This window comes from Gossypium arboreum, chromosome 11 (assembly GCF_025698485.1).
Source record: "Gossypium arboreum isolate Shixiya-1 chromosome 11, ASM2569848v2, whole genome shotgun sequence".
Classification (NCBI taxonomy): domain Eukaryota; kingdom Viridiplantae; phylum Streptophyta; class Magnoliopsida; order Malvales; family Malvaceae; genus Gossypium; species Gossypium arboreum.
In genome coordinates, this window is record NC_069080.1 from 136,166,556 (window position 1) to 136,238,644 (window position 72,089).

The window sequence follows — 72,089 nt, forward strand, 5'->3', positions numbered from 1 at the left end:
TAATCCAGTTGTTGTTGACTTTTCGTGGATTGCAAAATGAAAATCCACACAAACATTTGAAAGAGTTTCATATGGTTTGTCAAATTACGTGCTTTCCCTTTTTCCTTAGCAAACTCTGCTAGGGAGTGGTTATTTTATCTACCTCTTGGATCTATCACAACTTCGACTAATCTTTCTCGTTTGTTTTCCAACAGAATTTTCTCAGCATTGCACGCAACTGAGTTAAAGAGGGAGATTATTGGGATAAGGAAAAAGGATGAGGAGTCTCTTTACGACAACTGGGAGTGATTTAAGAAGTTGTGTGCAAGTTGCCCACAACATGGGATAAGAAAAAATTCTCTACTCCAATACTTTTATGAGGGTTTCAGATTAATATGATAGATGCCGCCAGTGGAGGGACATTAGTCAACATGACCCCTCAACAAGCAAGAGACTTGATATCAACGATGGTTGTAAATACTCACAATTCCGAGCTAATCCTGAACCCACTAGAAAGGTTCACCAGCTAAGTATTTCAACTTTAGAAGATAAAGTCAAAAAACTTACTAATATAATGAATTCACTTTTTGCAGTAAAAATAGGGCCAGCCCGACTGTGTGAAATTTGTGTAGCACCCGAATATACAACTGACGCAAGCACTAATTTATGTGACGATACTATGACCTATTCAGATATTGTAAGGAACTTGCCTGGGCCGCCCCAAAGGCGACATGACCCTTATGCAAATACATATAACCCAGGATCCAAAGACCATCCTAACTTGAGTTATGAGGCTAACCCACAGTATAATGAACCATACCAAAACTGATTTCCACAACAAACGCAAGATTCAAGTACCTCTTTAGAAACCATAGTAAATAAATTAGCAACTAATGTGTTTGATTTCCAATAGCAAATACCACGACAAACTGTTGATTTTCAAAAGAAAACAGAGGATTTTCAACAGAAAATAGAGGTATCTATAAAAGAATTGGCCCGTCACTTGAAAAAATAAACTCACAGGGAAAACTGCCGTCATAGACAGAACATAACCCAAGACAAAATGCAAATATAATGACGTTGCGAAGTGGAAAAGAGCTGGAACCAAATTCTGGAAAAAATCTTAATCAAGAGTTCGCCAAAAAAAATAGAAGAATGATGAATAGGTCCGAACAAAACCTCCAAGATGATTAAACCAACATCGAAGAGGTAAGGAGGAAAAATAGATCCTTGAAACATTCAAAAACATTGAGATCAACATACTGTTGTTGGTTGCCATCAAACAAATTCCACGATATGCCAAGTTCCCTAAGGGTCTTTGCTCCAACAAACAAAAATTGACTGGAAATGAAAGAGTAAGTGTTGGTGAAAATGTATTTGTGGTGTTGCAGTGGAGGATGCCAGTAAAATGTAAAGATAGGGGCATGTTTGCAATACCATGGAGAATATGCCACTTAGGGATTAAAAAAGCTATGTGTGATTTAGAAGCCTCCATAAATGTAATGCCTTTTTTTATTTATAAATCACTTAAAGTTGGTTTTTTGAAGAAAATAGGTGTTATTATTCAATTGGCGGACAGGTTCATTATGCATCCCGAATGAGTCCTCGAGGACGTATTGGTGAAACTTAATGGACTTATCTTTCTATCGGACTTTTGTGTGGTGAAAATGGAAGAGGATAACGCCCTTGGATCTTCAGACATCTTGTTGGGGTGACCTTTCCTTAGTACCACAAGTACTAAGATTGATGTGCATAGAAAAACCCCCACAATGGAGTTTGACGAGAAGATCGTGAAGTCTAACATTTATGATGCTATTAGTCATTCGAGTGAAATCTTGAACATAAACTGTGTCGACATAATTGACTCTTTAGTAGAAGAAAATTTTGAGTCATTTCATACACCAGATCTATAATTAAAACCAATTCCGAGCATCTCAAGTGTGCATTTTTTTAGAATGATGAAACCTTATCGATTATAGTTTCAAATAAACTTTCCAAGCTGGAATCCCTCAAATCAAAAAACCCCTTCCCTTAACTTTGTTTCTTACAATTGCAATTTCAATTTATTTAATTTCAACTCGTCCATATTTCTAATTCTATTTTTTTCCCAGGTCAGATAGTTTTCTTAGGCACGACTGTGCCCAAGATTTCGAGAAATAAGAAGCTATAGCGATCTAGTACCTAAGGATTTGATCCTCCTTCCTTTATAATATTCTTTTTGTTATTTCTCAGGGATAGGTTATTTTTGGTGCTTTCAATGATGCACCAAATACCTAGGAAAGAATCCACCTAGACTTCATCTATTATTATGGATTTGAATTAAACGAATCATTCATTTAGTGTCTTGAACTGTAAAAATACCTAAATAATGCTAATATCTCTTTCGAGAGTAAGAGCAACTGACTCTAGATTGATTCAATGAAATTTTTTTCTAATTAAAACCCCTATTGTCGTATTAACTCAATTTATGGATTCCCCTATTAGATTTGACTCTAATCCGGTAGATTTATGTTGTCTTATTTCTAGGACTACATGCAACTCTACTCAATTATGCTAGATCTACTCTTAAACATGGACTTTTGCTCCTCTGATTAAGCATATTAAACATGAGTTAATGTAACATCCCGAAATAAGGCCTAAACGGAATAGTGGTTGCAAAACCATGAATTTGAGGTCAAAAAAAGTTATTCTGATTAATTTTTAAGGTTTATTCATTGATTGAATAATTTTGTGAAAATTTCGTGAAGAAATTTTATGTATAAGTGCCTAACTTGATAATTAGGACTAAATTGTAAAATTAGCAAAATGCGTGTTCTAAAAGTGGAGGTCCTTATTTAGTAATTAGAGCACTATATTTAAGTTTGGACAAAAATGGGCAAGAATAGGACAATTTTGAAAGAAAAGCCTTTAAGGGCATTTTGGTCATTTAGTAATTAAAAGAATTAAAAAGGGAAAATAAAGCCAAAATTGGTCCATCTTCTTCATGGAGGCCGAATATAGCATGGGGGAGCCCATGGTTAGGGTTTCCAAGCTCAATAGTAAGTCCGTTCTAGCCTCGTTTTTAATATTCTTTATGTTCTTGGAGTCCCGGTAACTTGATTTAGCTTGTTCTAGCAATAATTCATGCTAGGGTTCATATTTGAAAAAATACCCATAGGTTAAATGTGTTTATTTTGATGTTTTATGGTAGAATATAAACAACTTCTGCTAAGCGGATTTTAAGTGAAAACGAGTAAAACAACATAATCGGTAAAAATACCTAATGTTTATAAGTACATGATAGAGTGGGAATTTGATGTTGTCATAGAAGGAAAAAATGTTCAGCGTGTCATAAAACATAAGAAAAATGGATAAATTTTAATTTCTGAGACTAGGGGAAAAATCGTAATTCTGTAAAGGTTTAGGGGCAAAATCGTAATTTTTCCAAAGTTTCATTTAGGGAATGTTTTGAACAGTAAATTAATTAAATAAGTGAAATATGATGTTTTAGATCCCGGAAAGTGAGATTTGGATCTAGAACGGGAGAAAAATCGAAAATCAGGAAAGTTGGTAAAATGGTCGTTTTCGTATCGAGGTAAGTTCATATATTTAATAAGCATTTAATTATGCATATTTGAATGATAAATTGATATTTTGGCCATAAATACTTTATTATTGAGTTTCAAATATAATGATTAATGTTCGATAATAATTCGATATTGGAAAGAGAACTTGTATAATTTATATGTAAGACCATATTTTGTATTATGGCTTTGTATGATAACAAGAAAGTATTGACTAGCATAGTTTGATGAGAATAAGTTAAGTTGATGATATGATGAGATTGAGAATGTAAGTATGTAAGTTGAGTAGCATTTTATTTTTATGCAATTATTGTTATTAGTATTGTTATTATTGAGTTATGCGACTAACCTTGAGAATTTGAGCAAATATGTTTCAGCTATGACTTGACAAGGCATTGATATCTCAAAGTCCATGGTTGTACCATGGCAATTATGGAAGAATTGATGGAAAAGTTCATGTTCATACCATGGCAATTAAGGAAGAATAGAAGGAAAAGTCCATGTTCATAACATGGCATTTAAGGAGGAATTGACGGTTAAGGATACCATGTAAGACCATGTCAAGACATGGCATTGGTAAGGCAAGGATCCCGTGTAAGACTATGTCAAGACATGGCATCGGTATTGATTAAGGACTCCATGTAAGACCACATCAAGATGTGGCATTGGCACTAAGATAAGGATACCATGTAAGACCATGTTTGGAACATGGCATTTAGTAAGATAAAGATATCATGTAAGACCATGCCAAGGCATGGCATTGATAAGTTCTATAAGGCAAGGAAATCATGTAAGACCATGTGAAGACATGGCATTGATGAGTTACTATAAGGAAAATGTGCCGTGTAAGACCATGCCAAGGCATGGCATTAGTGAGTTTATAAGGCAAGGAAACCAAGTAAGACCATGTTAAGACATGGCAATGGTAAGTTCAAAAAACAAAAGGTTCCCGAGTAATCCAAAGAGTAAGTCAAAGAAACGACAAGGTGAGAACATGAAGAAAGAGTACAGGTATGCATTTAAGGCTTATTTAATATTGAGATTGTAAGTAATTGAGATTATCAAGTATTAAGTAAGTGATGAGTTTTTAGTTATGCTTGTGACACTTTATGACATGATTGGCAATATGCCTATATTATAAAAGAGTACTCATGTGTTAAGTAAGATGTTGCAGGTATGAAAGCAAGCTATTAAGTAAGGTGCCTTTTGTATTCTGAGCCTTTGGTAAGGTTACCGATGAGTAAGATGGGAAAGTAAGAATTAAACATTATTTAAGAAAATTATGACAGCATAGTAGTAAGCTAAATTGATTGCTAATGCTTATTATTTTACATGTGAACTTATTAAGCTTTATAGGCTTACTTCTTTCACTTTCCCATGTTTCGGAGTACTTAAAAGCAAGCTTGGGTTGGAAGTCGTCGGAGATCACTTCACACTATCGACTATCAAGTTATCAAATGGGTATCTTCGTTTACAAACGTTCTAGTTTATGGCATGTATAGGGACTTAGCCATTTTGTGTATGTCCTTATGATATGGCTAAAGAATGGTATGTAAATATTTGATAATGATTAGCTATTGAAATGGCTAATGAAGAACATATTTCAGTGTTATGATTAGCTATTGAAATGGCTAATGAAGAACATATTTCGGTGTTATGTATGCCTAAATGGTAGTTAATACAAAGAAATCATGAAAAAGTGAAATTAGCATTAAAATAGTATTGAACAGCAGCAGTGACATGACCTTGAAAAATCACCAAGAATAGTAGAAATGGAATTAGGTGATGAATGAGATATAGAATTAAATATTATTGAGTCTATTTTCATATGAAAGAAACAAAGTAAGCAAAATAAGTGTATATTAAGAGATATTTGAATTTTAGTGAGACAGGGTCAAAGCAATTTCTGAATCCCCTGTTCTGACTTTATAAATTCACTAAAAATTTTACAAAAAGAATTAGGAGTTATAGTTTATATTTCTAGATTCCTTAGTGAATATACTTTTGAGAGAAACAAAACGGCATGGTTATTTGAACTCTGTACAGGGATAAAATTGATTTGTAGTGAGGAGAGGTTAGAGTAGTTGAACAATGCAACAGGGAAAACTTTAACTAATAAACTGTACTAATTGGCTAGACCAAAAATTTTGGAAAAAAATAGTAACAAAATATATGAGTCTAGTTTTAGGGAAAATTCACAAATTTAAATTTTGAGTTTTGTGACTCGAGTTATGATTTATTTAGTGACTATGACGCATGTGGGTAGTTTTATAAGGAATAATGAAATAAATTGTTTTGATTTATCTAAGTATTCGAAAAAATTTTAATGTTCCCGGTTTGGTCCCGAACCGTTTCAATTGCATGTTTTAAGGTCTCAAGGGCTCTTTTTAGGGACATATTGAATGAATGTAAATAAATTAATTTTAAAAGTAAATTTTGTGCCCTGAATTAGTAAGTTAAGTTAGGTAACGCCTCGTGCTCGACTCCAGCGACGGTCTCTGGCAAGGGGTGTTACATTTATTGGTATTAGAGCAAAGGTTGAATCAGTTCTCGAAATATTCAGTATGAGTAAGAGTCTAGCTATACATGTCATATTGAACTATGATAGTGTGACGACTCCTGACCCAGATATAAAATGTTTTGTGAGACAAATGCTTACTCCATCCGAGCTAAGTTTGATAGTACAGACAGTATGTTTATGATGAGTTGAGGCACATAAAATGTAAGAATAATGGTTCATGATGTTTATGTGATAATGAATAAATTGTGAATAAGAATTGTTCGGGAAATATGAAAGATGAGATAAGATGAAAGGAAAGTTTATATTGAGATAAATGTTCATGTTAATTTGGCATTTGTATGATGTTATATGTATAACTAGAGAAGTTAAGTGAATGCTATGAGTAATTTTACTCGAGATTTATGAATGCATGTATAAGTGCACTAATTTGCATAAGATGTGTAGCACCCCAAACCCGGCCCAGAAGTTATAGCCGGATCGGGCATGCCACATCAAAAACGTAAAAAAAAAAAATTCCATTCTAAGTCCAGAAAATCGTACTTGATGTTCAAAAGATTAATTCATTAAGGGTTAAAGTGAATGGAAGCTGTGCACCAGGTAGGAAACCGGAAAAGAGGTGGTGAGTCCATCGGACCGCTAATACCAAGCTCCCTTCGGATCCAATCCTAGACATGCATACCGCCATTGCCACACCTTAACGTCATGGATATTTCTAGGAAAACCGATTTGATTAAGTCATTTTTAGGAAAAGTGATTAATTTTGGAAAAATACTTTCATTGCGGAAGCTTTGCTTGTTGTCATGTTATTTTGAAATCAACTGTTGTTTTTGAAAACGCGCCCTAAAGCTATCCAGTTTCAACAGTTAAATATAAGTATTACCTATCTTAGTAATACATATTAAAACCATCAAAAATAATTAAGCGGCCTTATTACATTTAAAAGCCCAAAAACTTCAAACGTAAATAAAAGGATGTCCAGTTCACGGAAGAAAATCAAACTTTCGAGCGGTGGCCACTCGAATTCCCTCACGACTCCAAGCCCACTATGGTTGGGGATTTCTGCGTGGATGAAAATAAAAGGGGTGAGTTTGGGGAAACTCAGTGTGTAAGGAAAACCCATTCAAAGTCCAAGTCACTCAAGCCCATTGGGCCTAAGCCCATTCAGTGTATAAGTGGTACTGGGCGAGCCCTTTTCAGATTATAATAAACCGGGCCTTAGCCCTTATTCAGATAACAAGATGGCCCATAGGCCCATTTCAAAATACATGCAACATCAGAAACATATGCAAGCCCATTTGGGAGACTACTCAACCCACCAACCACTACACTCCACCCGTACCAGCCATACACTCCATGTGGGATAGCTCAACCCACCCAAATTTAACACTCCACAGTTTGCAAAGATTATCGCTCGATTATCGATAGAATTGAGGCAAAGCCTCCAAGACGTGGACAAGCCACTTTCAGTACTTCCTCCGTCAATATCCCGGTCCATTCATCGATAATAACAACATGGCATGCGATAAATAACAACAATCAAACATGCATTTAGGTCAATTTAACCCTAGGGTATTTCGGTAATTTATCTACTAGGGTAAACGTAAATTTTCCACTTTTAAAGGTATTTCAGTAATTTATTTATTTTAGGGTTTTTCATGCATATTCCTACTTTTCACGTACTAACAGAATCACGTACTGAGGGTTCTTACCGAATTGGGCCCGTTGGCCCATCATTCCAATTTTGGCCCATTAAGCCCAAAAATATTGAGGGCACAGAAATCATGCACTTTGCAGTCCAAACATTGTAACTTACCAAAAACATTAATTGATTTACCTCACGAGCATTCGCACACTCGTAAATCTACAAAATACCGGTTTTCGGCATTTCGGCTTTTCGACTTTTGCCGATCTAGACTAAGAAAGAGGGTGTTAGTTACACACATTTGTTTATGACGATATGCTCACGAGATCCACACACGAACCGCCTACAATTGGATTACTAACACGTTAATCTAACTATTCAAATACGAACTACGTATTAATCCCTTACAATATTCGGCCAACCACACCTACAGATCATAGTAAGCTTATAAGAAATCAATAAGCAACCCATTAACAAATTTTTGTCAATGTTTACCACATAATTATAATTTCACTGCAAGCTGTCTTCTTGAGCAACAGTCACTAAATCATTTATAACTGGAGCTACGAAACTCCAAATCAAGTTCCGTTAATTTTCCCTGAAAATAGACTCATATATCTTCTATCCATAAAATTTTCAGAATTTTTGGTTTATCCAATCAATACCAGATTTTTCTCAAAGTTTCCCATGTTTCACTGTTTGACTAATCTGACCACTCTTCATTACGAATCAAATTTCTCATTGTACAGAATTCAAAATATGTTCTTGTTTATTTCATTAGAAACTAGACTCAATAAGCTTTAATTACATAATTTATTCAGCTTCTAATTCATCTCCCACAATTTATGGTGATTTTCCAAAGTCACGTTACTGCTGCTGTCCCAAGCAGATTTATTACCAAATCACTCTTTCATACACCTATCTTGCATGCATGTTATTTAAACATGTATATCACCAATCAATCATCACATATCTATGATTTTTACTTAAGCATAATCTCCATTTCATCATTTTAAAGCACAACATGTTAGCCGATTTTTCCTTTAGCATCTAAGGCACATGCATGCTCATTTGTTTGGCTCAACTTCACCTATCTTCCATTTTTCATCAAAAGAACATGAAACAACAACCATTTCCTTCATTTTAATTCATGACTAAATGCTCACAACACAACTAAAAATCAAAATATGCTTCAAGAGTTAAGATAGAATCAAGAAGAACTCATGAACATCAAGATAGAAGCAAACTACCATGAACTTACCTTCAATTTTCTTCCCAAGTGACCGAACATTTAAGAGCTTTCTCCTTTCCTTTCTCTTCTCTAACTTTAGGCTAGGATGAACAAAGATGGACAAAACTTTGTTCTTTTCACCCCTTTTCTTTTAATAAAACTTCATATTTCATCCATTTAATTCTTTAATACAAAAGACATGAATTTCTTATCATGAAACATTTACCTAAACCATTATCATGAAACATTTACCTAACCCATTATCATGGAATATTTACCTAATCCATTATCATGGAACATTTACCTAACCCATTATCAATTTGTATCAATTTGTACCATAAATTATGGATATCAAGTACTCATATTGTCTACAACAACATGATGGCTAGCCACTTCATGTAAAATGGGAGGTTTGTCATGCAAATCCTCCTATTTTGCACTCCTATTTATTTGGCCACCTCAATTTAGCCTATAGCATTTTCAAACATTTTCACATAAGTCCTATTTCATAATTTCACTCCATTTTTCTTATGGAACAAAAATTAACTAAAATTACCGGGTTCTATCTTAAGCTTGGGCCTTCTAGAGGCCCACAAACATAATTAAACCTATGCCAACATTCACAGAATTCCCAAAAATTGGGGCGTTACAAGATGATTATGAAGTCATTGTATTATGAACGTGCATGTTAAGTTGGTCGAAGCAAATTGTATAATTGTGATAATATTTTAATATGATGAGTGTTAAGTTATATGCATGAATATGTAAGAGGTAAGTCAGAGGTGTTATAACCTCACCCCCCTTATCAACAAGGTAATTCAAAATGAGATTTCATGAAATTCAGATTGAATAGGCTAAAGTGGAAAACTAAAGAGTTCAGTGACAGATTTATTGATGATGTAATCAAAATTGAGAATGATTTAGCAAATGAACACAGTTGCAGAAAGGATGTAAGGTTAATAATAAAATCATCCGGATAACTGAAATGTCATAGTAAAAGAAAGGTCAGGCTCAGCTAATGCACTCATTCAAGTATGATGTGTAAGGTTTATGATTGCTAGATTTTCTTCCGAATAAATTCCAACTATGAATGGGATAATGTGAATTCAGTAATAACAGAATTAGACAGAGGAATAATAATTGAGACGTATTAATAGTTGAATGTAGAGTTTATAGTTGAGAAATTATAGAAAAATCTTTTCCGACTATAATATGTGTACATTTACTTTCAAAGATATATATAAATATATGCAAGATCATATATGCAATTCCTGCAGTATGAGAATGTTAGTTAAATTTACAGACAGATGAAAGTATTATAGTTTGTTTGAGCTGTGATTGATATTGCTCGACTCCGACGACGGTCTCGAGTAAGGGGTATCAAATATTTATTGCATAAAATAAAAATCAAATAATAGAATTCATCATAAGGTTCATCTTTCCTAGGTATCTAGGGAATTAGTTCATAATTGTGAATAAACACATCTTAAAGATAGAATATCCACAAGAAATAAAGAAACTCATAAAAACTTCAAAGAAATTAAAAGGAGGTCTTCAATCTGTTAGTACAAATCTTCGGTGAGGAAAATCTCGAACAGACGAACAGAACTTGAATAGAGCTCGAACAGAAGAAGAAATAGGACAAGGCTCCAAGTCGTGTATCAAACCACTATCTTTAAGGTTATATTCGCCCTTACCTATCTTCGGTGTGCAAATGAGTTCCAAGCAAATTAACCTCGAGGATACAATGAAGCCAATGACTATTTGCGTTTTGCACTGACAAGAATAGCCCACACCACACTGAGTAATTGTATGAAAAGAAACTTAATTTCTATAAAGGATTTCTGCAGTAATAGTTTATAGAATAATCTAATAATATTAGAAAACGAAAGAAGGAAAGAAAGAATATTAGAATTTGATGGTATAATTTCCAAATGAAATCTCATTCCTATTTATAAGAATTTTCATGTCTCTTCATAGAGACATCTTTCATCAATAGGTGTCTTTCTAAATAATAATGTCTTTAAAATAAACACATAATTATTCATTTAATTATAACTATTCAAATAAAATTATTTATTCTTTTCAAAAAATCAAACAATATAATCTTTTGATTAATTACACCCATTCATTTATAGTTTTCATTTATAGTTATTCGAACACTATAAATATTTGAAAATGTTCCAACACAATCTTGATAGAAATCTACTTCAGAGTTGGCTTCAATAGTGTTCTTCGAGTTGTTCTCTTAAATATTCTCTAATGCGTCCGTATTCTCTTCTTCTATTTGGTATTTATAGACTTTAGATTGCCTAGAAAGCTTAAAAATTACATTTTTCTGTGTGTTTAGGATGCGAGTCGCGAATTTGACATGGTTTGGCACATGGCCGTGTGTCCAGCCCGTATGAGAAGGCCCAGCCCGTGTGGCTCCTAAAATCTACTCTTTTTGTTTGATTTTCGCTTATTTTTCGCTCATTTTGCTCCTAAATGCTCTCCTAAGTATAGAAACATGAATTCAGAGGATTAGGAGCATAAAATTCACCAATTTGCATAAAAAATCATCTAAAAACGCATTAAAAACGGGATTAAAATATGTTACTTTTATCACTTATTAGTTATCACTATTTTAATTAACTTATTTTACATTTTTTTCCTAAGGATGGTGAAAGATTTGATATCGTTATCTATATGAAATTGAGAAATAAATCCACTCTCAAAATTTGCTTTTTGATATTTGCTTGGGGATGATTTCCTTCTCTTCATTACAAATGATGTTTATAATCATTACTTCTCATTCATGGTAACGTAAGTCAATCTAATCAACTTCTTTTGAAATTTGATTTGATTTCTATTAAAATTTAAATTTATATAATTCACTATCTGTATCTCTATGAATTTATAAAACCCTTCATGCATTTAGTTATTGGAATTTTTATGTGGAGATAAATATTTTTTAATAGAATTGATTGGTTTAATTTTGATTTTGATTAAGATATATGATTATTACGGCATGCAAGTAAAAATACTTACTTGCCATAAACTTTAGGATATTCACCCTATTTGTGATAATTTCATATCATTGTAAAATTTGAAATGAAATTATGTCACAAGAGGTTGAGGTTAGAAAATGTTTATATTTAAACCTTTAAAGTTGTAAAGTTACTTTAATTTGACAGTATAATATTTTATATTTTGTTGTGTTATGGTATATAAAATATATAATATCTAACCACAATGATTTATTAGTAACATGAATTTATTATTTGTTATGTTTATTATATGTTTTATTTATACCTATTCATTTTATATGAATAAATAAAATTTTAGAATATCGAATTTTTTAATCATTCATGTTAAAAAGAATTGCAAAACTATATATTATTTAAAATAATTTAAGCATTCATTAAGGTTATATAATAAAATAATTATATGCTCTCAAGAGCTAATATTGCATCAAACTGTAAAAAAAAAAAAGGGTCTTTAAAAGCTAATATTTTACCTCCTTGTGATGCAATTTTTGTAAAATATAATATCATTTTTCAGATCAAGAAGATATATGTTGAATAAAACATTCATGTGTTTTACATTAAAACCATATACAAAAATAACATAAGATACTCATGTATTTGTATTATATATATTCCCGAAGGAATACATTACTCTATATGATTGAAATATCTAATGTTCTCCTGTAGTAGCAATATTGTGAAAATGACTTTAAAAGTATTTTCAAACGATCTCATACCTTCTAGTGGCTAAGCAAAATAATAAGTTACTAAGGAAAAACTATGGAATTTTTCCCACTAGTTTTGCTTAATTTCCTAAAGTGAATGTATTAGTACATAACAATTACGAAAAATGAAAATATAGAGATCATTATTATTGTTGTAATTAAGGATGTGGTTGGAGACGTACTATAAACCGTTATCAAGGTGGTTATAATAGTGGTACTTCTAACCACTAGAAAAAGAATAATAATGAAAAATAAGAAAATTGTGGTCAAAATATGTGAAGATTTTGACATATTCTCTGAAGTGAATATTGCAAATAATTATTTGCAAATTATATTTCTTTTATGAAGTTAATAATATTATGGACTTCAGATTGATGTAGACATTTTCAGAAGTAAATGTCACAAAATTGCTTATATGTGAACAGAAAATAAAAAGAATGACGATAAAATTATTATTTGTCAAAATTTATATTTACATTATTAGTACAATTGAAAAACATGATTAAGTAAACCAGAAGTTTACTGATACAAATACATTTACTATTTGGCGTGACCAGTTAGACCATCCTGGATCCTGAGCCTAAATCTATTGAGGAATGTAAAAATAGAAAAGATTGGCCAAAATGGAAAGATGCAATTCAAGCAGAATTGAATTCACTTTCTAAACGTGAAGTTTTTGGACCTATAGTCCAAACACCTAAAGGTGTTCCGGTAGGATATAAATGGGTATTTGTGCAAAAATGAAATGAAAAAAAAATGAAACCGTAAGATATAAAGCATGACATAGCACAAGGATTTTCGCAAAGGCCCAATATTAATTGTGAAGAGACATATTCTCATATGGTGGATGCAATCACATTTAGATATCTTATTAGTCTAGCAGTACGTGAAAAACTTGGCATGCATCTAATGGATGTTGTTGCAGCCTATTTATATGGTACACTTGATAGTTAAATTTATATAAAAATCCTTAAAGGATTTAAAATCCCAGAAAGATATAGAGTTTCTCGGGAAAACTGCTCGATCAAATTAAAGAAAAATTTATATAGATTAAACAATCTGAACATATGTGGTACAATTGTCTTAGTGAATTCTTGTTAAAATATGGTTACAAAAACGATCCAATTTGTCCATGTGCCTTTACAAAAAGGTTTGAATAAAATTTTGTGATAATTGTTGCTTATGTTGATGATCTAAACATTATTGGAACTCCTAAAAAGTTTCAAAATACAATAAATTGTTTAAAGAAAGAATTTGATATGAGAGATATTGAAAAAATAAAGTTTTGTCTTGGTTTACAAATCTAGCATTTAAAAGATGGAATTCATGTTTATCAATTAATTTATATAAAAAAGATATTAAAGAAATTTTACATGGATAAAGCACTCATTGAGTACTCTGATGGTTATACAATCATTAGATGTGAATAAAGATCAATTTTGTTCTTGCGAGAATGATGAAGAGTTTCTTGGTCCTTAAGTACCATATCTAAGTGCCATAGGGGCATTGATGTATATTGCAAACAACACAAAACTTGATATAACTTTTGTTGTAAACTTGTTAGCAAGATCTAGTTCTTCTCCAACACGTAGACATTGGAATGGAATTAAACATGTATTTAGATATCTCAGAGGGACCATTGATATGTGGTTATTTTATTCAAATGATTCAAAATCCCTATTAGTTGGCTATGCTGACGCTGGATACTTATCAGATCCACATAAAGGTCGATCTCAAAAAGGATATTTATTTACATGTTAGGGTACTGTCATATCATGGTGTTCAACAAAGCAAACGTTACCTGCCACTTCTTCAAATCATATAAAAATAATTGCAATGCATGAGGCAAGTCGAGAGTGTGTTTGGCTAAAGTTATTGACTCAACATATCCAGAAGATATGTAATTTGTCGTTACAAGAAAAAATGTCAACTATCTTTTATGAAGATAATGCAGCATGTATAGCTCAATTGAAGGGTGGTTACATCAAAGGTGATAGAACGAAAAATATTTCACCAAAATTATTCTTCACCTATGATCTTAAGAAAAGAGGTGATATAAATATTCAACAAATTCGTTCTAGTGATAATTTAGAAGATCTTTTTACTAAGGCATTACCAACTTCAACATTTGAAAGACTAGTATACAAGATTGGAATGTGTCAACTCAAAGATGTAATGTAATGTTATCATTAGGGGGAGTTTAAAACAAGTTGTATTCTTTTCCTTTAACCAAGGTTTTGTCCCATTAAGTTTTCCTAATAAAGGTTTTTAATGATTTGGCAGCTTGTAATAGAAGATTGTGTACTCTATTTCCTTCATTAGGTTTTTATTCCATAGAGTTTTTCCTAATAAGGTTTTAACGAGGCACATAATTTACCAATAAACATCTAAGGTGGAGTGTTATGAATATCTTATTAAGTGGATGTCCATCATCATCAAGATAAAATTTTGGTATACTTTAAATTCTAATAACTCTTTTATACTTTTTATGTCTATAAATAGAGACTTTGATGAAGCATTGTAATCATCCCATTGATCAATAAAATACTTTCTCTATTACTTCGCATAATTTCTTTATTCTTTAGGAGAAAGGATTGTATGAAACAGTGGCGCCATGTCATCTGTATCTCTTTCCAATAGTTTTATGCCACATTAGTATTCTTATCCTAAATTTCAGGATTTTATCCTGAATTTTAGTATTTTAATTTGGATTTGATTTTTTTCAGGATAAAATCCTGAAATTCAGGATAAGAGTACTGATGTGGCATAAAACTATTGGAAAGGGATACAAATGACGTGCCGTCACTGTTTCATACAATCCTTTCCCATTCTTTAGTCTCTCTATCTCTCTTTATTTTATAAAACTATTTTAATTATATAAAATTTGAGTTTTATAATAATTTAATGAATATATAAATTTTATATATGAATAATAAAAATTAATAAAATGTAATTTTATGAATAAAATTATTATTTTAACATAAATAAAAATTTAATATATATTTTATTATTTATTATGAAATATAATTATTTATCTTATATATACAATTTAATTTAACATCCTTAATATTCTTTTTCCTAACAACTAGGTTAGAATTCAAACACAGAATAAATTGTGAAACTAAACTGCTTTCATTTAAACAAAACAAAACTAGGTATGAAGAGGAAGCAGCAAGGGCTTATGATATAATAGTCATAGGCGGAAAGATACGGTTGAGTATGTCTCATATTTTAGTCAAATTTAATAGATAATCTCCCAATTAAACTCTATATATTTGTTTTACTTGAACTCTAGATTATTATATTATTATTTGACATATAAATTTAGCTTATTAATAGGTTCTTTTACAACCTTAGAAAATATATCTATTAAAATATTAGAACTCATAATACTTTAGAGATTTGTGTTTATATTTTGAGGGTTATTTGTTTTCAAATTTTGAGGTTTAGTTTTTATCTTCATCTTTTGTACTAGTTTTTATCCTTAATTTTTTTTATCTTGTGTTTATACTAATTTATATTTGTAAAATAAAATATTTGAAAGGACTTATGCAGGGATAGAAAAGTAAAATTTTTATTTTATGCATTATTAAAACTAAAATTAGTATTGAATTTTGTTTTATTGAATACTGAATAATCAATTTAAATCAATTAAAATTATCAAGTTTCCAATTAAAATTGCCGAATTTGACAGCATTTTCTTCCTTCCCAAATATGCATAAATCAGAATTAAATATTACTATTTTTGCTCGCCAAATTAAGCATCATTAATATACTTAACCGGAAATAATTACTATTAATTTACAAATAAATTGTTCTTATCAATGAAAAATTGGTAACAAACATGACCTGGAAATTACAATATAATTATATTTTGTTAACAAATAAATATGATTTCCCAAATAATTTATATTAACAAGGGTAATCTATAAAAATAGTCACTTTTGTTTGCCTCATATTACATTTTAGTCACTTATGTTTGAAATGTTACTTTTTAATCATTTATGTTATTATCTTGTTACGAAGTGATCACCCTACCGTTAGGTTTCGTTATCTCCCTAATGGTAATCCTATGTGACAGTCCAACTAGATTTGAAGTGTCAACTTGGATTTCCAAATGGGATAAAAATAGATTTTTAATTAAATAAATTTAATTAATTAAAAATTTTAAACACTAAACCTTAATTAAAAACTGTTCATCTCTTTTTTTTTCTTCATCTCTTCTGTTTTTAGTTTTTTTTTTCATTTTACTCGAAAAGATTGCAAGGTAATTCACCACAAAATCAACAATAAGAAAGAATAATCTGGAATACCCACAAAGAGATTGTGAACATACAAGTTGATTCAGATAAAAAAAATCTGATTGAGAAACCAATTATTCAAGAACTGTGAAAGAACTAGAAAATATAATGATTAGGAACAAGAACAGTGAAAGTAATAGCCCTTTTCTGAAAAATTTACAATTAGCTTGAATGAAACATGTTCATGAAAACATGTTTCTAGTTACATTTTATGGGATGTCTACCAACGCAAAATAAAATACATGTTCATAAACAATTTCAAAAGTCGAGGAAAATATCTTCTAAATTTCCTCTGTATTCTCTTTAGAAAAGCCTTCCTCCTACAATCTCAATTAGGTGTTTAATTGGTTAGCTCTTTAGAAAAGCCTTCAAGGATAGTGATATATTATATTGTACATTGTACCTTATGCTAGTAAGTTTACAGATTGTTTGATTGATTGAAACATTGATTAATTAAGAAATTCGAAACAAGAAAAGAAGATAAAAAGGAGAACAAAATAATTTACGTGGTTAGGGAATATTCCCTACCTTCACGGGCAGAACCAAAAATGAAATTTACTAAGATTACAATGGAATTATATCATAAAATAAAATTCCTCACCAAAAATCTATACACGAACTTTGAGCAAACTTCTAAATGATCAACGATAGTACACTTTCCACATTTTGAGAAATACCTGGCAACAATAAATAACAAGTGACCAACAACTTTTTTTTTTTTATCTCAAAATGTCAAAATCAATAATTTATTTAAAACATCCTAGCATCTTACCAATCATCAATGGGGACCTAAGACAGGTATTTCCCTCCATTTCTTTTGTCAAGATCCGTCGACCAACGATGTTGTGCTGTTGTTGTGCTCATAAGCTGGTATTGCCCTCTTTGGATGCCCACCATTCAAGGCTTTATCACCCCAAGGTATGTACACCTCCCCGCTGGTACCCCAGATTTTTAAAAGAAAAGATAAACTCCAAATTTTATTTTCTTAAATTTTGAAAAAAAACAAGGTTTTTATAACAACAAACAGATCAAAGAAAATAAGGCAAAAAATTTAGGGATTGTAAAAAGATTATTTTTAAGAGAAAAGAAAATAAGTAATGTTTATATATAACAATTGTTATCTTAAATGGAAATGGAAAAAGAAAATATGTGACCAAAATTAGGGTGAAATCTTGAAAGGGAAAGATTAGATACTATATCTAGCAATTATCCAACTATGGAAACTCTATTTATTATAGGTTTAGTTTTTTTTCTATTTTCTTAATTTCTCTAATTTTTACTCTGCTGTTTTTGGCATTTCAACTCAAAATAGATTTTATTTTTGCTTTGGGTTTCTTTTTTTAATATAAAAGTGGCTTTTAATTATTTATATATTATTAATGTGTTTTAACAATTTTTGTTAGTGAATATAGTTTTTTAATAAATTACAATGAACGACCATCAAGTCAACACATGAGATTAAGTGAATATTGATTTTGATGACATAAAATAATTATTTTTAACTCATGAGATTTGTAATTTCTTTTACTTAAAAAGATTGTTGGATTTAAATAAGTAGTTCATGAGGACATATAACACATTTTTTTTAAATTCATGGCTAAATAATAATAAAAACCTCTTTATTTTTATTGTATTCAAATGAGCCATTAATTGCTTAGAAAAAAACGAAGCCATTAGCTTTTCTTTTTCGCCATGTTTTGAAGAATCATATTGGTGCTTCCTAATATTTTAAGTAATGGGTGGGGACAGAGAAATTGAAATGGAGTCGTATCTTGGAAGTGGCCATGTTAGCTGGACCTACTTTTTCTTTATTCACTCATATTTTAACATTTTACAAATATTTCTTTAATGGCTTGGATTATATGGAATTCATTTTACAAAGAGTCGAGCTTTTTCTAATGGGAAGGAACCATGTTGGTCGGTTCCCCACCATGGTTTCAGACGAACCGGCCAGTGCCGCCATTCTAGTGTTATAGCGCAACAAGTAACACTCTTTTTCATACTAGAGAAAATTTTGGTATGTATCGTTTGCATTGATCAGAACATGGTATATCGGTTACTGCATGAATAAAGTTAAAAATATAAAACTTTTAACTATTTTCTATTAGGCTAAATACTTAATTGAAATGTATTGACCAATAAAAAAATATTACACTAGAAAGTAAAATTTAACATTTAAAACTTTTTAGAACATACTTTTTATTTAAAATATAAAACTTAAAATATAATAATAAAAAACCCACTTATTTCATTATCATAGAAAATCTTCACTCACCCTTTTTTTATTGGAAAAACCTCCTCATCTTTCGACATTTTTTATTTTAATTTTAAATTTATTGAATGATGAGTTTTATTTATAGAGTTTATTAATAAGTATTTTATATAATTGATGAATAGTTTTATATTTGAAATTTATTTAGAATAATTTATTTGATATTTGTATATTTATTTATATAAATATTTTAAATATTTTAAAAAATATTGATAAATTCAAAATGGTACATGAAATAGACTAGTACCAACGTGGTAATGGCTACCTTGAAAGCAACCATGTTGCATCCTTGTTTGCAAAGAAATGGGTTAAAGCATGTTGAGTTAGTATTGTGGGTGGCTATATTGTTTGATGCTTTGTTTTTTTGCTTTGATGCTTTTGATATGTGTTGATATTTGAGTGTGATATATAGGGCTATCCGAATTTTTATGATTTGCTATGCATTGATTGTGGTTGTTTTATTAATAAATTTATATTTTGGATTGAGAAAAAAAATTAAGAAATTCGAAACACAAAAAAGAAAGTAGAGAAAACGAACACATTGATATATGTGGTTTGGGAATATTCTCTACATTCACAGGCAGAACCAAAAATGGAATTCACTATTAAAAAATAGAGATTACAATGGAATCATATCATAAAATAAAAGACCTCGCCAATAATTATCCACAAACTTGGAGCAATTTTCTAAATGAATAACACTTTCTGCATATTGAGAACAAATAACAAGTGACCAACAATCTCAAAATGTCAAAAACAATACTTTATTTAAAACATCCTAGCCTCTTATCAATCATCAATGGAGACCTAAGACAGATTCATGATTTGTGTAGATAGAAATAGATGCTACTAAAAGCATTAGAAACCAAACTTACCACGTTGTGCCATTGTTGTGCCCATAAGCTGGTATTGCCCTCTTTGGATGCCCACCATTCAAGGGTTTATCACCCAAAGATAGTACGTACACCTCCCCAGTGGTACCATTTGGCCTTTTATCTGCCACCAATTTCATGCTTCTCAAAGCTGAATGAAAGTACAAGGCTAAATAAATAACATATTTGGCTCCTCAACTACAACTATGTACCAAGCACCAAAATATGCTCCAACACAGGAAAGGAATGTCAGAAGAACAATTTCTCCATGTAGCCTATACTTACCCTATCATAAACATTGATAACATCACAGTTGAAGCCTTTCAAAGCAGGGGGAATTCATAAAAACATTGATAGAAAATATGCCAATCTACCGGACAGGAACGCTGAAAAGCAACATTAAAAGAGAGCTGCAATGAAACTAGTTCCAAACTGCTGCAGTATATATATCATTTGATTCATTTAACTCATACCACAAAGTCAAAAGCTAGAGAGTCAAGATATAGTGAGCCATAGTGAGCCACTTAGTCACTGCTAGTTTTTGGCTAGAAAATAAAGTATTTTTGTACCTCTAAGTAAAAGCGGAATAAATAGTCACATAGTCAATCACTTACACAATGAGTTTGTTTATGTCGTTCAATCCATATGATCAAAGAAGCAATTCCTCATCAAGTGAATTGATGCAGCCTTTGAATGGATTCATGGTCTGAGAAATTCGGAAAACTAAGATGGACATCTTTGAGATTCGACAAAACAATATTTTGGGAACGCTGTTGTCTTACATGTGTTAAATTGAGCTCTCTAATGCCATGTTGTAACGTGTCCTGTATCCCTCCATTAATCCTGGAAGGATCAAACTATCACGTAAAAGACTTGTTCTTCTGAAAAACCATTGGTTAATAGGACTACGAAATGTCAAATATTTTTAACTAAACTCCCATTCTCATATACCAAAATAGCTTAGAAATTAGAAGATGCAAATGAAAACAGAAAATTCAATTTGCTGAATAAATGTTGCAGAGAATTGACTAACCGCTTTACTAAATCAAATAAGCTGAAGCAGATGAGTTGAAGTTCCCCACTATTTTTCGCCGGTTTAGCCTTCAATGCCTGCAAAAATTGAATACAAAATATGTAAAACTCATTTCTGTTATCATGTTGTTCATGAGGACAATCAGATATATAAAAAAAAGCTATGAAATTTATCAATGTTTAAAATGCGTTTCACACCTGTGGTTTGAGTGTGGAGAAATCGATACCAGATTTTGCTGCTTAAATTTCAATCTAATTCCATCGGGATGACTCTTTTACTATCAATATTCACTAAAGGTATGTGGGAAATCTTGGACCACTCTCGTCCTTTACCCCTACTGCACCCTTCTTCTAGCGACGGGCAATTGGAAATACCTAGCTTCTCAAGCGAGAGAAGCATATCTTTTTCTGGAAGAGAGGCGAGCTTAGGACAATCATAGATGCCCAAAAGTTAAAGACAGGTGGAGTGTTGAAAGCCCTTGGAGCACATGAATTCCAAATTCTCAAAATTTTCAATGGAGATAGCTCTGAGAGAAGGAGGCAGCGTCATTCCTATCCTTTCTTCTGGAAACGACATGACACTTGAGCATCCTTCACCACTGATTCGGAGTTTTTGAAGAGAGGTGAGCCTGTTAAATCCCCATTCAACAAGTGATGTATAAATTTTGGGTGCGTTTGAGATTTCAAGTGATGTGAGGTTGGTAGGGAAACCCTCTTCTGGAAAGGATATGTCAGCCGAACACTCCCACACCTTTAATTCTCGAAGGGAGGTGAAATTGTTGATGCACTTGGGAAGGGCTCTAAAATTTTCACAATTCTCAATTACGAAAACTCTGAGATTTGTGGTTGGCAACCCACTTTCTTCAAATGGAACCAGATTTGGACACTCAAATAATTGAATCTCCTGAGGATGGCTGAGCTTGTCTAATCCCCGCGGTAATGATTTAATTTTGTGAGCACCCCTAATTAGAATGCTTTCGAGATCAGTGGTTTCAAGGAAGTCTTGGGCTATGCATTCCAACACCGGACAATACCAAACAAAAAGCTGTTTAAGCATTACGGGTAACGTGGCATTTAAAAATAAGCTACTTAGCTTTGAGCAACCTCTAATCTTGAGATGTTGAACTTGATTCCATATATCGCCCCTTGATGATAACCATATTAGAGATGGACAGAGGATTATTTCTAAGTGCTCAAGAAGACAAGTGTTGCTACTCAGACTCTTATTATTATTTTCTTTTTCATCAGCCAAATATTGCAAATTCACGCAATTCCCAATCCCCAGCTCTTTTAAAGCAGGAGGAAAGTTTCTCTCTGCAAAACAAACCAAGCCTGGACACTCTTCAAGTGCAATTCTCGTAATGAATGGGAAAGCATGTAAGACTTTTGGCAGTCTATTGAGCCTTTCATAATTACCTATTTCCAGAGATTCAACACCTGGAATCTTGTCAAGTTGCAATATCTCCTCCTCTGTTTCCAAAGAGACCAATTGCGGACAATTCCTAATCCTGATGAAACGATGCCCAACTATGCTTAACCCAATTTGTGATAAAGATCCCAGCTCCTTCAAACTACAGATCTCGAATGTTTCAGAGTTTGCAAATCTCAACATTATCCTCCCTGCTGAAATATTAAACTTTGAAATATTTGAAAGGGACACATATTTCAAAGAGGAAACCTTCTGTACAGACAAAGAACCTTCATCCACCAATTCTTCACACCCTTCAATGCTTAATTCACACAGCAAGGGAAAACTTGAAATTGAAACTACCAGTCTCTTACACTCGTAGATTTCAAGTTTCTGCAAGGATTGAAGGATGGTTGGCAACCTTCCCAACAATACACGACATCTTTTAATTGAAAGCTTACAAAGGCTGGGAAATTTCGATACTTGCTCATCATCTTCACATAGGTCCCACTCCTCCCAATTCAGCATTTTGTCAAAACACAGAGTCTCTAGTGATGCAAAAGCATTTGATTGATTTTCTCCAAACAACTCAGCACCAATCTTGTGTACTTGATCCAAACCACTAATTGAAAGATCTTTTAACAACAACAGCCTTCCAATCGATGGTAGAGATTTGCAATTTTTACAGTTGTGAAGCTCCAATGACAACATATTTTTGAAGGAAGAATCTGCAATCCAAGTAGAGAATTTTGTACCACCAAAATTCTGAATGACGAGATGCTCAAGCTTTTTTGAAGGACGAAGAGAGTCCAACACCCATTCTTCAACGTCCTTTTTCCCTGTATCTTTCTTAAAGTCCCAACTCCATTCCAATACCAATCGATCAATCCCCTGCTTCTCATTTAACTTGGCTTCCCCTGCATCTTCACCATTAACATTCTCCAACCCAGTAAGACGGACATCACCTTTGAGGTTTGAAAAATATTTCAAATCTCTAATATGACAACCATCACCTTCCCTTATAATAACATCAGTTAACCTTTGAAGATTGGTAGCTTATCCATCCTAAAAGGAATCCTTTCTATTGAGTACGCACCTCTAATATCAAGATAATGCAAGCTGACAAGATTTTCCATCTTTGAGGGTAACCTTTGAAGCTTGGAACACCTATTTAATAAAAAGTTTCCAAATGGTAAAGAGTGCACAAAGAATCAGGTAAGCATTTGATATGGGTGTTGGAAAAATTTAAGTAGCGAAGATGTTTTAAATTTTCAAAAACATCAGGCAACTCAGTGATAATATACCCACTCAAATAAAGCACTCTTAAGTAGCCAAGTCTTGGTAACAAATCAACCAAAACAACATTAGTTAAAAAGCCCCCCATAAATCACCGGAAAACATTAAGGGTAAAAAAGTACGTAAAGAATTCAGTTGATCAAATGCTTCAAACTTCTTCACTGTGTCACATCTTCCACCAATATAAGAAGAATGTCGAGTGCGATTTGAGAACTTCTATTGGAAATTGGCCTGCATGCAGCATGTGAATTTCCAACATGTCAAAAAGCAGCCCGAGCCATGCATGCAGCTGTGAAGAAAAGAGATCAAACTGTTATATTATTACTGGGTGAAGTATGCATCTTGAACCAGAAAAGTTGGCCTCCATACAGCCCATGCAGATTCAAGCACGTAAGAACAAATACACATAAGTTATCTGGGTAAAGTATGTGCAAGAATTCATACACATAAGTTACCCGGGTAAAGTACATGTAACTGAATCTATTTGTTTTGGTTCTTTTGTAACCAAGTCTATGAAATGTGTTCTAGTTCGTTTTGAACTTAGTTTAAGCCTACATTTGATGTAGTTTGATGATGTAGGAGCTGATGACCAACTTTACTTAAGTGTACAAGTTTAGTTTTGTAAGTTCCAATGTAATAAGTGGAGTTAGGTAGTGTTTAGGTAAAGGATTTGTTGATCTTTTGACCAGCCAATGACTGGTATATGTAATGGCTTTGAGCCAAAGTTTCTTTTGAATGAAATCATCAGATTTTCTTCCATATGCTCCATTCTTCCTTTGCCTTCTAAAAATTCTAAGTTCTGTTCTCCAGTCTTGACAGTAGCTAAAAGCTTGAACTTCAAGCATTTTTCCTTCATATTTTATCTAGGTATAATACACTGCTGTTAAAGTTCAGATTGAAGTTCTTACTTCATCCTGTTAAAGTGTGTTGAAACTCCAACAATTGGTATCTAGAGCTGCATTCTTAAGGGACCTGTTCTAGGAAACTTTAAAAAAAACGATGGCTTCATCAGGCTTCTCACCAGCTGCACCTCCAGTTTTCAATGGAGAAGGATATCACATTTGGGTAGTCAAGATGAGAACCTACCTCCAGGCATTTGATCTATGGGAGGTAGTTAACTCAGATGTTGAACCAGAACCATTGAGAGCAAATCCAACAGTGGCTCAAATGAAGCAGTACTCTGAAGAAAAAAGCAAAAAGCACAAGGCTATGTCATGCATTCAGAACTGTGTTTCTGATGTTATTTTCACCAGGATCATGGCTTGTGAGACTCCAAAGCAGGCCTGGGACAAGCTTAAGGAGGAGTTCCAAGGTACTGAGAGGACAAGGCAGCAGCAACTCTTGAACCTGAGAAGGGATTTTGAAAACTTGAAGATGAAGGAAGAAGAAACTGTCAAGAAGTATTCTGAAAGAATCATGGCTGTAGTTAACAGCATAAGGCTCCTTGGTGAGCAATTTGATGAGGCAAGAATTGTGGAGAAAGTTCTCTCTACCTTACCAGAAAGGTATGAAGCAAAAATATCCTCCTTAGAGGATTCAAGGGACCTGACCAGCATCTCTTTAACAGAGCTGATCAATGCTCTGTATGCACAAGAGCAAAGGAGGGCCAGCAGACAGGAGGAGCACGAAGAAGGTGCCTTTCAAGTCGAAACCAAGTCTGCCTCGAGCGCATCTGCCTACAAAAAAAAGAATACTTGGTCAAACGAGCCTAAAGCAGATGGTGCTGGAAGATATCCACCCTGTCCACACTGTAAAAGGGCAAGTCACCCAGGTAAAGTATGTTGGTTCAGGCCTAATGTGCAGTGCAGATTCTGCAAGAAGTGGGTCATGTAGAAAGGGTTTGCAAAAACAAAGGCAGACCAAGATACAACCAACCCTAGCAGCCAAGAGCTGAAGCTCAAGTAGTAGAAGAAGACAATGACCAAGAAGAACAAGTTTTTTCAGTTTCTTGTTCAGCTGTTAAAGGAAAAGCTACAGATGGATGGTTGATAGACAGTGGTTGCACAAACCACATGACCTCTGATGCTAGCATTTTTAAGTCAATTGACAGAAGCTTCAAAACAAATGTGAAGGTCGAAAATGGAGACTTCATCAAAGCTGAAGGCAAAGGAGATGTGCTGATAAGCACTCCTACAGGTACCAAACTTGTTAAAAATGTCTTATTAGTGCCTGAAATTGATAGAAATTTGCTTAGCATTGCTCAACTGCTTGAGAAGGGCTATTCAGTTGTATTCAAAGGCAAAGAATGCCTGATTAGTGATCCTAGTGGATCCAAGCTCATGACAGTAGCTATGACAGAAAAAAGTTTTATTGTGGACTGGAATAAGAGTCCAGATAGTGCCTACACAGCTGCTGCAGATGAATCCAAGTTGTGTCACAAGAGGCTTAGCCATGCCAACTACATGTCAATGGCTCAGCTAACCAAAGAAGATTCGGTTGAAAATTTCACTAATTCAGTTGAGAAAGAAAGGAAATTTTTGACACTCAAAGAGGTGCATGATATGCATGGGAACCAAACATCTGCTCAGATAAAAGAATTAAAGGCACATGTAACTAGCTTGGAACTTGAGTTGAAATCATTGCAAGCAATTAACAGAGATATAGCAGAGCAGTTAGAGAATAAAGCAAGTGAAGCAGAAAAACTGGGAGAACAAAATATAGGACTCCAATCCTGCATTTCAGAACTCAAAATAATGTTAGAAAAGAGAGAAAAAGAAATTTTTATTCTCATGAAGAAACTTGAGGATGATAACAGTGAATCATTATCTGGTGTGAAGAACTTGACTGCTCAGGAAAATAATCTGCTATCAGAGAAGGAGACGTTGCAAGCTGAGAAGGCTTTGTTGAAAGAAAATTTTGCATTTGAAGGTGATGAAGCATCAAATCAAGTACAAAGGTTAATAGATGAGGCAAACACATTGCAGTAGCAGCTGGAATCTCTTCATATCCAGAAAGCAAAACTGGAATTGCAGTTTGAGATAGAGAAACAAAAGTCATCCGAAAAACTGAATGAAATGGAGAATCAAAAATCAGAGTTGAAGCAAATGGTCAAGGACCTTCAAAGAGATTTGGAAGCAAAAGGAGATGAGAAAAATGATTTAGTGAATAAAATCATTAGAGAACGCTTAATGAACAAGAGTTTGCAGCATGCAAGCCAAGGAGGAGTATTGGAAATTGGCCTGCATGCAGCATGTGAATTTCCAACATGTCAAAAAGCAGCCCGAGCCATGCATGCAGCTGTGAAGAAAAGAGATCAAACTGTTGTATTATTACTGGGTGAAGTATGCATCTTGAACCAGAAAAGTTGGCCTCCATACAGCCCATGCAGATTCAAGCACGTAAGAACAAATACACATAAGTTATCCGGGTAAAGTATGTGCAAGAATTCATACACATAAGTTACCCGGGTAAAGTACATGTAACTGAATCTGTTTGTTTTGGTTTTTTTGTAACCAAGTCTATGAAATGTGTTCTAGTTCATTTTGAACTTAGTTTAAGCCTACATTTGATGTAGTTTGATGATGTAGGAGCTGATGACCAACTTTACTAAAGTGTACAAGTTTAGTTTTGTAAGTTCCAATGTAATAAGTGGAGTTAGGTAGTGTTTAGGTGAAGGATTTGTTGATCTTTTGACCAGCCAATGACTGGTATATATAATGGCTTTGAGCCAAAGTTTCTTTTGAATGAAATCATCAGATTTTCTTCCATATGTTCCATTCTTCCTTTGCCTTCTAAAAATTCTAAGTTCTGTTCTCCATTCTTGAGAGTAGCTAAAAGCTTGAACTTCAAGCATTTTTCCTTCATATTTTATCCGGGTATAATACACTGCTGTTAAAGTTCAGATTGAAGTTCTTACTTCATCCGGTTAAAGTGTGTTGAAACTCCAACAACTTCCATTTCTTATCACCCTTCAGTTTGGAGCATATCTTTTCTGCAACTACTTAAGCCAAATCATTGATAAGGTCATGCATTACAAAACGGGACTTATCTTTACTGGATGTTTGAAAAAATGACCTGGACACTAGATCTTAAAAATATTGATTTTCGAGATCTTTTATTTGAGGCATAGCTTTTTGTTGCAAGAGACCTTCTGCTCTCCATAACAAGATAATTTCTTCTTCCTTAAATTCATAATCTTTAGGAAGTATGGAACAATATGCAAAACATCGTTTCAAGTATGATGGAAGATGATGGTAGCTTAATCGCAAAGCTGGAATTATGCCACACTGCTTTTCTGGTAAGTTCCATATCTCACTCTCGTATATTCTTTCCCATTCTCTATGATATTTAACTGTGCGAAGTAAGCTTCCAATGGCTTTTGTAGCCAAAGGTAAACCTTTACACCTTCTAACAATTTTCTCTCCAATTTCTTTAAACTGGAGATGTCCATTGAAATTTCTTGCTTTTAATGCATGCTGTGTAAATATGGATAAACAATTATCATCTGATAATTTATCCAAATGAAAAGCTTTGAGCGGATCCACTATACATGAAACAATTTGAAGACGAGTGGTTACAATAATATGGGTCCCTGGTTTAAACGGAGACCGTAAGATGGTCCAATCATTATAATTCTCGTTCCAAATGTTATCTAAAATGAGCAAGAATCTTTTCCAAGATAACTTCTCCTTCAACTTAACTTGAAGTAAATTCAAGTCATTCTCATCACGAGAGTCAGGATCGATGGATTTTAAAATTGTCCTGGTTATATTAACTGCATCAAAATTCTCAGAAACGCATACCCAGGCCTTGTGGTCAAAATACTCGTTGATGGTGGCATCGTTGTAAACAAGCTGAGCAAGAGTTGTTTTACCCATCCCTCCCATGCCGACGATGGAAAGGACTGAAACTCCATTAGAGGTATCACCTTTGAGCAACTCAATCATTTCTGTCTTCTCCTTGTGTCTACCGACATACTCTACAATTCCATCCAGTACGGAAGTGGGTTGCAGCCTGGGATGCTTTCCCTTGGAGGTTGGAGCTTGAGACAAGATGTCACTCAACCCCAATCTACTTCTTCGAGTAGTCAAACTATTCAGTCTATCAGTGATCTCTTTCACCTTTAGAATCATGGAATTCTTAAACTGAAAAGAAGTGGGAGGGAAAATACTATGAAATAATCCTGTCAGGAATGAATTTCCATATCTTACTAGGTCTGGCTTGAGCTTGAGAGTCTTGGAGATTGAGGCGTAACTCTTCATAAGCGAACTCGTCCAAGATGTCATCCACATCGTAAGCCAAGTCCTGGAGATCCTCCAACCATTTCTTCACGCCCTTGTTTTTAATCTGCTTCTCCTCTGCATCGTCTAACACTGCTTGGATATCGGGCAATAAGGACTCCCACTGCTTGAGCTGCTGGTGGAGTTGGTTGTGATCAGCAACAAAGTTGAGTGCAGAGTCGAGCTATTTGCCCACCAACAGGTTCAGGAACCCAGAAAGAGCAGCCTCTCCAATGACAGACATGGTGGAATTATGAGAAAGAAGATGGAACAAAGCCAAAATGGAAAGTCAGGGAACAAAAAAGAAAGAAATGAAATGGAAACTACAAAATTAGAGAAAGTTGAAGAAATTGGCACAATATCCTTGAAGTATGTAACAATTCAGACTATGAGGCAATGAGTTGCTAGTATTGAGTACAGATTGTAATAAAGAAGGACCCCAAGTGGTTGTTGACGGGGAAAAGAGAATGAAGTGGAAATTAAATAGGCATCAGTCTATGAAATTATTGCATCCTCTCATTTCTTATCTCCCTGCAATTAGTTGTATAGGTTTTTTAGGCATAATGGTGAATGAATTTTTTGTTAATTTTTTGTTATGTGACATTTATTTAGATTGTTATCTAGATGATTAGTCGGCATTTAAATTTCAAAAAAATTAATTAAATATTGGTATCTCATTTACATGTATGTAACTTTAACAAAATTAAAAATAGTTAACTTTTTCATTCATTTTGGAGGATTTTGACAAAAGAACACATGTTTAAGGACTAAAAGACAAAAATTTAAATGAAAGACTCAAATAATTTTTTTTTGTAAAGTTGTAAGGTCATATAAATCATTATGTCTTCCTTTTATGGGACCAAAGTGAGTTAAAGTGTCTGTAACTCTAAAATGTATGGACCTATTAGTGTTACAGGTCGTAGATCAAAGCTCATGATCGTTGCGCACAGAATGCCTTATAGAGGTCAACTTATTAAATGGGGCACATTTGACCCACATGAACTGGTTCAGTAGCCTAGTGAAACACTCCACTAAAACTAAAGTTACCGAGATAAATAGTGTAAATGCTAAAAAGATGTATCGTCGATGACCTATTGTATAGAGTTTGACTCACTTAGAATTCTCAATTGTAGATAGGTTTTAATTTTAATCGTCGATGTATAATCGATGTAACTCAATCTATACTGTTCGATTTCAAGAGCTCAACTATAAATAGAGGCCCCCTTTCATTTGTAATCACTTCATCCACTTCATTCTTTCTAATTTAATATATTGAGACCATTTACTGAAACATTTGATATGCACTCTCTTTTTTGCGATTTTTTTTGTTCATTCATAGTTTTTTTTTTTCATTTCAGATTTTGCTTTCAGTTTACTTCGATGCCTTAGAAAATTTCTATGAGTATTCTTCAAGTTTTTGAGAATAGGTTAATTTAAATTCATTTGAAGCAAAAAAAAATCACTTGATACCGCATGAATTACAAGATGGAAGGTTTAGCCCTATAACACTAGTGATGTCATGCATTATTAGTATATAGTCTGCTTTATCACTTAGAATGCATCAAACACAAATCTTAAGATTAAAGTAAATGTAATTCAATTTTTGTGAGTTTAACTGCTCAGTCCCTTGGAGTTGAGAACAAAGCAAATAGAGAAATTGGAAGCACTACTTAACCCATAATGGTAAAGCAAATGCAACTATGGTTAGGTGGAAATGTAATAAAAGTAAGGCTTTCAAGCTTTAGATTGCTTGTAAAAATGATCAAATAATATATCACATTTACCATATTATCTGTCTTACAAAAACCCAATATCAGCGAATCACCATCTTTGCTTATCTTTTAAAGGGTTGGTCTGAGCATGACAAAATAAGGGATGCTCTGAAAATTTGATGATGCATCCATCTATAATCACAGGGATTATATTGATATGAAATAATAAACAAGATGGAGCTTCCTTCCGTACCTTCAAGTAAAACTTGGTTAAATGAAGTCACGCAGTCAGTCACTTAAACACTGAGTTCATTAGTGTTATTCAATCCACATGATCGAAAAAGTAATTCTTCATCAAGTGAATTATTGCAGATCAAAAGTTGCTTTCGAATGGATTCATCATCTGAGAATTTCTGAGAACTAGGATAGACAACTTTGAGATCGGTAGACAATAGTTTGTGGAAACACTCAGGCTACAAGTTCCAACGAAGTACAATCTCAATGTCACCAGTGTTTTACAAGTGAAAACACCAAAATTGCAGGTCTGTGAACTCTCTTGTGTTAATGCTTAAATCGAGCTCTTTAACTACATACCATACTGCGTAGTGTATCCCTCCCTTTTAATGCATGCTGAGAAAATATGGATAAACAATCATTGGATAGTTTATCCAAATGAAAAGCTTTGAGCGGATCCACAATAGATGAAACAATTTGAAGACGAGTGGTTACAATGATAGTGGTCCCTACTCCAAACGGAGACCGTAAGATGGTCCAATCATTATAATTCTCGTTCCAAATGTCATCTAAAACAAGCAATCACAATCTGGACTATTTGTTCTAAGACCTTTGCAACTTTTAAATTTGATTAGTTCTATTTAGAAAATTTCAAAGTGATATATAGAAATCCTTTTATACTTTGACATTGTTAATCCACTAACTGTTATTTCAATGCAAAAATGCTTAAAAAGGTCGTAAAAAAATGAATAAGACTAAAATTTATTAAGAGCAAAGCCCTTAATGAAAAGATTAATCAAAGTGACAAACATTGCCAGAATACAAAATGAGTGAAAATAAAATCAGGTGCCCCAGATATCCTAGTATGAGCTTTTCCAAGCAAACTTGCTAGGCCCATTCCAAGGCTGATATATGTTTAGGATGTCTAAAATACTTTGTTGATGCCTCAAGATGTAAAGTTTCTCTTCTTTGTTGCCTCTGAGGGGAAACGACTATTTCATGCCCATTCTTCGGTCAATATATGAGTTGCCTTTTTTGAATTTTCAACTTAAAATCCCTTTGGTCTCAATATACCCTTTAGGGGTTTTCGCCTTGGCATCTTCTTTTTTTTTAAAGTAAAATATTCCATGCCATTGTTGTGCTCATATGTTGGTATTGCCCTCTTTGGATGCCCACTATTCAAGGCTTCATCACCCCAAGGTATGTACACCTCCCAGCGGTACCATTTCCCCTTTTCTCTGCCACCAATTTCATGGTTTCCGAAGTTGAATGAAAGTAGAAAGCCAAATAAATAAAATATTTGGTTCCTTCACTTCAAGGTTCTCACCAATTATCTCCATGATTTCCAAATGCCTACTGTAAAAGAAAATCAATGAAAAAGATAAAAGTGCAAATACAACTATGTTCCAAATACCGAAATATGGTCCAACACAGGAAAGGAATGGTTGAAGAACAAATTCTCCATTTACTTTATCATAAACATTGATAATATCATTGTTGAAACGTTCCAAAGCAGGGGAAGTTCATAAAAAGATTGATAGAAAACTCACTGTGACACATTTAGCTTTGAAGCTTCATAAAAAAGATTAGTCTTTACCGACCCATTCAAGCAGTTTTACAAAATTACTAGTCGTTGAACTATTTCAGTATGGGTCTGATATATATATATATATATATACACCTCAGCTTGTTGCTCATCAGAAGGATGTTCTTGAGAATGATCTTCTTCCATTTCTTTGTTGTATCTTGAAAGAGTGTGTTTCATGCTATATTCATAAAATATCATGTTTAAAAAAATAAAAATAAATTAAAAATAAAATTCTAACTTAGGGTTTAGGTTTTTTTTTAACCTATATTGTTTGGACATGAGCCGATCAAATTTATGACAAATTATTCTTAGCTTATCGTAATTATTTATGTATCATTTTGTTTTAATATGAGTATGCGTTGTTGTGTTTTAGTATGTAGTTTTGTATTTATCATTTTTAAAATATTATATATAATATACTTGCAAATATTTTTAATTATAATATGTAAATATAAAATTTAAAATTATTAATTAAGTTCAACAATTTAATCAATATTATTTTTAAAAGCAATTATATAAAGAAGTAGTTAAGAAAGAAATGGGAAATATTAAAAATTCCTTTATAGGAATCAATCGATTCTTCCTCAAAATACCATCGATCCCCCCCTTTTACAATCGGTTCTAGTATAGATTTTATAGCCATTTAGAAACTTTATTATATATATTTGCTATCTTTTCTTCTTCTTGTATGGCAGGCAAATGGTGGTGGAGGCATGTGCCACTTGGTAGTGGTTGGAAGTAGGTGGTTGAGGCTTGCGGCTAGGGTTTCTAATTTCTGAAAATAGGTTGTGGGCTAGGGTTTCTAAGCTTTTGGGCTTCTTTTAGGTTTTAATTTTTGGGTTGTAATTGGGTTGGTAGCTTTGTTTGTAAATGGACTTTTAATGGGCATTTTGATTTTTTTCTTTATTTTTTTTCAAAATTTGGTTTATTTATTTTAAGGCCCGGGCAAAATATGGGTTCTACAGCTGCCTCTCTTTGCTCATTGTTGTGTTAATAGGAATAGAGCAAGACTAAAAAGACCCAATTTTGCTCGGGCTTGCCGAGTTTTGAGTTCTTTGATCTGCTTCTTCGATCTGTTCCCTATAAACACAGGGATGCCAAATCTGCTATCTTCAACTTGTTCCCTATAAACACAGGGATGCCATGCTGAAGTCTTCGATCTGCTTCACTGTAAGCATAGGAATGTCAGATCTGCTATCTTCGATCTAATCCCTATAAGCACAGGGATGCCAAATCTGCTGTTTTTCAACTTGTTCTCTATAAGCACAGGGATGCCATGCTGAAATCTTTGATCTGCTTTACTGTAAGCACAGGAATGTCAGATCTGCTATCTTCGATCTGTTCACTATAAGCACAGGGATGCCTTGCTGAAATCTTCGATCTGCTTTACTGTAAGCACAGGAATGTCAGATCTGTTATCTTCGATCTGTTCCCTATAAGCACAGGGATGCCAAATCTGCTGTTTTCAACTTGTTCCCTATAAGCATAGGGATGCCATGCAAAATCTTCGATCTGCTTCACTCTAAGCACAAGAATGTCAGATCTGCTATCTTCGATCTGTTCCCTATAAGCACAGGGATGCCAAATCTACTATCTTCAACTTGTTCCCTATAAGCACAGAGATGCCATGCTGAAATCTTCGATCTGCTTCACTGTAACTCAGGAAGGCGATATCTGCTATCTTTGATCTGCCCCCCGTCTACTACAGAGACGCCAAATCTATTTCTTCGATTTGTTCTCTGACAATACAGAGATGCCAAATCATCTTAGATTTACTTTAACGTAAGCACGTGAAAGCCAAATCAACTATGATTTGATTTGCTCCTTGTAAGCACAACGACGCCAAACCATCTTGGATCCGCTTCAGCATAAACATCCGAAGGTGAGATCTGCTATGTGTCTGCTCTCCATCAAAGTGAAGATGCCAAACTTTGATTCGTTCTCTGACGATACAGAGACGACAAATCATCTTAGATTTGCTTTCTCGTAATCACGTAAAAGACAAATCAGCTATGTCTTCGATTTGTTCCTTGTAAACACAAGGATGCCAAACCATCTTGGATTTGCTTCAGTGAAATCATCTGAAGGCGAGATCTGCTATGTGTCTGCTCTCCATCAAAGTGAAGATGCCAAACTTGATTCATTCTCGGCGATCTGAGGCGACAAATCATCTTAGATTTGCTTTCTCGTAATCACGTGAAAGCCAAATCAGCTATGTCTTCGATTTGTTCCTTGTAAACACAAGGATGCCAAACCATCTTGGATCGCTTGGTGAAATCATCGAAGGCGAGATCTGCTATGTGTCTGCTCTCCATCAAAGTGAAGATGCCAAACTTCGATTCGTTCTCTAACAATACAAAGACGACAAATCATCTTAGATTTTCTTCATGGTAATCACGTGAAAGCCAAATTAGCTATGTCTTCGATTTGCTCCTTGTAAACACAAGGATGCCAAACCATCTTGGATCTGCTTCAGTATAACATTTACAGGCCAGATCTGTTATGCTGCGGCCTATTACCCTACTGCTTAAGGGATTAAGGCACGTCATCCTGTAGAATGATTATGCCTGATAATTAGGATGCCATGCTCAAAGTGAGTCAAATGTTCCTAATTAAACATGTTATGATGCAAAATGTCATGAATATGACCCCTATCCTAGACGTCACCATTCATTCTTTCATTTGCCTTTCTTTTCTCAAAGCTTCATTCACGCTCAGCCCGTAGGCCTGTACCCTTCCTCCAATGCTATGATCCGCTGAGGATGTTTGTAAAACAATCTTTTCTTAAAATTGAATCATTGATCTTGTTCATTTTCCCTTTAGACTGGATGAAAGAAATTTCTCGAGTTCTTTGATCCTTTACTTACGTGAATTTCTCGAACAATTGTCCTGTTTTAGTTTCTTGTATTGTCTAAAAATTTTAAAGTAATGCACAAAACTTCGTTTGTAAACATATTTAGTTCATCTATCATTATTTCAATGCAACATGAAAGATGAATAAATCTTTAAGAATAATTGGATTTGAATGAATTAAGAAGAAAGAATACAAAGGAAATTAATCTGAAGGTCTATCTTTAGGAAGAAATATAATCTAAAGATGGAAAACAAGATAGAAGTTAGTGCCTATACACCAGCTCCATGAAGTCTTTCTTGAGTTCAAAATGTGTTTAAAAAATCCCAAGTACTCTGTTGATGCCCCAGTTTGTAGCATTCTTCGCTCTTTGTAACAAGATTACTGTGTACTCTTCAAAATTTGAGCTGCCCTTACAGGTTTTCAACTCAAAAACCTTTTGGTCACAAGGTGCCTTTTGCGGGTTTTCACCTTGGCCTCTCCGTTTTTGATTTTTTTTTTCAAGGCGCCCTTTGCGGGTTTTCACCTTAGATTCTCTTCTTCTTTAGACAAAGTATTTTTTAACTGAGTCCGAGTTCACTGGATTAGGTAAACTTTTCTCATCCATTTCTGCTAAGATCAATGCACCACTGGAGAAAGCTTTCTTCACAACATACGGCCCTTCCCAATTCGGCATCCATTTTCCTCTAAAATCTTTTTGAATAGGAAGGATCTTTTTCAGTACAAGGTCTCCTCATAGAATTCTCTTGGTCGAACTTTCTTGTCATAAGCTCGCATCATTCGCTTCGATACATCGACCATGTCGAATGGCTTTTAGCCTCTTTTCTTTAATCAAGTTCAACTGGTCATCTGGGATTGAACCCACTCGACTTCATCTAACTTTACTTCATCAAAATTTGAAGAGAAGGTATTTCTACTTCAATAGGTATCTGCTTCCATCCAGTAAACTAACGAGAATGGAGTTGCCCAGAGAGGTTCGACGGATGTTCGATAGGCGAGAGTGCAAGCGGTAACTTCTCATGCCAATTTTTATAGGTCTCAGTCATCTTCCCCACTATTTTCTTAATGTTTTTGTTGGCAGCTTCTACCACCCCATTCATTTTTGGAAGATAGGGGGAAGAATTGTGATGCTTAATCTTGAACTAGTCGCAAACTTCTGCTATCGTTTTGTTGTTTAGGTTTAATGCATTGTCAGATATGATCTTCTCAGGCATTCCATACCGACAAATGATCTCCTTCTTCAAGAATCGACTCACAGCTGACTTAGTAACATTCGCATAAGAAGCAGCCTCTACCCATTTTGTGAAGTAGTAAATTACTACAAAGATAAACCGATGTCCATTCGAAGCTCTCGGTGATATTGGTCCAATAACATTCATGCCCCACATGGAAAAGGGCCATGGAGAAGTCATAACATGCAAAGGTGAAGGTGGTACATGAATTTTATCCCCATAAATCTGGCACTTATGGCATTTCTTGGTGTAACTAATGCAATCCCCTTCCATAGTGGCCCAATAATAGCCAGACCTCATGATTTGCCTTGCCATCGTGAACCCATTTACATGCGTCCCGCATACACCTTCGTGAACTTCTTCTAGAATTAACTTAGCTTCCACAGCATCGACACATCTCAAAAGTACTTGGTCTTTTCGTCTTTTGTACAGGATATCTCTGTCTAAAACATAGTCGCAAGCTAACCTCCTCAAGGTTCGTTTGTCATTTTCACTGGCCTATTCAGGGTATTTACGATCTCTCACGTATCGCAATATATCTTGATACCAGGGGTTATTGTCATTTCCCTCCCTCTCAATGTTACAACAATGAGCTGGAGCCTCGTAAACACTCATTTGAATTGGCTTCATTTCTTCTTCTTTATTTGCCTTGATCATTGAGGCCAAGGTTGCTAAAGCATTTGTCATCTGATTTTTGTCTCGTGGGAGATAATTGAAGGTGATGTTATCAAATTCCTCAAGTAACCCCAAAACTACCTTTCGATAACTAATCAATTTAGGTTCCCTCGTCTCCCATTCACCTCTAAGCTGATAAACAACCAACACCGAATCCCCATATACTTCTAGAGTTTTTATACCTCGCTCTATAGCTACTTGAAGTCCCATGATGCATGCTTCATATTCAGCCATATTATTTGTGCAATCAAAGTCCAACTTGCACATAAAAGGATAATGATAGCCATTCGGAGATACCAAGACTGCCCCAATTCCATTTCCGACTACATTAGAAGCCCCATCAAAATTGAGCCTCCAAGAAGAATTTTCAGTCATTGCTATACACATCAACTCCTCATTTGGAAAATCAAAGTTTAGTGGCTCATAATCCTCTAGAGCCCTACTAGCCAAGAAGTCCACTACCGCACTTCATTTTATAGCCTTCTGACTTATGTAGACTATATCAAACTCCGAAAGTAAAATTTGCCATCTCGCCATTCTCCCATTTAGAGCTGTTGACTCCATCATGTATTTCAACGGATCAAGTTTTGAGATGAGCCAAGTGGTATGGTATAGCATGTACTGTCTTAATCTCCGAGTTATCCAAATCAGCGCACAACACAACTTTTTGATTGGTGAATATCTCATCTCACAATCAATGAACTTCTTACTGAGATAATAAATTGCCTTCCCCTTTTTCCCTGACTCATCATGCTGGCCAAGCACACATCCCATACAATTACTGAACACTAATAAGTACAGTATTAATGGTTTATCTGGGCTGGGTGGAGACAATACCGGAACATTCAACAAATACTGCTTGACCTTTTCAAAAGCATTCTGGTATTCCCCATCCCAAATACCTTGATTGTGCTTTCTGAGGAGGCGAAAGATAAGATCACATTTCTCGGTTAATTGTGAAATGAACCGAGCAATGTAATTCAACCTTCCTAGGAATCCTCAAACTTCTTTTTGAGTACGTGGTGGAGGTAATTCTCGTATGGCTCTAACCTTGTCTGAGTCGACTTCAATTCTTTTTTCACTGACTACGAAGCCTAACAACTTTCCGGATCTGGCTCCAAAGGTACACTTTGCTGGATTGAGCTTCAACTGAAATTTTCTCAAACTTACAAACAATCTTCTCAAGACCTCAATATGCTCTTTTTCGTACGGGACTTGGCAATCATATCATCGACGTATACCTCAATATCCTTATGCATCATGTCGTGGAACAAGTTTACCATGGCCCTTTGGTACGTTGCCCTTGTATTTTTTAGTCCAAATGGCATTACTTTATAGCAAAAGGTGCCCCACAAGGTTATAAAGGTGATTTTATCCATGTCCTCTGGATGCATCTTTATCTGGTTGTATCCTGAGAAACCATCCATAAAGGAAAACAATGAATATCCCGCTGTGTTATCTATTAAAGTGTCAATGTGGGGTAAAGGAAAATTATCTTTTGGGCTTGCTTTGTTCAAGTCTCTGTAATCAACACACATTCGTACTTTTCCATCCTTCTTGGGGACTGGCACAATGTTAGCTACCCATTCGGAGTACTTCACTTCTTGCAAGAATCCTGCATCAAACTGTTTCTTGACTTCATCTTTTATCTTCAAAGCGATATCGGCCTCATTCTTCGCATAACCACATTGGGTGGCTTACAATCTTGTCTTATCGGAAGGCGATGTACCACAATGTCGATTACTCAATCCGGCATATCTCGATATGACCGGCGAAGATATCCTTGAACTCTCGAAGCAACTCAATCGACCATGCCTTGTGTCCACGCCAATTAGGGTTCCGATTTTCAACTCCTTCCCTTCCTCTAGGATTATATTCTCTATTGCCTCTATCTCATGTGACATGATTTGTTTCTCCTCCTGCTTCACCATTCTTAACAGATCAAGAGATACGTCACAATCCTAAACATCTTCAAAATCTTGAGGTTCCTCTAAACACATGTCTTGCTCGCCAGAGAAATTAGGAGCTGTAGTATCAGCGCTCATATCATTAATATCTAGGGACCTGTGGGGGTATGAAAGAATATACAAAGAATGAATGAATCAAAGAATGATTGTTTATGTGCTATGAATAAAAGAATAAGAATTGCTAGAATTTGAAGGAATATTGGTCGATAAAAATAGAACGATACTCGTTTAAATTGATAAAAAGTTATGTTTTATTTAAATAATTATAGATGAACATAAGCCTATTTCACGAATATAATCTTACAACTCCTAGGCCCAAGAGTAACAGACATATTTTGAGAATTACTCTGAAAAATTCCTAAAGACTACAGGAAGGTCTTCCGCAGTCCAATTATTCAGAGAGCTCCCCGGTTCGTAAGGGCGAATGCCCTCGAGGCTTCCTTGCTCCGATCCTTCATTGTGCACAGCATTAACTTGATGACTTTCCTTTATCAGTAGTCCTCCTGATTTGAAGGATTTGGATATAGGTGGGAATGTCATCGATTCCCACTCCACTTCTCTTCCATTCAAACGCGACTTTCTTCTCGCTTGGCGCTTCTTTATTTCCTGCCTCTTGTGCTTGCGGTCTGGCTTGAAGCCCAAGCCAAAGCGGTCTTTCTTCTCAATCAGTTCTGGGATTTGAACTCCTTCTTGCAACTGTCTTCCTAGCCCTTTTCTCGGCAATGGTCTTTTCCCCATCATCATTTGTAGGGCCATCCTTGTAGCTTCAGACATTTTGGGTACAGCACTTCACTTACTTCGAAAATGAAGGTGGCATTAATGACCTCTAAAGAGCGGAAAGAACATTTAATAGCCTCTTCATTTGCCTCAACATAAGGGGGCTTGCTGGTAACTACCGCTATGATGTCCTCTTCCGCATTGATGGTTATTAAGCGACCATCTGTCACTAACTTTAATTTTTGGTGCAATGAAAAGGGCACCGCTCCTGCCGAGTGTATCCATGGTCTCCCCAATAAACAATTGTAGGAGGGCTTGATATCCATTACTAGGAAATCAACTTCATACATATTCGGCCCTATCTCCAGAGGGATGTCAATTCGTCCCATTACTTTTCTTTCAGTTCCATCAAAGGCTCTTACCACATTATGACACGTTTTCATATGCGAACTGTCAATGGGCAATCTGTTCAGGGTCGATAGCGGCAGAACGTTCAAAGCAGACCCATTATCCACGAGTACACTTGGAAGTGTGTATCCTTTACACCGAGTAGTGATGTGTAGGGCTTTGGTTGACCCTATGCCCCCAGGTGGAATTTCATCATCATTAAAATAAATGAAATTGTCAGCACTAATTTTGTTTACTAACCGGTCTAGCTTGTTAACGGATATGTCATGGGTAACATATGTTTCGTTAAGCACCTTTAACAACGCATCTCGATGAACCTCAGAATTCAAGAGTAGGGCTAACACTGATATACGCACCGGCTGCTTGCTTAACTGCTCGACCACGCTATACTCGCTATGTTTCAGGAATTTTAGAAACTCCTTAGCCTCTTCCTCCTTTATCGGCTCCTTTTCCCTTTCAGCCTCGACATCTTTCGTCTTTGCGGGCTCTACTATGATATTCCCCCCGTCATAACGTTTCTCACTTTGTGTATGAGAACCTTTATTTTGCGTACCCCTGGATGCGCTAACTATACTCTCTCCCTCATGTATTGTTATATTGCAGTCATAGCTCCATGGCACCCTCCTATCATCCTTATAAGGGAAATGATTAGGTTTACGGATAACTATTTTGGGCCTAGTTTGCGACCCCTCCTCATTATTCCCTGGCAAGGAAATAATAATTCTCGGTTGGTTGGTTCTTTGTCGTTCATTCTCCAGCACACATATTTGTCTTTTATAAGAACTACCTTCAGAAACCTGCAACACTTTGTTAACTATAAGGCCTTGTACCACGACCTTGAACTTTTCACAATTTTGGATCATATGACCCACTTCCCTATGGAACTCACAATGGTTCTCTATTCCTTTTCCTCCTTTTCTAGAGGTCAGTATACCTCTCTTTACCATCTCCTCCCATATTACCTTCATAGGTGTATTCACCTCAGCAATGTCTTCCTTGATTTTTCTTTTCTTTGTTTCATCAATGGCATTCACTCCTTGATTCCCATGATCCGGTAACAGATTTTCGGTATTAGGGGTACTGTCGAATTTCACAAACTCCATCTTGATAAGCCTCTCCACAACCTTCTTGAATCCTGTGCAGTTTTCGATCGAATGCCCCGATATTCCCGCATGATATTCGCACTTAGCATTTGCATCATACCATCTGGGGCACGGTGGCTGTAGTGGTTTCAAGTGAAATGGAGCAATGGCATGTGCATCATACAAGCTTTGATAAAGCTCACGATACGTCACAGGGATAGACGTAAATTGCATTCTTTCTAAATTCTGTCTTATGCCCGATTCCTGTCTTTGGGTATTTTGTTGTTCGACCATAGCTGCTTTGGGTTGACCAACTGTGATTGCCCTCGAGTTGAGACTATTCACCTCATTGTCCTTTCTCTTTGGGGCCGATCTTTTAGCCACTTCCCCCTCGATTTTACCGCCTCTCACGGCATTCTCAATCATCTCACCCGCCATAACTATATCCGCGAAACTTTTTGTGGTACTTCCAATCATATGTGTGATGAATGACGCCTTCAAAGTATTAATAAATAACATGGTGGTTTCCTTTTCTAACAATGGTGGTTGTACTTGCATTGCCACCTCCCTCCATCGTTGTGCATATTGCCTAAAACTTTCATTAGGTTTTTTCTCCATGTTTTGAAGTGTGATCCTATCTGGCGTCATATCAGTCACATAGTTATACTGTTGCATGGAAGCCTGTGCAAGATCTCTCCATGAACTAATTCTTGCACGGGTCAACTGATTGTACCACCTAGCCGCCGCTCCTACTAGGCTGTCTTGAAAACAATGGATCAATAGTTGATCGTTGTTCATATAACCAGTCATTCTTCTACAAAACATTGTTATGTGTGCCTCTGGGCAAGTAGTCCCATTGTACTTTTCAAACTCTGGCATCTTAAATTTATAAGGAAGCACCAAATCTAGATCCAAACTTAAATCTTTGGCATCAATCCCATGATGATTGCCAGCGCCTTCTAAAACCCTAAACTTCTCCTCTAACCACCTGCAGCGATCTTCCAATTGTTTTAAGGATTCAGTGGCCATTCTTTCCTTCTCCATTAAATCCAGATCAGGAGTAATAGGGTTGATCGAGCTATCACCCAAACTATTTCCCAACCCAGATGGGAAATTTATGGGGATTCTAGCATCCACTGGCTCATATTGAGGCCTAACTGAGACAGATGGCCTTCTAGAAGGTGCCTCGGTTTGCAGGGATACATGAGGCGGAGTAAAACCCGGAGGAGGACCTTCATTATCCTCTTCAGTGATGGCCATGGGAGTTTTTCCTTTATCAGTGGCTCTTAGCAGTTGAGCCATTTCAACCATCATGTTTCTCTGAGCCTCTAGCATCTGCTCCCTCATTTCATTCTGTATTTTGGCCAACTGCTCTTTCATTTGATCTTGCATATCTTTTTGTAATTGCTCAAACCTTTGATCCATGTTCTTAGTTTTAGTACGAGTGCCGTAAGGATGTGTGATTTCCAGATTTTCTTTTCTACCTCTCTCTTTTCTACCTCTCTGGAAAGTAAACTTTAACTAATCAGGGTTTTTCTATAACTTTGAATGCAAATGATGTGATGAAATGTTACGAGATGCAAATGCATGAATGCAAAAAGAATATCGATTCTGGTTCAACTTCATTTAGAAAATTTTATTTAGAAAAAGAATATCTTTACATATAAGAGGATTACAAATACGATTTCGCCCTAAGGCCCAAAGTTTTAACTCTATCTAATAAAAGGGCTAACTTTCGTCCTACATCCGACGATGATGAATACATCAGACTCAATACGTCAGCTAGAATTGCCAAGTCTTGCACATACTCAGCAACCTCTCGAATCTAAGCTATGGCTTCACCAATGACATGATCCCTTTTTCTAACCTGTTCTTTAACCTGATGTAGCTCTCCCCTTAGATAATCCTCTTGCGCCTTCAGCTGCTCAACCCGGAGTTCACCGTCATGCAATGCCACCTCCAAATCTTCAACCTTGCTTCTTAGCTCCTTTAACTCGACCGTAGAATTATGGTTTTGGTGCCAACGCAGGGATTTTCTAAGTTCCATTACCTTGGTCTTCAATCCTTTATTCTCTTCCTCTAATGCCAAATTCTGCCCTCGTATTTCTTGGAATTTCCTCTCCCAGTACTCGGCTCTATCCTTTTCTTCTTGAACCTCCTTCTGCCACTGATTCGAAGATCCTCCTACTCTCGCCCTCCTCAAGGCTACTTGTGCCCTTTTGTAATGCTCCCTTAGATCATCTCAATTTTCCTCAATCTTCATTTTTTCTTTCCTCTCTCTCTCGACTTCCATCTTTTGAACATCAACGTCCAAACTCAAGTACATCTTTTCTTCTTCGAGCTTTGCTATCCTCCTCTCGAACTCCAAGCTGTCTCTCGAACTCCTGTTTCATAATTTCTAACTTTGAGGGCCTTACTTGCAAATATTCCTCCATTGGTCGAGCTCCTTCCATACTTGGCTTAGGGATATTATCATTAACTCTTCTACCTCTCCATTCTATGTATTCCGGTGTCGTAGCGGGGCTAATAGCTTTTCCTCTCAATCAACAAGTCTTCTTCCAAGCACTAGAAACTTCGCTGACCCTCCTCTTGTAATCGACTCCTCTATATACAAACTCACTTTGAGCCAACCCCTGAGTCGCTGGTATGAACTGTCTCAATCCATGCTGCCTCAGTTCGAGTAAAGGGGCATAGCCAATGGCACTCCAAATCCCCAATAAAGGTACCCAATCAAAACTACCACATCGATAAAGAACCTCACTAGGCATCATCCACGGAGCCCTCCACTCGACATCTTTCAACTGAAGGTTCTGAAGTAACGCTATCCAATTCTCTTCTGAAACATCAACTCTCCTAGTTGAAGCTACTATATCTTTCAACAGTGAATAATCCTCAAAGTAAACCCGACAAACCACCCTATCTATCAACCAGAAATGACTGTAAAACCAAGCCAAAAGCAACTGAGCACACCCTACAAACCTGCCAGCACCAGCCCTCCTACATGCACCTAAAGACCTAAATGTTTCCTCTAAAATTGCAGGGATAGAAGTGACCTTTTTACTGAGTCGATGAAAAAGATCCGTGGTTGCCTCATCCACATATCTCAAAGCCCTAGGGAAGACCATCAATCCATATAAACTTAGGGAAAAAACATCTATCTTCTTTGTCTCATCAGGGTGTGTCAAAATCAAATCTTTCAAAGCATCCCACGAAATGCACTTGCACTCACACTTTTCTTTAATTCGAGCCGTGGCCCACTGCTCGTTCATCCCTGTAATAATCATCAATTTCTTCCAAAAGGTAGGGACACAAGGAGCTCAGAATAGATCCTATCATTACGAAAGCAGGGACAACGAAGTAAGCAGTGTACTCTTCCACGAAGAGGTACCATGTCTACTTCCGAAAAGTGAAGCAATTGTACGCCGGGTTCCAAAATTGAGTAAGGGCTCTGAATAAGTGCTCGTCTATCTGAACATCAAGCAAGTAAGGTAAGTCTCCATAGTTCTCAGTAGAATAATTGCTTAGTCTCTTTGCCCCTTGATCCCAAATTTCCTTAAGCTCTTAGAGATTATTTTGTGTGACACTTATCTGAGTATAATCTGGCAGCTCCGACACATATCCTATAGCTATACTGTCTCCATTTTCTAGTTGAGTTTGCTCGGACCATCTGTGGACGTTAACGTTGCCTTCCACTTTATCAAGAAGTCCGTTCTCCATAATAAAACTTCTTAATTTAGAAACTGGCCATGAACCGATATCTTTGTAAATGCAAAATGACATGCAAGCAAAAGAAAAGAGATAGATAGTATCACATAATATCAATAAATTTCAACGATAACTTATAAGGGTAATGTCTAAGTTAGGCTTATACGATCCTTCGACATGGGGTTGGCTCTAAAGTTTGAGGTACCCGAACCAGCAGATTCCTCGATCCTCACCCATTATAGGTTCATTTGAATCGAGTTCGATTCGAGAATACATTTCCCTATGGCTACGGAGATGAAAATCTCACGAAACCATAGGTACGGATGTATCCAAAGCGATCCACTATCTGCGCGAGGCGAAAACCTCACGAAGGCATAGCTTCTCACTCCCACTTAAGGGTGTGACCACAACGGTCATGCAAAAGGCAATGCGATCAAAATATAGCATGTAATAATACAAACACATGTAATGCAAAGAGGATTAAATTTTAAAATTTTTAATTTCCGACATTAAGACAAGAGATAATCAATTACATGGCCTGACTCTCTTATTACATCCCCAGCGGAGTCGCCAAGCTGTCGAAACCATTTTCAAATCGAGTTTTGGAAAATGGGAATCGATTTTAAAAAATGAAAACGGGAGTCGCCACCAATCTTTTTAGGTGTGATTGGATCACCTTTAAAACATTTTGTTTTAAAATCATTAGTTTTGGTCCACGAAATAAAAGAACGGATTCGGGAGTCGGTTACGTACGAGGAAGGATTAGCACCCTCGTAACGCCCAAAAATTGGTACCTAATTGATTATCAAATGTCTTTAATGTGAAAGAAAAAAAAATTTAAGATGTAGTCCTCTTTAAAATATTTTAACTTTGAAAATTGGGATTCACTAGCGTCAAAGTATTGACATTAAGTTATCCTTTTTTTGAAATTCCTATCTCGAAACAGCAAAACGCTATATCCAATAAGTTAGGACATATTGCTTTGAAATTCCAAGATAGTGGCTTACATTTAGAAAACCTCTAAAAAACTTAGAAGGGTACTTAATTATTGAATTCAACGAGAAAAGTGGCAACCCAATAAGTTAGAGACCTTGCTTTCTCGAAATTTCCAAACACCAAGCATTGCCTTATTTGCAAAAAATCTTTTTCGAGGTAACAAATAAATGAATAAAACGAATAAAAAGATAATAACAAATAAGCTAGGAAATATTCGAGATTAAAAAAACTAGTAATAAATAAATAATCATTATGTAAGACTAAAGAATGATAGTATAGTGAAGATAATAATAATATTAATAGTAATAATACAAATAAAAATTTTGGAATGATGTGTGAAATTATATATATGTATGTGAATATATAGATAAGTAAACAATATATATAGTGAGTGAAGAGTAAAAGGTAAAACAAGTGTATTTAAAGAGTAATGGGTAAAAATATAATAATAGTGTAATAGTAGTAATAACGTAATAGTATTAGAAATATACGATATATAATATTGAAGGTAAATACATAATATATACATATTAGAAATAATCATAATATTAGAAACAACTATTAATAATACTACATAAATAGATATATAGTAGTAGCATATACATGATATAGTTAAAAATATATAAAGTAAGATAATATGGGAAATAGAAAAATATATAAAGCGATATAATATTAGGGCATGTGCAAAACAATAAAAATACAATATTAAAAGATATATATATATATAATGTATACATAATATAATATTAAAATATTTACATGGTATATACATAATAATGTAAAAATAAACTATTAGTAATATTATAAATATACATATAGTAGTAATAATAATATAAAGGTATTTCATATAAGCGGTATGCACGTAAAAAAAAGAAAAGAAAAGAGAAAATAATAATTACAAAAGTATGAAATCAAAATAATATGTAGAAACATGTTTATTCTAAAAGAATAACTGAAACTTAATTGAGAGAAGAAACAAAATCCAAGAGATAACTTACAAGTAAAACAAATTATTGAAAGCAAATTTTGGGCTAAAATTAATTGCGTATAAATGTCCGAGATCTAAAATTAAAAATGCCCCAAATCTTAAAATACCGCGCAAAGGGGGCAAATTGAAATAGCACACAGACTGCAGGGCCAATTTAAAATAATATAAAACTTAAATATGGCCCAATTAAAGGCTAGCACAAAGGAGGGGACCAATTGCGCAAATTACCCAATTAAAGGTAACATGCATGGTCCCAAGCAAAAAAATTGATTCCACTCCCCCCATGCTACTGTGTTTTATTATTAATTAAAACTACTCTCCCATACTATTTTGTTTTATTATTAATTAAAACTATTCCCTCATACTATTTTATTTTTATTATTAATTAAAACCATTCCCCATACTATTTTGTTTTATTATTAATTAAAATCATACCTTATTTTCTCCTTTTTTATCATATAAAAACAAATCTTTTTTTAAGAAAAAACAACAAAAAAAAAGTTAAAACACCACCTTACCACCCTACATTCATTTTTCAAAATAAAAAGAAGGCTCTCAACTCTCTCAACCCTTCCCCTCCTCCGGTCATCGGACTGGCCATCAATCATCACGCCGGTCACCACCACCGACGGTGACGCCGCCGTCCACGGTGGGCGAAAAATCTTCCTATGCCCTTTTTCGCTTCTCTTCTCTAGTAGAGCCCGAATTTGGGGTTAAAACAACCAAAAAGCCTTCAAAAATTAATGAGAAACACCATAAAACTCAAGAATCCATTCGGATTCCGGCGACCGATCCTTGGCGGTGGCTTCCTCGGTCATCCACAATGTTGGAAAACCGAACACCGGTAAGTTCCTTCCCTCTTTTCCTCTTTTTTATTTTTCAAGTTTTTTTCTTTGTTAAAAATATTTGTAAAATAGATAAAACGAACGAATAGAAAGAAGATCAAAAAAATAAAAATAAGGACAAACACCTTTTGAACTTGTTTTCTCCTTTTGATTTCTCCCGAAAATCTCTGTAATACAACCCTCCTTAATACAATCTCTTCTCTCCAAAAATCAATCGATTCTTCCTCAAAATACCATCGATCCCCCCCTTTTACAATCGGTTCTATTATGGCTTTTATAGCCATTTACAAACTTTATTATATATATTTACTATCTTTTCTTCTTCTTGTATGGCAGGCAAACGGCGGTGGAGGCATGTGCCACTTGGTAGTGGTTGGAAGTGGGTGGTTGAGGCTTATGCTAGGGTTTCTAATTTCGAAAATAGGTTGTGGGCTAGGGTTTCTAAGCTTTTGGGCTTCTTTTAGGTTTTCATTTTTGGGTTGTAATTGGGTTGGTAACTTTGTTTGTAAATGGACTTTTAATGGGCATTTTGATTTTTTTCTTTATTTTTTTTTCAAAATTTGGTTTATTTATTTTAAGGCCCGGGCAAAATATGGGTTCTACAATAATCATTCAAGAAAATAAATATATATAAGTTTTATTGACCGTTACAAACTAATATACACTCATATAAGCCGATATTAACTAAAACAAATCAAAACACAATGAAATTTTAACTGAAGCGAAACTTAAACTACTTTATATTAATTCAATATTGAGATGACAGCCAATTATTAAGAAAAGAAAAATAATGGAAATCAATCAAATTATAAGAAAACTTACTTTCATGCTTACAAAAAAAAAATTGCTAAAATTAAAAATTGAAAAAGATCTAGATTTTAATTATTAAAAATCATCTATAATATATATATATATATATATATATAAGTGTTATACCATATTATATATCTGGTGCTGGACCATTGATAAACCTTGCCGGTGCTTGAAAAAATAATAACCCCAACCTCTGCATCACATAAAATGGACAATTCTTTAGCTTTCTTCAACAACCCATTTCGCCTCTTTGAAAATGTTACTTGCCTGCTGTAGAACCCATATTTTGCCCGGGCCTTAAAATAAATAAACCAAATTTTGAAAAAAAATAAAAAAAAATCAAAATGCCCATTAAAAGTCCATTTACAAACAAAGCTACCAACCCAATTACAACCCAAAAATTAAAACCTAAAAGAAGCCCAAAAGCTTAGAAACCCTAGCCCACAACCTATTTTCAGAAATTAGAAACCCTAGCCGCAAGCCTCAACCACCCACTTCCAACCACTACCAAGTGGCACATGCCTCCACCACCGTTTGACTGCCATACAAGAAGAAGAAAAGATAGCAAATATATATAATAAAGTTTGTAAATGGCTATAAAAGCCATACTAGAACCGATTGTAAAGGAGAGGGGGGAACGATGGTATTTTGAGGAAGAATCGATTGTATTTTGGGGAGAGAAGAGATTGTATTAGAAGGGGTTGTATTACAGAGACTTTTGGGAGAAATCAAAAGGAGAAAACAAGTTCAAAAGGTGTTTGTCCTTATTTTTATTTTTTTGATCTTCTTTCTATTCGTTCGTTTTATCTATTTTACAAATATTTTTAACAAAGAAAAAACTTGTAAAAATATAAAAAAGGAAAGAGGAAGGATCTTCCGGTGTTCAGTTTTCCAACATCGTGGACGACCGAGAAAACCACCACCGAGGATCGGTGGCCAGAAACCGAATGGATTCTTGAGTTCTAGGGTGCTTCTCATTAATTTTTGAAGGTTTTTGGGTCATTTTAACCCCAAATCCGGCTCTACTCGAGAAGAGAAGCGAAAAAGGGCCTCGGAAGATTTTCCACCACCGTGGATAGCGGATTTGCCGTCGATGGCGGTGGCCAACTGACAGTTGATGGCCGGTCCGATGACCGGAGGAGGGGAAGGGTTGAGAGAGTTGAGAACCATCTCTCTATTTTGAAAAATGAATGTAGGGTGGTAAGGTGGAGTTTTAACTCTTTTTTTTTGTTGTTTTTTTTTCTTAAAAAAAAGGTTTTTATTTATGATAAAAAAAAAGAGAAAATAAAGTATGGTTTTAATTAATAATAAAAACAAAATAGTATGGAGGAATGGTTTTAATTAATAATAAAAACAAAATAGTATGGGGAATAGTTTTAATTAATAATAAAACAAAATAGTATGGGGGAGTAGTTTTAATTAATAATAAAACAAAGTAGCATGGGGGGAGTGGAATCAACTTTTTTGCTTGGGACCATGCATGTTACCTTTAATTGGGTAATTTGCACAATTGGTCCCCTCCTTTGTGCTAGCCTTCAATCGGGCCATATTTAAGTTTTATATTATTTTAAATTGGCCTCGCAATTGTGCTATTTCAATTTGCCCCTTTATGGCGGTATTTTAAGATTTGGGGCATTTTAATTTTAGATCTCGGACATTTATCATAATTAATTTTAGCCCAAAATTACATTTCAATAATTTGTTTTACTTGTAAGTTATCTCTTGGATTTTGTTTCTTCTCTCAATTAAGTTTCAGTTATTCTTTTAGAATAAACATGTTTCTACATATTATTTTGATTTCATACTTTTGTAATTATTATTTTTCTCTTTTCTTTTTTTTTCTACGTGCATACTGTTTATATGAAATACCTTTATATTATTATTACTACTATATGTATATTTATAATATTACTAATAGTTTATTTTTACATTATTATGTATATACCATGTAAATATTTTAATATTATATTATGTATACATTATATATATATATATCTTTTAATATTGTATTTTATTGTTTTGCATATGCCCTAATATTATATCGTTTATATATTTTCTATTTCCATATTATCTTACTTTATATATTTTTAACTATATCATGTATATGCTACTACTATATATCTATTTATGTAGTATTATTAATAGTTGTTTCTAACATTATGATTATTTCTAATATGTATATATTATGTATTTACCTTCAATATTATATATCATATATTTCTAATACTATTACGTTATTACTACTATTACACTATTATTATATTTTTACCCATTACTCTTTAAATACACTTGTTTTACCTTTTACTCTTCACTCACTATATATATTGTTTACTTATCTATATATTCACATACATATTTATAATTTCACACATCATTCCAAAATTTTTATTTGTATTATTACTATTAATATTATTATTATCTTCACTATACTATCATTCTTTAGTCTTACATAATGATTGTTTATTTATTACTAGTTTTTTAATCTCGAATATTTCCTAGCTTATTTGTTATTATCTTTTATTCGTTTTATTCATTTATTTGTTACCTCGAAATAAGATTTTTTGCAAATAAGGCAATGCTTGGTGTTTGGGAATTTAGAAAGTAGTGCCCTAACTTATTGGGTTGCCACTTTTCTCGTTGAATTGAATAATTAAGTACCCTTCTAATTTTTTAGAGGTTTTCTAAATGCAAGCCACTATCTTGGAATTTCAAAGCAATATGTCCTAACTTCTTGGATATAGCATTTCTTTGTTTGAGATAGGAATTTCAAAAAGGATAACTTAATTTCAATACTTTGACGCTAGTGAATCCCAATTTTCAAAGTTAAAATATTTTAAAGAGGACTACATCTTAAATTTTTTTTCTTTCGACATTAAAGACATTTGATAATCAATTAGGTACCAATTTTTGGGCGTTACGAGGGTGCTAATCCTTCCTCAAACGTGAATCGACTCCGAACCCGTTCTTTTATTTAGTTGACCAAAACTAATGATTTTAAAACAAAATGTTTTAAAGGTGATCCAATCACACCTAAAAAGATTGGTGGCGACTCCCGTTTTCGTTTTTTAAAATCGATTCCCATTTTCCAAAACTCGATATGAAAATGGTTTCGACAGCTTGGTGACTCAACTGGGGAAGTAATAAGAGAGTCAGGCCATGTAATTGATTATCTCTTGTCTTAATGTCGGAAATTAAAAATTTTAAAATTTAATCCTCTTTGCATTACATGTGCTTGTATTATTACATGCTATATTTTGATCGCATTGCATTTTGCATGACCGTTGTGGTCACACCCTTAAGTGGGAGTGAGAAGCTACGCCTTCGTGAGGTTTTCGCCTCTATGCAGGATAGTGGATCACTTTCGGGATACATTCGTACCTATGGTTTCATGAGATTTTCATCTCCGTGTAGCCATAAGGAAATGTATTCCCCTGAACTGAACTCGATTCAAATGAGCCTATAATGGGTGAGGATCGAGGAATCTGCTGGTTCGGGTACCTCAAACTTTAGAACCAACCTCATGTCGAAGGACCGTATAAGCCCAACTTAGACATTACCCTTATAAGTTATCGTTGAAATTTATTGATATTATGTGATACTGACTATCTCTTTTATTTTGCTTGCATGTCATTTTGCATTTCAAAGATATCAGTTCATGGACAGTTTCTAAGTTAGGAAGTTTTATTATGGAGAACGGACTTCTTGATAAAGTGGAAGGCAACGTTAACGTCCACAGATGGTCCGAGCAAACTCAACTAGAAAAGGGAGACAGTATAGCTATAGGATATGTGTCGGAGCTGCCAGATTATACTCGTATAAGTGTCACACAAAATAATCTCCAAGAGCTTAAGGAAATTTGGGATTAGTGGGGCAACGAGACTAAGCAATTATTCTACGGTAACTATGGAGACTTACCTTACTTGCTTGATGTTCCGATAGACGAGCACTTATTCAGAGCCCTTGCTCAGTTTTGGAACCCGGCGTACAGTTGCTTCACTTTTGGAGAAGTAGACATGGTACCTACTGTGGAAGTGTACACTGCTTTACTTTGTTGTCCCCGGTTTCAGAATGATAGGATCTATTCCCGAGCTCCTTGTGTCCCTACCTTTTGGAAGAAATTGATGATTATTACGGGGATGAGCGAGCAGTGGGCCACGGCCCGAATTAAAGAAAAGGGTAAGTGCAAGTGCATTTCGTGGGATGCTTTGAAAGATTTGATTTTGACACACCCTGATGAGACAAAGAAGATAGATGTTTTTGCCCTAAGTTTATATGGATTGATGGTCTTCCCTAGGGCTTTGGGATATGTGAATAAGGCAACCACGGATCTTTTTCATCGACTCGATAAAAGGTCACTACATCCCTGCAATTTTGGCGGAAACATTTAGGTCTTTAGGTGCATGTAGGAGGGTGGTGTTGGCGGGGTTTATAGGGTGTGCTCGATTGCTTTTGGCTTGGTTCTCTGATCATTTCCGGTTGATAGATAGGGTGGTTTGTCGGGTTTACTTTGAGGATTATTCACCGTTGAAAGATATATTAGCTTCAACAAGGAGAGTTGATGTTCGAAGAGAATTGGATAGCGTTATTTGAACCTTGATCGAAGATGTCGAGTGGAGGGCTCAAGTAGATGATGCTGGTGAGGTTCTTTACCGATCACGGTAGTTTTGATTGGGTACCCTTATTGGGGATTTGGGGTGCCATTGGCTATGCCTCTTTGCTCGTACTGAGGCAGCATGGATTGAGACAGTTCATACCAGCGACTCAAGGGTTGGCTCAAAATGAGTTTGTATATAGAGGAGCTGATTACAAGAGGAGGGTCAGTGAAGTTTCTAGTGCTTGGAAAAAGACTTGTCGATTGAGAGGAAAAGCTATTAGCCCCGCTACGACACCGGAATACATAGAATGGAGAGGTAGAAGAGTTAATGATAATATCCCTAAGCCAAGTATGGAAGGAGCTCGACCAATGGAGGAATATTTGCAAGTAAGGCCCTCAAAGTTAGAAATTATGAAACAGGAGTTCGAGAGACAAAGCTTGGAGTTCGAGAGGAGGATAGCAAAGCTCGAAGAAGAAAAGATGTACTTGAGTTTGGACGTTAATATTCAAAAGATGGAAGTCGAGAAAGAGAGGAAAGAAAAAAGGAAGATTGAGGAAGATCGAGATGATCTAAGGGAGCATTACAAAAGGGCACAAGTAGCCTTGAGGATGGCGAGAGTAGGAGGATCTTCGAATCAGTGGCAGAAGGAGGTTCAAGAAGAAAATGATAGAGCCGAGTACTGGGAGAGGAAATTCCAAGAAATGCGGGGGCAGAATTTGGCATTAGAGGAAGAGAATAAAGGATTGAAGACCAAGATAATGGAACTTGGAAAATCCCTACGTTGGCACCAAAACCATTATTCTACGGTCGAGTTAAAGGAGCTAAGAAGCAAGGTTGAAGATTTGGAGGTGGCATTGTATGACGGTGAACTCTAGGTTGAGCAGCTCAAGGCGCAAGAGGATTATCTGAGGGGAGAGCTACATCAGGCTAAAGAACAGGTCAGAAAAAGGGATCATGTCATTGGTGAAGCCATAGCTCAGATTCGAGAAGTTGCTGAGTATGTGCAAGACTTGGCAATTCGAGCTGACGTATTGAGTCTGATGTATTCATCATCATCAGATGTAGGACAAAAGTTAGCCCTTTTATTAGATAGAGTTAAAGCTTTGGGCCTTAGGGCGAAATCGTATTTGTAATCCTCTTATATGTAAAGATATTCTTTTTCTAAATAAAATTTTCTAAATGAAGTTGAACCAGAATCGATATTCTTTTTGCATTTATGCATTTGCATCTCATAACATTTCATCACATCATTTGTATTCAAAGTTATAGAAAGACCCTGATTAGTTAAAGTTTACTTTCTAGAGAGGTAGAAAAGAGAGAGGTAGAAAAGAAAATCTGGAAATCACACATCTTTACGGCACTCGTACTAAAACTAAGAACATGGATCAAAGGTTTGAGCAATTACAAAAAGATATGCAAGATCAAATGAAAGAGGAGTTGGCCAAAATATAGAATGAAATGAGGGAGCAGATGCTAGAGGCTCAGAGAAACATGATGGTTGAAATAGCTAGCTGCTAAGAGCCACTGATAAAGGAAAAGCTCTCATGGCGATCACTGAAGAGGATAATGAAGGTCCTCCTTCCGGTTTTACTCCGCCTCATGTGCCCCTGCAAACCGAGGCACCTCCTAGAAGGCCATCTGTCACAGTAAGGCCTCAATATGGGCCAGTGGATGCTAGAATCCCCATAAATTTCCCATCTGGGTTGGGAATTAATTTGGGTGATAGCTCAATCAACCCTATTACTCCTGATCTGGATTTAATGGAGAAGGAAAGAATGGCCACTAAATCCTCAAAACAATTGGAAGATCGTTGCAGGTGGTTAGAGGAGAAGTTTAGGGTTTTAGAAGGCGCTGGCAATCATCATGGGATTGATGCCAAAGACTTAAGTTTAGTTCGATTTGGTGCTTCCTCATAAATTTAAGATGCGAGTTTGAAAAGTACAATGGGACTACTTGCCTAGAGGCACACATAACAATGTTTTGTAGAAGAATGGTGGTTATGTGAACAACGATCAACTATTGATCCATTGTTTTCAAGACTGACCCTAGTGGGAGCGGCTGGCTAGGTGGTACAATCAGTTGAGCGTGCAAGAATCAGTTCATGGAGTGATCTTGCACAAGCTTTCATCTGTGATATAACCATGTGGTGATATGGACGCCAGATAGGATCACACTTCAAAACATGGAGAAAAACCTAATGAAAGTTTTAGGCAATATGCACAACGATGGAGGGAGGTGGCAATGCAAGTACAACCACCATTGTTAGAAAAGGAAACCACCATGTTATTTATTAATACTTTAAAGGCGCCATTCATCACACATGATTAGAAGTACCACAAAAAGTTTCACGGATATAGTTGTGGCGGGTGAGATGATTGAGAATACCGTGAGAGGCGGTAAAATCGATGGGGAAGTGGCTAAAAAATCTGCCCCAAGGAGAAAGGACAATAAGGTGAATAGTCTCAACTCGAGGGCAATCACGGTTGGTCAACCCAAAGCAACTATGGTCGAACAACAAAATACCTAAAGATAGGAATCGGGCATAAGACAGAATTCGGAAAGAATGCAATTTACGCCTATCCCTGTAACGTATCGTGAGCTTTATCAAAGCTTGTATGATGCACATGCCATCGCTTTATTTCACTTGAAACCACTACAGCCACCGTACCCCAGATGGTATGATGCAAATGCTAAGTGCGAATATCATGTGGGAATACCGGGGTATTCGATCGAAAACTGCACAGGATTCAAGAAGACCGTGGAGAGGCTTATCAAGATGGGGGTTGTGAAATTCGACAGTACCCCTAATGCCGAAAATTCGTTACCGAATCATGGCAATAAAGGAGTGAATGCCATTGATGAAACAAAGAAAAGAAAAATCAAGGAAGACATTGCTGAGGTGAAGACACCTATGAAGGTAATATGGGAGGAGATGGTGAAGAGAGGTATACTTACCTCTAGAAACGGAGGAGAAGGAATAGAGAACCATTGTGAGTTCTATGGGGAAGTAGGTCATGTGATCCAAAATTGTGAAGAGTTCAAGGTCATAGTACAAGGCCTTATAGTTAACAAAGAGTTGCAGGTTTCTGAGGGTAGTTTTTATGAAGGACAAATATGTGTACTGGAGAATGAACGACAAAGAACCAGCCAGCCGAGAATTATTATTTCCTTACCAGGAAATAATGAGGAGAGGTCACAAACTAGGCCCAAAATAGTCATCCATAAACCCAATCCTTTCCCTTATAAGGATGACAGGAGGGTGCCATGGAGCTATGACTGCAATATAACAATACCGAGGGGAGAGTATAGCTAAGCGCGTCGAGGGCACGCAAAATGAAGGTTCTCATACACGAAGTGGGAAACGTTATGACGGGGGGAATATCAGAGTAGAGCCCACAAAGACGAAAGATGTCAAGGCTACAAGGGAAAAAGAAACTGAAGTACTCATCAATGAGCCGATAAAGGAGGAAGAGGCTAAGGAGTTTCTAAAATTCCTGAAACATAGCGAGTATAACGTGGTCGAGCAGTTGCGCAAGCAGCCGGCGCGTATATCAGTGTTAGCCCTACTCTTGAACTCTGAGGTGCAATGCGTTGTTAAAGGTGCTTAACAAAACATATGTTACCCATGACATATCCGTTAACAAGCTATACCGGTTAGTAAACAACATCAGTGCTGACAATTTCATTTATTTTAACGATGATGAAATTCCATCTGGGGGCATAGTGTCAACCAAAGCCCTACACATCACTACTCGGTGCAAAGGATATACACTTCCAATGTACTCGTGGATAATGGGTCTGCTTTGAACGTCCTACCGCTATCCACCTTGAACAGATTGCCCATTGACAATTCACATATGAAAACATGTCATAATGTGGTAAGAGCCTTTGATGGAACTGAAAGAAAAGTAATGGGGCAAATCGACATCCCTTTGGAGATTGGGCCGAATACGTATGAAGTTGATTTCCTAGTGATGGATATCAAGCCCTCCTACAATTGTTTATTGGGGAGACCATGGATACACTCGGCAAGAGCAGTGCCCTCTTCATTGCACCAAAAATTAAAGTTAGTGATGGATGGTCGCTTAATAACCATTAATGCGGAAGAGGACATCATAGCGGCAGTTACCAGCAAGGCCCCTTATGTTGAGGCAAATGAAGAGGCTATTGAATGTTCTTTTCGCTCTTTAGAGGTCATCAATCCCACCTTTATTTTGGAGGGAAGCATTGTGCCGGTACCCAAAATGTCTAGAGCCACGAAGATGGCCCTACAAATGATGATGGGGAAAGGAGCATTGCCGGGAAAAGGGCTAGGAAGACAGTTGCAAGGAGAGGTTCAAATCCCAAAACTGATTGAGAAGAAGGACCGCTTTGGCTTGGGCTTCACGCCAGACCACAAGCACAAGAGGCAGGAAATAGAGAAATGCCAAGCGAGAAGAAAGGTGCGTTTGAATGGAAGAGAAGTGGAGTGGGGACCGATGACATTCCCACCTATATCCAAATCCTTCAAATCAGGAGGATTGCTGATAAAGGAAAGTCATCAAGTTAATGCTGTACATAATGAAGGATTGGAGCAATGAAGCCTCGAGGGCATTCGCCCTTACGAATCGGGCAGCTCTTTGAATAATTGGACTGCGGAAGACCTTCCTGTAGTATTTTGGAATTTTTCAGAGTAATTCTCAAAACATGTCTGTTACTCTAAGGCCTAGGAGTAGTAAGATTATATTCGTGAAATAGGCTTATGTTCATCTATAATTATTTAAATAAAACATAACTTTTTATCAATTTAAACGAGTATCGTTCTATTTTTATCGACCGATATTCCTTCAAATTCTAGCAATTCTTACTCTTTTATTCATAGCACATAAACAATCATTCTTTGATTCATTCATTCTTTGTATAATCTTTCATACCCTCACAGGTCCCTAGATATCAATGATATGAGCGCTGATACTACAGCTCCTAATTTCTCTGGCGAGCAAGACATATGTTTAGAGGAACCTCAGGATTTTGAAGATGTTCAGGATTGTGACGTATCTCTCGATCTGTTAAGAATGGTTAAGCAGGAGGAGAAACAAATCATGCCACATGAGAAAGAGGCAATAGAGAATATAGCCCTAAAGGAAGGGAAGGAGTTTAAAATCGAAACCCTATTGGCGTGGACACAAGGCATGGTCTGATTGAGTTGCTTCGAGAGTTCAAGGATATCTTCGCCTGGTCATATCAGGATATGCCTGGATTGAGTACTGACATTGTGGTACATCATCTTCCGATAAGACAGGATTGTAAGCCAGTCCAATAGAAGTTGCGAAGAATGAGGCCAGATATTGTTTTGAAAATAAAGGACGAAGTCAAGAAGCAGTTTGATGCGGGATTCTTGCAAGAAGTAAAGTACTCCGAATGGATAGCTAACATTGTGCCTGTTCCCAAGAAGGATGGAAAAGTATGAATGTGTGTTGATTACAGAGACTTGAATAAAGCAAGCCCAAAGGATAATTTTCCTTTACCCCACATTGACACTTTAGTAGATAACACAGCGGGATATTCATTGTTCTCCCTTATGGATGGTTTCTCAAGATACAACCAGATAAAGATGCATCCAGAGGACATGGATAAAACCACCTTTATAACCTTGTGGGGCACCTTTTGCTATAAAGTAATGCCATTTGGACTAAAAAATACAGGAGCAACGTACCAAAGGGCCATGGTGAACTTGTTCCACGACATGATGCATAAGGATATTGAGGTATACGTCGATGATATGATTGCCAAGTCCCGTACGGAAAAAGAGCATATTGAGGTCTTAAGAAGATTGTTTGTAAGGTTGAGAAAATTTCAGTTGAAGCTCAATCCAGCAAAGTGTACCTTTGGAGCCAGATCTGGAAAGTTGTTAGGGTTCGTAGTCAGTGAAAAAGGAATTGAAGTCGACTCAGACAAGGTCAGAGCCATACGAGAATTACCTCCACCACGTACTCAAAAAGAAGCTCGAGGATTCCTAGGAAGGTTGAATTACATTGCTCGGTTCATTTCACAACTAATCGAGAAATGTGATCCTATCTTTCGCCTCCTCAGAAAGCACAATCAAGGTATTTGGGATGGGGAATGCCAGAATGCTTTTAAAAAGGTCAAGCAGTATTTGTTGAATGCTCCGGTATTGCCTCCACCTAGCCCAGATAAACCATTAATACTGTACTTATCAGTGTTCAGTAATTCTATGGGATGTGTGCTTGGCCAGCATGATGAGTCAGGGAAAAAGGAGAAGGCAATTTATTATCTCAGTAAGAAGTTCACTAACTGTGAGATGAGATATTCACCAATCGAAAAGTTGTGTTGTGCGCTGATTTCAACAACTTGGAGATTAAGACAGTACATGCTATACTATACCACTTGGCTCATCTCAAAACTTGATCCGTTGAAATACATGATGGAGTCAACAGCTCTAAATGGGAGAATGGTGAGATGGCAAATTTTACTTTCGGAGTTTGATATAATCTACATAAGTCAGAAGGCTATAAAAGGAAGTGCGGTAGCAGACTTCTTGGCTAGTAGGGCTCTAGAGGATTATGAGCCACTAAACTTCGATTTTCCAAATGAGGAGTTAATGTGTATAGCAATGACTGAAAATTCTTCTTGGAGGCACAATTTTGATGGGGCTTCTAATGCAGTCGTTAATAAAATTGGGGCAGTCTTCGTATCTCCGAATGGCGATCATTATCCTTTTATGTACAAGTTGGACTTTGATTGCACAAACAATATGGCTGAATATGAAGCATGCATCATGGGACTTCAAGCAGCTATAGAGCGAGGTATAAAAACTTTAGAAGTATATGTGGATTCGGCGTTGGTTATTTATCAGCTTAGAGGTGAATGGGAGACAAGGGACCCTAAATTGATTAGTTATCGAAAGGTAGTTTTAGGGTTACTTGAGGAATTTGATAGCATCACCTTCAATTATCTCCCACGAGACAAAAATCAGATGACAGATGCTTTAGCAACCTTGGCCTCAATGATCAAGGCAAATAAAGAAGAAGAAATGAAGCCAATTCAAATGAGTGTTTACGAGGCTCCAGCTCATTGTTGTAACATTGAGAGGGAGGGAAATGACAATAACCCCTGGTATCAAGATATATTACGATATGTGAGAGATCGTGAATACCCTGAACAAACCAGTGAAAATGACAAACGAACCTTGAGGAGGTTAGCTTGCGACTATGTTTTAGACGGAGATATCCTGTACAAAAGATGAAAAGACCAAGTACTTTTGAGATGTGTCGATGCTGTGGAAGCTAAGTTTATTCTAGAAGAAGTTCACGAAGGTGTATGCGGGACGCATGCAAATGGGTTCACGATGGTAAGGCAAATCATGAGGTTTGGCTATTATTGGGCCACTATGGAAGGGGATTGCATCAGTTACACCAAGAAATGCCATAAGTGCTAGATTTATGGGGATAAAATTCATGTACCATCTTCACCTTTGCATGTTATGACTTCTCTATGGCCCTTTTCCATGTGGGGCATGGATGTTATTGGACCAATATCACCGAGAGCTTCGAATAGACATCGGTTTATCTTTGTAGTAATTGACTACTTCATAAAATGGGTAGAGGCTGCTTCTTATGCGAATGTTACTAAGTCAGCTGTGAGTCGATTCTTGAAGAAAGAGATCATTTGTCGGTATGGAATACCTGAGAAGATCATATCCGACAATGCATTGAACCTAAACAACAAAACGATAGTAGAAGTTTGCGACCAGTTCAAGATTAAGCATCACAATTCTTCCCCCTATCGTCCAAAAATGAATGGGGCGGTAGAAGCTGCCAACAAGAACATTAAGAAAATAGTGGGGAAGATGACTGAGACCTATAGAGTTTGGTATGAGAAGTTACCGTTTGCACTCCTGGCCTATCGAACATCTGTCAGAACCTCTACTGGGGCAACTCCATTCTCGTTAGTTTACGGGATGGAAGCAGTATTACCTATTGAAGTAGAAATACCTTCTCTTCGAATTTTGACAGAAGTAAAGTTAGATGAAGCTGAGTGGGTTCAATCCCGGTATGACCAGTTAAACTTGATTGAAGAAAAGAGGCTAAAAGCCATTCGACATGGTCAGATGTATCAGAAGCGAATGATGCAAGCTTATGACAAGAAAGTTCGACCAAGAGAATTTCATGAGGGAAACCTTGTACTAAAAAAGATCCTTCCTATTCAAAAGGATTTTAGAGGAAAATGGATGCCGAATTGGGAAGGGCCGTATGTTGTGAAGAAAGCTTTCTCCGGTGGTGCATTGATCTTAGCAGAAATGGATAGGAAAAGTTCACCTAATCCAGTGAACTCGGACTCAGTTAGAAAATACTTTGTCTAAAGAAGAAGAGAATCTAAGGTGAAAACCCGCAAAGGGCGCCTTAAAAAAAAAATCAAAAACAGAGAGGCCAAGGTGAAAACCCGCAAAAGGCACCTTGTGACCAAAAGGTTTTTGAGTTGAAAACCTGTAAGGGCAGCTCAAATTTTGAAGAGTACACAATGATCTTGTTACAAAGAGCGAAGAATGCTACAAACTGGGGCATCAACAGAGTACTTGGGATCTTTTAAACACATTTTGAACTCAAGAAAGACTTCATGGAGCTGGTGTATAGGCACTCAAACGGTGATATCTGGAGGATCTAACTTTTATCTTGTTTTCCATCTTTAGATTCTATTCCTTCCTATTGTCAGGGAACAAATCGAAGAAATAGATTTGGCGTCTCTGTAGTAGACGGGGGGTAGATCAAAGATAGCAGATATCGCCTTCCTGAGTTACAGTGAAGCAGATCAAAGATTTCAGCATGGCATCCCTGTGCTTATAGGGAACAAGTTGAAGATAGCAGATATGGCATCCCTGTGCTTATAGGGAACAGATCGAATATAGCAGATCTGACATTCCTGTGCTTAGAGTGAAGCAGATCGAAGATTTCGCATGCCATCCCTGTGCTTATAGGGAACAAGTTGAAAATAGCAGATTTGGCATCCTTATGCTTATAGGGAACAGATCGAAGATAGCAGATCTGACATTCCTGTGCTTACAGTAAAGCAGATCAAAGATTTCAGCATGGCATCCCTGTGCTTATAGGGAACAAGTTGAATATAGCAGATTTGGCATCCCTGTGCTTATAGGGAACAGATCGAAGATAGCAGATCTGACATTCATGTGCTTACAGTGAAGCAGATCAAAGATTTCAGCATGGCATCCCTATGTTTATAGGGAACAAGTTGAAGATAGCAGATTTGACATCCCTATGTTTATAGGAACAAGTTGAAGACAGCAGATTTGGCATCCCTGTGTTTATAGGGAACAGATCGAAGAAGCAGATCGAAGAAGCAGATCGAAGAACTCAAAACTCGGCAAGCCCGAGCAAAATTGGGTATTTTTAGTCTTTTCTCTATTCCTGTTAACACAACAATGACCAAAGAGGGGCAGCTATAGAACCCATAAATAAACCAAATTTTGAAAAAAAATAAAAAAATCAAAATGCCCATTAAAAGTCCATTTACAAACAAAGCTACCAACCCAATTACAACCCAAAAATTAAAACTTAAAAGAAGCCTAAAAGCTTAGAAACCCTAGCCCACAACCTATTTTTAGAAATTAGAAACCCTAGCCGCAAGCCTCAACCACCCACTTCCAACCACAACCAAGTGGCACATGCCTCCACCACCGTTTGACTGCCATACAAGAAGAAGAAAAGATAGCAAATATATATAATAAAGTTTGTAAATGGCTATAAAAGCCATACTAGAACCGATTGTAAAGGAGAGGGGGGATCGATGGTGTTTTGAGGAAGAATCGATTGTATTTTGGGGAGAGAAGAGATTGTATTAGAGGGGGTTGTATTACAGAGACTTTTGGGAGAAATCAAAAGGAGAAAACAAGTTCAAAAGGTGTTTGTCCTTATTTTTATTTTTTTGATCTTCTTTCTATTCATTCGTTTTATCTATTTTACAAATATTTTTAACAAAGAAAAAAACTTGTAAAAAATATAAAAAAAAGGGAAAGAAGGAAGGATCTTACCGGTGTTCTGTTTTCCAACATCGTGGACGACCGAGGAAGCCACCGCCGAGGATCGGTGGCCGAAAACCGAATGGATTCTTGAGTTCTAGGGTGCTTCTCATTAATTTTTGAAGGTTTTTAGGTCATTTTAACCCAAAATCCGGGCTCTACTCGAGAAGAGAAGCGAAAAAGGGCCTCGAAAGATTTTTTACCACCGTGGATCATGGCGCCGCCGTCGGTGGCAAATGACCAGCGTGTGATTTGTTGATGGCTTGGTCGATGACCGAGGAGGGAAGGTTGAGAGAGTTGAGAGCCTTCTCTCTATTTTGAAAAATGAATGTAGGGTGGTAAGGTGGTGTTTTAACTCTTTTTTTGTTGTTTTTTTCCTTAAAAAAGGTTTTTTATGATAAAAAAAAAGAAAATAAAGTATGGTTTTAATTAATAATAAAAACAAAATAGTATGGGGAATGGTTTTAATTAATGATAAAAATAAAATAATATGGGGGAATAGTTTTAATTAATAATAAAACAAAATAGTATGGGGGAGTAGTTTTAATTAATAATAAAACAAAGTAGCATGGGGGGAGTGGAATCAACTTTTTTGCTTAAGACCATGCATGTTACCTTTAATTAGGTAATTTGCGCAATTAGTCCCCTCCTTTGTGCTAACCTTCAATCGGGCCATATTTAAGTTTTATATTATTTTAAATTGGCCCTGCAGTTTGTGTGCTATTTCAATTTGCCCCCTTTATGCGGTATTTTAAGATTTGGGGCATTTTAATTTTAGATCTCGAACATTTATCATAATTAATTTTAGCCCAAAATTGCATTTCAATAATTTGTTTTACTTGTAAGTTATCTCTTGAATTTTGTTTCTTCTCTCAATTAAGTTTCAGTTATTCTTTTAGAATAAACATGTTTCTATATATTATTTTGATTTCATACTTTTGTAATTATTATTTTTCTCTTTCTTTTTTTCACGTGCATACTGTTTATATGAAATACCTTTATATTATTATTACTACTATATGTAATATTTATAATATTACTAATAGTTTTTTTACATTATTATGTATATACCATGTAAATATTTTAATATTATATTATGTATACATTATATATATATATATATATATCTCTTTTAATATTGTATTTTTATTGTTTTGCATATGCCCTAATATTATATCATTTATATATTTTTTTATTTCCCATATTATCTTACTTTATATATTTTTAACTATATCATGTATATGCTACTACTATATATCTATTTATGCAGTATTATTAATAGTTGTTTCTAATAGTATGATTATTTCTAAAATGTATATATTATGTATTTACCTTCAATATTATATATCGTATATTTCTAATACTATTACGTTATTACTACTATTACACTATTATTATATTTTACCCATTACTCTTTAAATACACTTATTTTACCTTTTACTCTTCACTCACTATATATATTGTTTACTTATCTATATATTCACTTACATATATATAAGTTCACACATCATTCCAAAATTTTTATTTGTATTATTACTATTAATATTATTATTATCTTCACTATACTATCATTCTTTAGTCTTACATAATGATTGTTTATTTATTACTAGTTTTTTTTAATCTCGAATATTTCCTAGCTTATTTTTTATTATCTTTTTATTCGTTTTATTCATTTATTTGTTACCTCGAAATAAGATTTTTTTGCAAATAAGGCAATGCTTGGTGTTTGGATATTTCGAGGAAGTAGTGCCCTAACTTATTGGGTTGCCACTTTTCTCGTTGAATTCGAATAATTAAGTACCCTTCTAAGTTTTTTAGAGGTTTTCTAAATGCAAGCCACTATCTTGGAATTTCAAAGCAATGTCCTAACTTATTGGATATAGCGTTTTGCTATTTCGAGATAGGAATTTCAAAAAAGGGATAACTTAATGTCAATACTTTGATGCTAGTAAATCTCAATTTTCAAAGTTAAAATATTTTAAAGAGGACTACATCTTAAATTTTTTTTTCTTTCGAAATTAAAGACATTTGATAATCAATTAGGCACCAATTTTTGGGCTTTACGAGGGTGCTAATCCTTCCTCGTACGTAACCGACTCCCGAACCCGTTCTTTTATTTCGTGGACCAAAACTAATGATTTTAAAACAAAATGTTTTAAAGGTGATCCAATCACACCTAAAAAGATTGGTGACGACTCCCGTTTTCGTTTTTTAAAATCGATTCCCATTTTCCAAAACTCGATATGAAAATGGTTTCGACACCTGCTATTCAAATTTTCTATACTAAAAAGATTGGCGACGACTCCCGTTTTCGTTTTTTAAAATCGATTCCCATTTTCTAAAACTTGATATGAAAATGGTTTCGACACCTGCTATTCAAATTTTCTATCTTTTTTATTTCAATTTTCCCTCTACCCATTTGAAAATTTTCTTCTTTCCTTTACTTTTTTCTCGGAAAATTTTTAAAAGAAAAGATAAACCCCAGATTTTTTTTCTTAAATTTTGAAAAAAACCAAAGGTTTTTATAACAACAAACAGATCAAAGAAAAGAAGGCAAAAAATTTAAGGGATTGTAAAAAGATTCTTTTTTTAAGAGAAAAAGAAAAAAAGTAATGTTTATATATAACAACTGTTTTCTTAAATGGAAATGGAAAAAGAAAATATGTGACCAAAATTAGGGTGAAATCTTGAAAGGGGACAGATTAGATACTATATCTAGCAATTATCCAACAATGGAAACTCTATTTATTATAGGTTTAGTTTTTTTTTTCTATTTTTCATAATTTCTCTACTTTTTTACTCTGCTGTTTTTGGCATTTCAACTCAAAATGGATTTTATTTTTGCTTTGGGTTTCTTTTTTTTAATATTAAAAGTGGCTTTTTAATTATTTATATATTATTAATGTGTTTTAACAATTTTTGTTAGTGAACATTAATTTTTTTTTTAAATTACAATAGAAGGACAAAGCCTTAACAATAACATGACTAGAACATGACTAAAGTGATTTAAATTTAAGCCGCACCTGAGACACTGAATACAAATATTTCACAAGGACATATAACACGTGTTTTTCAAATTCATGGCTAAAATAATAAAAAAAACCTCTTTATTTTATTGTATTCAAATAATAAAAAAATTATAGTTTTAGTCGTACTGGCCGGTGCCGTTGTTCTAGTGTTATAGCGTAACAAACAACACCCTTTTCCATACTAATGAAAATTTTGGTTTGTACAGTTTACATTGGCTAGAACATGGTACACCCACTGCTGCATGAATAATATTAAAAATATAAATTTTTTATAAAATTCTAGAACGACATATTTTTATATGTTAATTCCATGTTTATTTTGAGTATCATCCTATTAATTTGGGTTATTTTATGGTCTTTTTATCTTTTAAGGACTAAATTTAAGACAAAAGAAAATTTAAAGGCAAAAAATGCGAATTTAAAGATAAAATGGGCCAACATGTAACATAAGGAAAAAGATGGTGCCAAAAATGCAAGTATGGAAGATACATGGGTGAAGTCAGAAAATTTTTTTTGAGGGCCAGATGAAATTTTAATTTTTTATAGTTTATATTTTTATAATTTGTGTATAAACAGGAAAGAAGTGGGAGTGAAATTACTACTGGTACAGCAGGTAGGAATGAGTTTCCATACCTTGCTAGTGCTGGCTTGAGCTTGCGATTTGTTGAGCTTGAGACGTAACTCTTCATAAGCGAACTCATAAAAGATGTCATCCACATCGTAAGCCAAGTCCTGGAGATCCTCCAACCATTTCTTCACGCCCTCGTTCTTGATCTGCTTCTCCTCTGCATCGTCCAACACTGCTTGGATATCGGGCAATATGGACTGCCACTGCTTGAGCTGTGGGTGGAGCTGCTTATGATCAGCAACAAAGTTGAGCGCAGAGTCGAGCAACTTGCCCCCCAACAGCTCCAGAAACACAGACAGAGCAGCCTCTCCAATGACAGACATGGTGAAATTATGAGAAGGAAGCAGAAGAGAGAAATGAAGAAGCCAAATGGAAATTCAGGAACGGGATGGAGATTGTGTATAATCAGTGAAAGTTGAAAAAATCAGAGTAGGAGGTAGTGAGCTGATAGTCTGATAAATAAAATAGAGCCCAAGTGGTTTTTTGGGCAGTGAAACGAATAAAGAAGGCGAAAAAAAGACAATGGCTGAGTCGCCCACTCACCCACATTGTTTATGAATTTTGATGCTTTTCTCTTGCTTTTCTCCATTATCCCGATTTCCAAGTAAATGAACGTTGAGTTCCATGGCAATGGCATCCAATGCCCATATTTGTACTTTAATTAACAGGCAATATAGCAAGCACATCCCAGTCTTTGTTTTTGGGAATGAAAAAAAATTCATCCCATTTTTTTTTTTAAATTTCCAAAATTTCATCCCATTTTAATTCTTTTTAAAATGTATATTATTTTTAATTTAATATTTTCTTTTATTTTGTTGGTAAAATTTTTATTAAAATTTAAATATATATTTTAATGTTTACATTATAATATTATATATTTAATTTAATTTTATATAAATTACATTCTATACATATATGATAAAGTAGAAAATGAGTTAGACTTAGGCATTTTAATTTTGGAGACCATGGCTCATTTTAAACAAGTTTAATTTTTTGTCTAAACTTATTTTTCAAACCTTATTCTTTTTATCTAAACTCTTTCATATTTTGAGCGTATTTAGAACAAGTCTATCTACAAAAGAAAAGCTTGTGAAAAGCACATAATTAGTAATTAGAAATTGTTGCACATGTAAAAGTATAATATTATATAAATTTAAATTTTAAAATAATATTTCATATATAAATTTTATATTTTGAGAAATAATAATATTTTAAAAAAGATGGATAGATTTTTTCTAATAATTAGAAATTAGTGAATGATAATGAGTAGCTTAGTTTTGAGGAAAAAATAAAGAAAGTCTTAATTGAGAAAATAATTTTTAAGAAGTTAGTTTAAGAGTAGTGGAATAATTTAATTTATTTTATAAAATGTTGAAATGATATAGTCATCTCTATATTTAACAAAATAATAATATTATATTTTTCATGCTTTTACCAATTGGGTTTGTGTCACTCGACTTGAGGTACCAAATTTAATCAGACATTTTATCATAGTATAAATAATTATCTTGTAATTATATGTATTCAAACTAACTTAATTTTTAAATCCGTCACCAATCTTTATAATTATTCTCTTTTATAGTTATATTTTTACATAATGTTTTTATAACATTTGAGATGATCATAAATTAAACCCTTAATTATAGTTATTAAGCTTCCATTTTTCCACTAAAGTCAATAATTAATTTTTATTGGGAAACATTTTTATATTAGTTAATTATGAGAAAACATTTTTATGTGAAAGTGTGTTTAACTAATTATATTATAGAAAAGTATGTTTGATAATAGCCTCAATTTAAATGTTTATTGTGCTTAAATTTGATAAATTCTTTAATGAAATATCATTAATTTTGAGTTTATTATTTGATTTTTGATTAGGTGCAAAAGTAAACTTAGAAAGTAAAAAGAGTCGGAAATACAAGTTGTCATAAAAGTTTTGGGTTAAGATTTATCTTTTTTTTTTGGGGGCACAATAAACTGGCAAAACCCGAATAACAAACACGACTAATGTGACTCAAATCCAAACCACACCTGGGACAATGAACACCATAGACCATCATGCCATCATATAGGATTTAGAAAAAAAAAAAAGTACTTTTAATTTTTTATTAGGATAATATTTTAATTTTCTAGTATTTTATGTTTTGATATATATTTAGATAACACTTTAATATTGGATTAGATTAAAGAAATTAAGTAGGATTAGGCATTTTGAGTTTTATATATATTCTAAAAGGGACAGCAATTCAATTGCTTTCTTTTCTTCTCTGTTTCTATTTCTGTTCTTTCTTTGTCTTGCACAATATTGTGCCGCAACGCCACCCTCCCCTTTTTTTTTCCTTTCTTTTATTTGTTTATTTCTTTTATTTAATTTTTGTTGAACCCTTTATAAGAGTATGCTTAATTTCATGAGTAATTAAACTTCCTATCTAACTTTAAGTGGAGAGTCAATTTGGGAGAGAATCGTAAGATTTGAAATCCTACTTTAAAACCTTCATTCCAGTATTTGTTATTTTTCTATTTTAGGAAATAGAGTCTTATAAAGTTGTTTTGGCACCAAATCAAAATAAATTTGTTGATTCGGTATTGATAAGCTTATAGTTGAAAGAATCAATACTATCGATTGTCGTATTCAATTTACTAAAAAGCACATTGGCATAAATATTGCTTAAACAAATAACTACATGGATGCTAAGGATGAGTAAAAAACTTTTAATGAGTAAAAACTTTTAATAAAATCCATATCCTTTATAGATGGTGTATTCCTTTATAGAATACACTTAATGGGTTGACCCATATGAGTGTAAAGTAGAGTCGCTTTTATGATATCTTTGACAATTTCTAGAGCATATTTGAAAACTAGGTGCATGCATGGCCTATTAGCACACAACCGTGTTCAAGAATGAATCATATAATATGGTAAGTGAAAAAGTTAGTTACAAATTAAATAATTATTTCACCAATTATTTAAAATAAATTATATCTCATTTGTTAAAAATTGTGATTCATAGTCCAAATGACAATATGATTATTGCATATATCGAAACGCTCAGTTAAAATTGTAACTTAACTTTTTGAAATATGTGAGAGATTATTGAAAGTTTTCATGTATTTCAAGGAACTACAAAAATCACCGACACCAATAACCCTTACTCCAAACTCTTTGATTTCCATATCCTCCATCGTCATGCCATCAATTTAGGAACTAGTTGTGAAGCTGCTAGCATGACCTTCCATTAACTAGGCCTCCAAAACCTCATCCTCACCTTTATATCCTTATTCATGTCTACCCTCAAGCACAACTTCAAACATAACAAACTTGTTCAGGGCAATAACATGAAGACATTGACTTTTATCCATTTTGACCTTAAATTATTGTTTTTGACCTAACTTGAACATGGTGGTCGTTAATGCTAAAAAGAAAAGAGAAAAGTTGGATTTGTATGTCTTTTCATAGTTTTTTCCCTTAAATTTTTATTTAAAAAGTTGTTATTTTAATAAATAAAAGTTAGGTTAAAAATCAGGAAAATATATATTAATTTATTTATAAATGTTTTTAAAATTTTATATGTATTTTTATAAAATATTATTTTTATAAAGAAATAGACTTTTAAATAATTTTTATTTTTATTTTGAAATTTTAAAATTAAGACTAAATTGCTAGAATGTATGAAGTTAAGGGTTAAATTTGTTCTTTTTAGAATTAAGACCAAATTGATAGAATCTATAAACACTGGATGGCTAAATTTGTTATTATGCCAATAAAAAGGCCACACCAACATTCCATTAGTAATTTAATGGAGGAGCTATCAAAATATTAAAACTTGATAACATTAATGACTAAAATAAAAATTTTAAACTTAAGTAGCCAAAATAAAAACACCCTAATAATTGAGTGAGTGAATATTTATGTAACTTTCCCTTTTTTCAACTTTTACCCTTAAAAATTGAACCACTATAACAAATAAATTAAAATAAAATAATTATGGATCACAAACATTAATATAATTATTTTTTTCTTTAAAAGTAATCACAATAATAAACGATGCAAAATATTAAAAGATTTTACCTACGACAAAATACAACACATAAAAAATATATGAATATACACGTAAAAATATATGCCATTAAATATCATAAGTACTGCACACAGGGCGTGTAGCCAGAGGGTTTGAAGGTCCCTTAGTCTCCCTAAAATGAAAAAAATTTACTCTTTAAATTTTTAAAAGTTTAAATTAATAAAGTTAAATTTATACTTTAACCTCTCCTAAAAATAATAAAAATTTAATTTAATCTTTTAAAAATTATAAAGATATAATCTATTCAAATAGTAAAATTGGTTATTCCTTTCTCTATGGGTGTGCTTGTGGGATCCAATCTGATCTTCCTAGGAATTACACGCAAGCTGACAACCTTAGGTATTTATTAAATATTTAATTGGGAGGACTCAATTATTGATACATAAAAAGGTTTTAATAAGATGGACTCAGTTAATGATGCCTGCTGATGTCGTTGAAGGGTTGTTGGTGCATAGATGGGCTACAGAGATCTGAAAAAGGAGCGGAAAAGAGGTCAAAGGGCATGGGAGTTGAGTCTCTTTGTTATATTTTCACTTAATGCTTCCTCATCTTCATCTTCATCTTCAACTTCAAATGTGTGTTCACCATCCACAAGCTTATCGTCACTTCCGAAAATTCAATGTCTCGTCTAAAACATCAACTTTCAAGTAACTAACGGTAGCATCCTCAAGAGGCCCTTCCATTATAGAGTCTACAGATTTCTTAGGACAACCTCAAGGCAACAACCAGTCAAATTATAAGCTTGAGCAGCTCAAATTATCTTGAATTTTATTAATTTAAAGTAATTCACGTACTTATTAAGTTCTTATTTTGGTTACTATTGAAAATTTTCAATTTAAACTC

At 34.8% G+C, this 72,089-nt stretch overlaps 3 protein-coding genes and 2 long non-coding RNA genes across 5 annotated transcripts; all 5 read right to left on the reverse strand.

Moving 5' to 3' along the window:
• Window positions 1-17,395: 17,395 nt before the first annotated feature.
• On the reverse strand, window positions 17,396-17,994 carry LOC128284098 (uncharacterized). Its single transcript, XR_008274410.1, has 2 exons — window positions 17,743-17,994; window positions 17,396-17,647 (listed from the first exon to the last, which is right to left on the reverse strand). It is a non-coding gene; the product is annotated as an uncharacterized LOC128284098 (long non-coding RNA).
• Window positions 17,995-19,815: 1,821 nt separating this feature from the next.
• On the reverse strand, window positions 19,816-20,958 carry LOC128284097 (uncharacterized). Its single transcript, XR_008274409.1, has 4 exons — window positions 20,897-20,958; window positions 20,729-20,820; window positions 20,400-20,500; window positions 19,816-20,265 (listed from the first exon to the last, which is right to left on the reverse strand). It is a non-coding gene; the product is annotated as an uncharacterized LOC128284097 (long non-coding RNA).
• A 211-nt stretch (window positions 20,959-21,169) lies between these two features.
• Window positions 21,170-23,839, reverse strand: LOC108473132 (putative disease resistance protein At3g14460). The gene is made up of 2 exons (XM_017774685.2): window positions 21,345-23,839; window positions 21,170-21,224 (listed from the first exon to the last, which is right to left on the reverse strand). The coding sequence occupies exon 1, from the start codon at window positions 23,263-23,265 to the stop codon at window positions 21,598-21,600; it is 1,668 nt and encodes a 555-aa protein (XP_017630174.2). The 5' UTR covers window positions 23,266-23,839; the 3' UTR covers window positions 21,170-21,224; window positions 21,345-21,597.
• Window positions 23,840-27,878: 4,039 nt separating this feature from the next.
• Window positions 27,879-28,922, reverse strand: LOC108471903 (putative disease resistance RPP13-like protein 1). The gene has a single exon (XM_017773447.1). It carries the CDS (start codon window positions 28,920-28,922, stop codon window positions 27,879-27,881), a length of 1,044 nt encoding a protein of 347 aa, XP_017628936.1.
• A 20,018-nt stretch (window positions 28,923-48,940) lies between these two features.
• On the reverse strand, window positions 48,941-67,785 carry LOC128279225 (putative disease resistance RPP13-like protein 1). The gene is made up of 2 exons (XM_017774642.2): window positions 67,173-67,785; window positions 48,941-49,075 (listed from the first exon to the last, which is right to left on the reverse strand). Exons 1-2 carry the CDS (start codon window positions 67,488-67,490, stop codon window positions 49,010-49,012), a joined length of 384 nt encoding a protein of 127 aa, XP_017630131.1. The 5' UTR covers window positions 67,491-67,785; the 3' UTR covers window positions 48,941-49,009.
• Window positions 67,786-72,089: the final 4,304 nt, after the last annotated feature.

Excerpts from the sequence above, each read along its gene's own strand:
- LOC108473132 (XM_017774685.2), bottom strand. The coding sequence starts at position 23,265 with ATGTTGTCATTGGAGCTTCACAACTGTAAAAATTGCAAATCTCTACCA.
- LOC108471903 (XM_017773447.1), bottom strand. The coding sequence starts at position 28,922 with ATGATTCTAAAGGTGAAAGAGATCACTGATAGACTGAATAGTTTGACT.
- LOC128279225 (XM_017774642.2), bottom strand. The coding sequence starts at position 67,490 with ATGTCTGTCATTGGAGAGGCTGCTCTGTCTGTGTTTCTGGAGCTGTTG. Across the intron at positions 49,076-67,172 it reads CTCAAGCCAGCACTAGCAAG|AGGTTGGGGTTATTATTTTT; the intron begins GTATGGAAACTC and ends TATGTGATGCAG.